Here is a 60948-nt window from a genome sequence, read left to right as displayed (position 1 = left end):
AAGAGGCTGCTGGGGACACGGGGAGCACTGGGCAGCCTCACCTGGAGGCACCAGCATCTCCTTCTGCTTCTTTCTCTTGCAGCCATCACGAGGCGATAGCCGGACAGGAGGCCGAGAAGGTCCCTGAGCGCCCCAGAAGGGCTGGTTTACACTCACTTGCTGGAGAAGGTCAGGTGCGGGGAAGGGCCCTTCTCACTCCCCCCATGAATGAGGCAGGGAGGACCATACTCTTCCCTAGAAAGTCGCTCCCGCCCACCCAGACAGGATCTCTGTGCCGCAGGCAGGGTGAGGGCGGGAGGGGCCGAGATAGGGGTGGAGGCGCAGGGTGAGGGGCGGGGGTTCAGGGGACAGGATCGAACCTGGGGCTGTGCCGAGCTCCGACAAGCGGAAGACTGAGGGCAGGATGCTTGGGCTCGCGGTGCGGGCTGGGCGAACGGCACCTGCCCCTTATCTAACAGACCCCTTTGGCAATGATGTTGTGGGGGGTGGACCCAGGGGGGTGGGGCTGCAGGTGTTGTGGTGACAGCCACGCGTGAGCGTTCTCCAGGGCCCCGTGTGCCCCACGGGGCCTGGGGTCCTGGGTCTGGGTCTGGGGATGTCTTCCTGAGGCCTTCATCTATGTCACTCCTGTCCGCTGGCTGTCTCCTGCTCCACCAAGCCTGGGGACCAATGCGGCCACAGTGACAACGGAACTCCCACCCTGCTCACAGGGACGCAGCCCGCCGACAGGTCCTACCCCAACCCCACCTGCCCGCTGCCCTGCTCTGCATTACCGCACATCCTCTCCTGAGTCCAGCGGCCTTTGGCTGGCTTCCAGGCTGAGCCCGACTCCACGTGATGGCTGAGGGGTGGTGGGGACAGTCACCGCGTTGTCTACTGCTTTCCCAGGAACCCATTTCCACGATGGCTGTCCTCTCACCCAGCCCTCTGCCCTGGACGCTAAGGCGCCAGCTGTGACCCCGGGCCTGTCCTGGCCTCCACTGTGACCTCGCTTCCCGCAGCAGAGCTGCCTTTGGGTCCTCTGATCGCGTCTTCCGCCTGCCTGCTCTGTACGCTGTCCACTGTCCCTACCCCTGGAGACCCAGGCCCCCTGTCCTGGCCACCCTGCCCTGGCCCCCTGTCCTGGCCACCCTGCCTGGCCCCCTGTCCTGTCCATCCTGCCCTGGACCCCTGTCCTGGCCACCCTGCCCTGGCCCCCTGTCCTAACCACCCTGCCCTGGCCCCCTGCTCTGGCCTCCGTCCTGGCCCCCTGTCCTGTCCACCCTGCCCTGGCCCCCTGTCCTGGCCGCCCTGCCCTGGCCCCCTGTCCTGGCCTCCCTGCCCTGGCTGGGCTCTACCGGGTCCGCAGTCTTGACTGCCAAGTGCCTGTGCTCCCCAGCGCTTGCCTGATGGTCATCCTGCCAAACCCGCTGCCCTGTGGGACACCCGCAATGTCTGGTTCTGTTTGTTGGTATGTTTTCCCCTGAGGTCGTTCAGTTTCCCCAGAAGAAACTTCCGGCTGCTTCCCCTGGCTCCAGGGCAGGCTTGGGGGAGGGAGGCTGGAGGCCCCACCACGTGCTTGCAGATGTCGCCCTGGGCCCTGTTCTAGTCCCAGGCGGGTCTCCCTGCACCGGGAGCCTCCCAGGGCTGCCCTCCCCACGCACCCATCACTGGGCTGTGGGATTGGGAAGGTCCAAACGCCTCCAGCAGAAATGAAATGTCTGGCCACGCGAGAGATCTGCACAAACAGGTCGCAGCTGAACACGTGCGGTGAGGCAACTTCACCAGACTCGTGGCTGTCCGAATTTCCAAGGGAGGGTCCTGGGGTGTCTGATCACCCTCAGTGACTACCCAGCCTGCTTTCTGCTCTCGAGCTCACTTTCAGTTACCTTGTGTTCAAACCAAGACGGGGCTACGTTGTTATTTTAGACCTGCTCGATCTCCTATCAGATTGTGGGCGCAAACTCTCCCGCACGTGCAAACCTAAAGATACACTTCCAAAAATTCTCAGGTCGGGGCGCCCGGGTGGCTCAGTCAGTGAAGCGGCTGCCTTCGGCTCAGGTCATGACCCCAGGGTCCTGGGATCGAGCCCCGAGTCGAGCTCCCTGCCCCACGGGGAGCCTGTTTCTCCCTCTGCCTCTGCCCCTCCCTCAGCTTGTGCTTTCTCTCTCTCTTTCTCTCTCAAATAAATAAATACACAAATAAAATCTTTTTAAAAAGTAAGTAAAAGAAACACATGAAACAGACCATAAAGAAATGACAGGGCTGCAAAGCCACCAGTCGGGTCCTGGACCTGAAGCGGGAGGCAGAGCTGCAGGGCGGTGAATCGGGCAGGAGGCCAACGTCAGGAACAGGACGGGGGTGAACACACACTCGACCGGCTGTGAACCCCGAGTTTGCCGTCAGATGCAATGGGCACCGTGAGGGCAGGCACAGCTCAGCACGACTCGGGAGGACGAGGGACGCCCGGACAGACGTGTGACCACCGAGGAGCCGCGTGTGGGCAGCGGACAATCGCCCCAGACGACGGAGTACAAGTTAACACACCAGTCCCGCGTGGTTTCCCGGAAGAACGACACTCAGCCCTCCAGGGCCAGACCACCCCCACGTCGTGCAAACCCCCTAGGCAATGGAAGGAAGAGGAGGGATCCCCGGCGAGTTCTGTGAGATTCATGTCGCCCCGAGAACAGCACCGTGCACGTGTAATAAGGGACATGTTCAGACCACGTTCAATGATGAACGTCGATTCAAGATCCAAGAGAAAACGTGAACAACCTGACCCAATACCGTCTTTAAAACGTCACAATAAGACGGAAGAGGGTCCAAGCCAGGATGGTCTAACGCCAGAAAAATCTACTGGTACAACCGGCCACCTTCACAGAGCAAGATAAACAACCTGGTAGTAATCTCAACAGATAAGGGAAACCCGTTTGATTCTTTTGGCTGATAAATTCAACCACCGCTTGTGATAAAACTCTCAGCAAACTTGGGCCGAGGGGGACTTCATAGATTCGGTAAGGAGGAATCTCGCCAGGGCCTGCAGCAAAGGTCCTGCCAAGTGCAGAGGGACCCGGGAGCCCTCCTCCGCGTGCACACGGGCCCCTCGGGAGCCTCCGGGTGTCATCTGAAACCAGCCGCACACATGGAAGGCCGGCAGAGACTGTAGGCAGAGGCAGGCCACTCCACGGGGGTAGGTGGCAGGGTTCCTAAGCAGTGGAAACTTGTGTCCCTGTACCCGCCCGCCAGGGCCTGAGAGGTGGTGTCGGGAGAGGCCTTCCCTGGGCTCAGTCCCCATGCAGGTGTTCCCAGAACCACATCCCTACCTCAGGGCTGTGTCCTTGGAGCAGCGTCTGGGAGTGAAAAGGCCAGTGGAACCCACATCCCAAGGACAGGGGAGCGGGAGAGGAGCCTCCCGTTGTCCAGATCCAGCTCCCGGGGCAGCGGGCGGTCTCGTCGCTTCCCGTCCGGACAGAAGCCCGTGCGCAGAGCCGGCTCTCCCGTTTCCCCTCCCGGCCCCTGACAACCTCAGATCCACTTTCTACGTCCACGGCTCTGCCTGTCCCGCACATCTCTACACACAGAACAAGACTGGGTGGCCCCTCCGTGCAGCTGAGTCACTGAGCATCAGGCTTGGGACCAACAAATCCCCTTAAAAAGTTACAAAGTTCCTCACGTGCAGGCGCTTGTGTGGTTGAGTCGGTGAAGCGTCTGCCTTCGGCTCAGGTCATCATCCCGAGGTCCTGGGATCGAGTCCCGCATCGGGCTCCCTGCTCAGCAGGGAGTCTGCTTGTCCCTCTCCCCTTCCCCAGCACCAGTGCACCTGGGTCTCTCTCTCTCAAATAAATAAGTTTCCTCACGTAGATGCTGTGTGGGTCACTGGCTCCCGTGGTTCCGAAGGGCCCCTGCCTGCCGGTCCCTCCGCCACCTGCCTCTTCCTACTTGTTTGAACTCTCACTTGCGGCCGCACAGCAGGCGCTCTCGGCCCTTCCATGCTCTGGTGTTGGGTCCGGGGGGGAAAGGTTCAAGGGGTGGTGGCCAGCCCGTCGTGGGCACCCAGGGGACTGGCACACGAGGAAGACGCACACGCATGGCCGTCCTTTTAGCTCGCAGCCCCTCCCAGCAAGAGACGTGGGGGTGCCTTACCTTGCCCGCTGCTTCCTGCCTCCTGCCAAGTTTCAGGGTCCCTTTCGACCGGAAATTCCATTCCAGCCAGGAGCACACCTGTTTGCAATGAACACTTTATCTGAACCCAACAGTTAGAGCCACGGCTGTCTTTGCTCCTTCTCCACACCTGTGCTAGCTTCCTGGGCTGCAGGTCAGCGTGGGGTCAAACCCCAGACGCCCCTCCACGTCCCGGCAGATCTGGGTGGGGCGGGGTGGCTCCCCCTACAGGCCCTGGGGGCGGCGGGAAGCCCAGGGCATCCGGAGCTCACGGCCGCATGACTCCAGCCTGGTCTCCGAAGCCTGGCCGCCTCCTCTCCGGCGTCTCCTTGTCTCAAACCCCCTCTCCTTTGTCTTCTAAGGATGCGCGTCTCTGGATGTAGGGTCTACCTTAAATCCAAGACGACCTCATCTTAAGATCCTCAACTCACAACCGCGAAGACCCTGTTTCCAAATAAGGTCAGGTTCACAGGTGCCCGGGGTCAGGAAGATGACACTGTTCAGGCCACCACCCTGCTACTTCCTCCAGGGTTCATCGGAGCTTCTCCTTCAGTCGTACACCCTGTGGGACACCGAGCCAGCCAACCTCCCCGGCCTGGTCCTGGCAAAAATGCCCCATTGACCCAGACCTCACACCTGACTCCAGGTAGGCACCCCGTAAAGATAAAAGAATGCAGGCTACTCCCATCCCATAATGACAGGACCGGCTCAGACTCCCAGACCTTGAAGTCACCTGGGCCCAGGGCTCCTCCCGCCTTCGCAGGTGTCGAGGTGCCCAGGACACTACAGGTCCCACATCTGGCCACGGCGGCCCATGGCCACTCCCAAGGGGCGGTGTTCCCGCGTCCTGCTCTCTGCACAGGCCCTTGTCCTAACCTTTCCAGGACACCCTGCGCGTCTGCGCTCCAGGCCAGTGCGGGCGGGAGGTCTGGGGTGGAGGCTCAGGGCACGTTGTGCACCCCGCCCGACACACTGCCCGCGCCGCACCACCTTCTCCCGTGTCTCTGGCCAGAGGGGTCGCCAAGGACTAAGGCTCCCTGTCTGTGTGTGTCTCCCGAGTCTCCTCTCGAGCAGGAAGGGGGCCGGGCTGGCGCTCCGTGGGCATCGGGGCACAGGGGCTCCGGGAGCTGCGGGGCCAGCCTCCCCACCTGCCTCCTCCCTCAGGGGACCCTGTGCCCCCGAGAGGCTCTGTTGGATCCGGAGCCAGGGCTGCGCAGGGAGAGCTGCTCTTTCTGGCACATCCACATGCTCATGCGCAGACTCCCACACTCATGCTTGCACACACGCCCACACACATGCTGTCACACGCTCCCACACTCTGACACAGGCTCCCACACTCATGCTTACACGCACAGGCACACTCACACACACGTTACAAGCCCCACAGAAAGTAAGACTCTTGCTCTAGAGAGGTGTGCTAGCCTCCCTCCCTGGGCCCCTCGGCCCCCAGATGCGATGGGGGCAGGGAGGCAGGCGGCGGCGGTGGGGGGCCTGGCTGTCTTTGGGAGGCAGTTCCCAGCTGTCTGAGATCCCGTGGACAGTGGACTCTCTCCCTGCATGCAGCCAACGTTCGGTACACAGTATAAAAAGGGCATCCCGGCACCCAGGTGGGAACTCTGCTCTGGTGGGTGAACAGCCCCGGGCTCTGGGCTGCTGCGATGGGCTGTGGTTTCTGCACCCGCCAAGGGGAGACGAGTGCCAGGCATCCCCTTGTGGAGAATGGGTTTCTCTAGCTGCCGAGGTCTGCTGCCACCAGAATGGCCGTGCCTGGACTACAGCCATTTCAACCGGGGCACTAGACTTGAGGGCCAGAAGACCTTCTGCTGCGGGCTGCCCTGTGCAATGGAGGGCACTTAGCCGTGTCCCCAGTCTCCATGTTGGAAGGACCCCACAGTCTGGCACCCAAAACTGTCTCCAGACTTACACGATCGCCCCGACTGGGACATGTGGGTCTGGACAGGCCATCCAGCTGGTCCGTTGTGTCTCCCCCGGGAGCTGCTCTGGGCCCAGCGGGGGATGGATGGGGCTAGAGGTGCAGACGAGCTTGGCACCATGTCCCCAACCCGGGGGGGAGGAAAGTCTGACCAGACCGCACCCACTTCCTTGGAAAGAAAGATAAAAAGACTCCCAGGGAGGGCCAGGGAGGGAGGCTGTGTGTCCATCACAGTGAGGAAGCCGATTGACTGTCAGACCCCTGAGGCTGGCTTCCCAGACCCTGGGATCTTGCCCTGGTCTCCTGACAGCGGCCGTCCCCCTCCTCCCTGCAGATGCTGTGGCTGCTGCTCCAGACCCTCTCCCTCCTGGGGGACTCCGTGCCCGCTGAGATCCCGGGTGAGTCCTAGCCCTGCACAGTGTCCCCCGCCCCGGGACCCCAGACCTGCCCTCAGGCCAGCCAGCCCTCTGACCTAGGTGAGAACGGCCCAGAATCTCTGGCTCTGCGGGACGGCATGGCCAAGTCCCTGTCCCCTGCACATTGTCCCCCCAGCATCCGTCCCTGAGAGGGAGTTGACCGGTATCGTGGGGGGCCACAGTGCCCCCCAGGGGAGGTGGCCGTGGCAGGTCAGGCTGAGAATCTACGATTACTACCGGGCCTCCCGGAAGCACATCTGTGGGGGCTCCCTCATCCCCGCCCAGTGGGTGCTGACCGCCGCCCACTGCCTTTTCCCCTGCTGCCCAGCTCTGGGTGGGACGTGGCGGGGAATCAGGAGGTATAAAATCTGGGCTCACGGGAGGATTCTCTCTGGAATTGCCAAGGCCATCCCCGCGGTGCCCAGAGGACTGCCCTAGGAGGACCCACCGCTGTGGCTTCTTTTTGACCCCAGGAAGGATGCCGACCCCGCAGCCTACCGCATCCATGCGGGGGACGTGTATCTCTCCAGGGGCAGGAGGCTGCTGGACGTGAGCCGTGTTGTCGTCCTCGCCAGCTACATCGACGCCAGTCTGGGCGTGGACATCGCCCTGCTCCGGCTGTCGGACTCTGTGGAGAGCACTGCTGACATCAAGCCGGTCAGGCTCTTGTAGGCCCAGCGTGAGGTCACCCCGGAGCACCAGTGCTGGGTGACTGGCTGGGGCGCCATCAGGATGCACGGTGTGAATGGGGCAGGGGCTGGGCAGGGCCTGTCCCAAGCCTGTCGTCCCCCCGAACTCCTGGTGGGCGGGTGGCTGCAGGTTCCAGAAAGGAAAGAGAAGGGGCTGCTCGCACACTGGTGGCGCCTCCGGCTTCACCTCCCGCCACCCCATGTGCTCCACTCGGGAGGGAGGTCCGGCCCCCGAGGCTGGAGGGTTCTGTGACCGGCTGACAGCTGGACTGGGCTCAGTCCTGGTATGGGGAAATGCAAACGCTTATTTTTTTCCACAGTAAAAGAAGATATTTTGGGGGGAAAACCCAGAAAAACCCGCTGCTGTTTTCTTTCTGGTCCTTCCCTAGGCAGAGTTTTGGGACTTTAGAGGTGGGCAGAGTCTCCTCCGTCCTGGGGCCCCCACAGTGGTCCGCCAGTCCCTGGTCGCCTCTCCCCCCGAGTTGCTGCCTCTGCCTTACCACCCGCAGCAGGTGAGGGCACAGGTGGTGGACGGCGCCCTGTGCGACCAGCTGTACCACCAGCAGGGAAGATCACGAAGATCGTGGGGGACGACAGGCTGTGCGCAGGGACTGAGGGCCTGGACCCCTGCTACATGAGTCCCGCCCTGTCTCCACCCCCTGCCCCGCCCCGGCGGCCACACAGCCCTCCCTCTCCCCCTGCAGGGCGACTCCGGAGGTCCTCTGGTCTGCGAGGTGATGGGCGCTTGGTACTTGGTGGGAGCGGTCAGCTGGGGCTACAGCTGTGCCTGCGTGACCTTCCCAGGGTCCACGCGCACGTCCAGACCTACGTGCCCTGGATCAGGCAGGTCTGGAGGTACCCCTGACCAGCAGGGAGCAGCGGCACCTGCCTCCTCCCAGGGCTGCTGCTCCAGCCTCAGCCCCCTCATGCTGGCCTGGTCTCCACCTTTTCTTCTGGCCATCTCAGTGCCCAGGGGCTTCCCCGACCGCTGGTGACAGAGCAGGGAGATGCTGGGGAGCAGGGTGAGAGGCCCCTGGGGCAGAGGCTGCCTCCCTGTGCTGTCTCTGTCAGATTAAAGAGTTTGAGGAGTGACCAGAGTGTGGCCAGAGTATTTGTGGGATGGGCTGAGCACGGGCAACATGGCTTTCCGTGGGCATGCGTCCCCCCAGGCTTGGAAAGGGCGAGCAAGCATCTCAGTGTTGGCTCCACTCTGGGGTCACAGCCCACAGCTCTGTCCTGCACCGGAGCTCACCATATGGTATTGCGGGTGGTCGTAAAGGGGGCTGATCTGAGTCCCAGGATTAAATCCACCCACTCACCCACCCAACCATCCATCCGTCCGTCCATCCATCCATCTGTCCGTTTGTCCATCCAACTTCTCTTGGAAGGTCTGTTCTCTGAATTAACCAATTGCCATGCCAAATTGACCTGGATATGATGTGGCTATTTCTCCCCGTCCAGGGAGATGTTTGCTTCTCTGGCTATCACTTAGCTGAGACCCTGACCCTCTCAGGGTGCCCTCGCTGGTTGGCTATGAGTTCCAGATGCTGGGCACAGCCAGGGAGAGATGCCCGTCGGCAGCTGGGCGTGGGGCTGGAGGCTGAGAAAGGGATCAGGGAGCTGGCTCAACAGAGCTGATGCTCGGGCCACAGGGAGTGGGGGCCAGAGGAGGCCAAAACGTGGGTGTGCTTTCTTGGGCTGCCCCAGAGCGGGTAGCAGGGCCACGATGGAGGAGCTCCGGGTACTCACCTTGGGAGGGGTGTCGGGAGCCGGCCCTGGGGGGGTCACACCCTCGCGGGCCTTGCCCACCATCCTGAGTAACTAGTGACCTCTGTCCTATGCATCTGTAAAGCTCACGGCTCTAGGCATCGGCAGAACTAGGAAGATTTTTCACACAGATGGACGAACAAGTCAAGTATGAGTCCGTGCCCAGGAGGAAATGGGAACAGCTGGAGGTCTCCCTCGCTGGGGGAGGGCCGTGCAGATGTGCTCCGGGAACCCCGTGTGAGAGGAGCCCGGGGTCTGGGGTGATGAGAAGAGGTGAGAACCCGTGGCCCCAACAGGGCGACATCGGTCAGCACCTGGCAGCTTCTCTAGGCCAGAAACTCCTGGGCCTGGGTCGTGTGGATCTGCCAGCCGGCCGGGGGAGGTGCGCGGTGTTCATGACAGCCGATTACAGTGCAGAGGCTGGGGCCTTGGCGGGCAGCACGGCTGGTAGGATCTGGGGGGGGGGGGTCTTACTTCTTGCCCGTGACCTTCCAAACATCTGCATCTTCTGTTCTGAAACATAACATGTTTGTAACCAGAAAAAACAAAAAGTTATGCTTTTTATCATGACGACAAGAGGGAAATTTTCTGGTTGGGTTTTTAAACCATGTAAGTGCGAGCCTGTGCCACCCCAGTAAAGCGCTCCGTGCAAAGGCCCTGGGGCTGGGGAGGGGGCGGCTGAGCGGGGCTTAGTGGGGCTAACACATCCCGGAGCTCGATGGCAGTGGGGGGGCGGCACTGGGAACGTGTTACGTGGCACCGAGCTGTGCACTTACACTGCTCACAGGGGTGGAATCGATGTTACGTGTACGTGAACATGATCAAACACCCAAAGTCCCCAGCACATGTTCCTGCATTTACGGGGGGCCCAGCGAGGCCCGGGGCCAAGGGCACAGCCTGAGCCGGACGGAGGGCCGCCCCCCAGTACGGGACGCTCTGTGAAGGGACAGACCTCTTGCCCCACGGCTAACCCGCCGGGGCTGGCCCCTTGGCCTCTGCAGGCCCCAACCTTCCACCACCCACCAGCTCCCTGGAAGGATGGAGTTTGCTGGAAGCCCAGAGGCCACGTGGGGCAGGGGCAGGAAGGGGAGTGACTGCCTGAGATAAAACAGCTCCGGTGTCTCCAGCCTCGCCAGAGTCAACAGGGACACGGCTCCCCGGGGCTGGCAGCTCGTGGAACCTCCCGGTCCTTCCTGCTCCATGTTTGTTCTGCACCCGGACCAGACAGATGCTGAAGGTCACTCTGCCCGGGCTTCTCACCTCAGATCCCACCCCACTCCGGGAAGCCTGACCCCGGACCACCGGTGTGGCCTTGCCTTGCTGGCGCGGCCTTGTCCCGGAGCCTGGGGCTGAGCCCGGGAGGGCGAGGAAGGGACCAGACCCTCTTCCCTGCATGCAGGGCAGAAGGGGACAGAGCTAACAGCATGACAGCAGAACCCCCGAGGGGCCCGGCTGGGAGGGGCAGCTATGTGATGGCTGTTGCCCACCAGTGCGTCCCAGCCTGCGGCCACAAAGGGGAGAGGCTCCAGAGAGGATGCCCATGGTGTCAGGGACAGTAACTTACTCTCAGGGGGGTCCTGTGGTCACTTCCTGGCAGAGGGGACAGGGCTCTGGCCTGATGGGTTCTCCAGCCAGAGCAGGAGGAATTTACCCCCAGCTGCTCTGAGCACGGGAGCACAGGAGCACGGGAGCATGGGGAGCACGAGAGCACGGCGAGCACGAGAACATGGCAGGTGGAGCACCCCCCCCCCCCCCACCGCCGGAAGCAGGGCTGGAGGAGGCAGCTCTGTGTCGGGAGCGGATCCCATCCCCGCCTGGGGCCTGGGCCACACAGGGCTCTCAGCTACAGCAGGGCCCACGTGACAGGGGCGGCTGACCTTTCTTATCCGCACCTGGCCAGGCACGGAGGGAGTGAAGAGCTCTCCCAGGCACATCAGGAACCAACCAGTCACCTTCGCTGGCTGCCAGCACCTGGGGAACCCCAGATCCCTGTGCCCCCAATCCCTCTGCCTGACCCCCACCCTGGCACCCTGACGTGGCCCCCACACCAGCAGCCAGTAGTTTCCTTCCCTGCCCCTATGCTTCCAGGACTGCCAGGGACAGGGAAGAGGTGGGAGGCCAAGGGGGAGGGGCTGGGTGTAGCTCCAGGCCAGGGTGACATTACGCCAGAGTCAGATGTCACCGAGCCTCACGGAGAACCTGGAGTCCCCGCTGGGCCCTCGGTAGTCTGTCCAGGTAAGGAGGGGGGTCTCCCGAGAGCAAAAGGGGGAGGCTTCACCTCTCCAGCCCCAGCCCCCATCTCTTCCTGTGGTCATTCCTGGGACTGGGGTGGTGTGGACCCCCACAAGGCCAGAGTCACAGGGGCGATGCTGGCATAGGACATGCTAGCGGCCACCTGCTTCGTCCACTCTCTGGAGCCCCTGGTCTTTGCAGTGGGGAGACCTGTGGGGAGGCCGGTCCTGCAGCCCCAGTGCTGGCTGGGGCCCAACACCCTCCATCCTGCCTCTGCTTGCAGATGTGGCTCCTTCCAGTACTCCTCGTGCTCCCCATCCTCGGAGAAAGGGGTGAGTCCCAAGGCCAGAGTGCCCAGCTACCTGCAACCCGGACCTCTGACCCTGGGGACCCAGTCCGTGGCCCCTCCGAGCCCGGGGCCTTCTCCAGCCACACACACCCTCCACGGTCCCTCCTGGGCTCCTTTCTTCCCAGCTCCCCGGGAGACGGCATGGGGTGGGGTACACATTCAACCCAAACTGTCCTTGGGGCTGCAGAGCATGTGCCCAGCTGGTCTGTGTGCGAGAACCCTCATGCATGCGTGCCCTTCCGTAACCTTCAACTCTCAGAGCCCGTTCCCTTGGATCAGCTCCTCTGCAAAGGACTCCAGAGGAAGTTGAGGCACAGAATGGAAAACCGAGGCTTCCTGGTGGCCCTCCCCCGCCCCCGGTGCCAGAACCACAGACAGGGCTTTCCCCGACTTGTGCATTTAAGCTTCACAATCACAGCCGTGCAAATGCTGCCCACAGGCAGGCAGACTGGAGGTCGGCCTCCTTCTCCAGCCCCGGGGCCACCAGCCACCCTGGGGGCTGCTGATGTCTACATTACTTACAATTAAGATGAAAAATTCAGCTCCTCGGTCCCAGGGCACACGTCCTTCCCATGCCCAGGGGACTGGACTGCACTGGACCGCTGTAGAAAGTTCCGCTGGGCAGGGCTGTTTGTGATTCAGAAAGCTGACTGCGGGCTACTGAGTCCAAGCTGGAGGTGGGAGGAGGGCCCAGCTCTCCGGCCCCGACCTGGGCCCTGTTTTCCCAGAGGAGGCCGTGGGTGACCCTGTCTCTCCACCAGGGAGCAGCTTCTCCCCGGAGGCCCGCATCGTTGGGGGCGTGGCAGCGGCGCCCCGGCAGTGGCCCTGGCAGGTCAGCCTCCGAGACCGGGGCCAGCACATCTGCGGAGGGAGTCTCATCAGCCCCTGGTGGGTGCTGACTGCTGCCCACTGCATCTCCAGGTGAGTGCTGCCTCCCCCAGGGCTGCGGCCGGCAGTCACGTGGGGAAGGGCATCTGTGGATCTGGAACAGCAGGCCGGCCCCCAGGGCTCCCGGGCCTTTTCCGCTGCTGGCAGGTGGCTCGGAGCCCTGTGGGCTGGCCTGGCGCCTGCAGCTGGGTCTCCCCTTCAGGTGTGTGCCTCAGACGCTGGCCATTCCCTTCAAACTAGGAAAGAAAACAAATTTTAATTATTTGACAATACTTATAAGTCAGGAGCTTTTTTTCCAGTTTTTGCAACTCTGGTTAAATGCACAAAAAAAATTAATCATTTCAATCCTTTCTTGGTGCACAGTTCACACTGTTGAATGACCACCCCACCGCCCACCCCAGAACTGCTCCGTCTTCCCAAACTGAAGCTCTGTCCCCACTAAGCACTCATGCCCGCCCTCCCCAGCTTGGCGCCGGTCCTCCACTTCCTGTCTCCGTGGTTCTAACGACCGCAGGGACCGCATGGGAGCCGAATACGACAATGTGTATTCTCTGGGGTCAGGCCGGTTGCACCGAGGAGAAGGTCTCGTGGGTCGTCCAACGGCATTACACGTGTCAGAAATTCCCTCCTCTTTATTGCTGGACACTAGCCCACTGTGAGGATGGGCTGTATTTCGTCCATTCAGTGCCCCCCCGCCGTTTCAGCAGTTGTGAACCCCACTGCTCAGCACGGGTGTAGGAGAAAGTAGAGAATGTTTCAAGAGCCAGAAGCCCTTTGACGATACTTGAAAACGAAAAACAAAACCAAACTGTCATAAAGCAATCAGGTACCGAATTCTATATAAAGAGAATTCACAATCAAGGTCGGTCTCTCCCAAAGCCGAGGTATCGTGTCAGCTTAACCTCAGCAGATGTGATAATTAAGATAGAATCGGCTGGTCCAAGTGTCATTTTGGGGTAAATAAGCCTTTTAGGATTCTGTCGGTGCTGGGGCCTTTCCTGGAATGTCCTCGGTAGACGTCAAGTCCTGGAAATACTGACTGAGGTTACTGGGGGCTTCCCGCCCCAGAGCACTGTCCCTGAGCACACGCGTGACAACCACAATTTGCTTAAGATGGTATGATAAGCAAGAGGCCGAAGCGGGGTATGGACCCAGTGAAAAGGGACATTGGGGTCAGGGGCAGTCCTGCTGGGACAACTCAGCCCTCCGGCCGGCACAGGCATCAGGCAGAGAGAGAGCGGCTCCCGGAGGAGCTCAAAACACTTTCATCAACAAGTTCGTGTCTCCTCCATGCTTTCGAATGGGCCCTCCCTGTGGGAGAGCCCCTTCCTGCAGCCCCTTCTAGGTCACTGCCCTCCCGCTGTCCTCAGATGCTGGGGAGGGGGCCTGCTGACGGGCTCCGTCAGTTCCGCAGCCCCCCAAACTCAGCTCCCCCAACTGGCACCCCCGCCCTCTCTATGGGGCCCTCACCCCAGCCCCTGCCGAGAACATTATCTCCCTGCCCACCACTCCAGTGCAGCCCGACCTGCTCCCCCAGGCCCCCTTGGCCATCTTGGCGCTGTGCCCCAGCTGCCCGTCTGGCCCAGGAAGAGCAGGGCTGTGTCCACTCTGTCCCCCCCAGTAGAGGCCCTGCCTCACAGAGGGTTCTCCACAGTCAAAGGCTGAACCGCCGTGTCACCTGGAGCTGGAGTTGACATGGGAGTCTCTCCCTGCAGGACAGGGTCTCTCAGGGACAAGAGCCCAGAGGCTGTGCCCTGTGTTCCTCACGCCTGGATCTGACACAGAGGGCCAGGGTAGAGCAGAGCGTCCGTCAGCACCATGCCCTCTCCGCCTCAGAGCTAGCTGGGCGAAGCCAAAGCCACCAGCGCATGTCCTCAGAGCCCACCATGTCCTTTCTGCTCCTTGCCCAGCTTCGCGAACCCGCAGGACCTGAGGATCCAGCTGGGAGAGGCTGTTCTGTACACCAGTCCCCGGGACTCCATCTCCGCGTCTGTCGTCCGCATCATCCAGCACCCCTCCTTCAACGGGGACGCCCTCCAGGGTGGCGACGTGGCTCTGCTGAAGCTGGCGCGCCCCGTGCCCTTCTCCAGCGCCATCAGACCCATCCCTCTGGCTCCACCGGGCTCCGACTTCCCCGCAGGCACCCTCTGCTGGGTGACGGGCTGGGGGGACATCCGGCAGGACGGTGGGTGAGGGGCACAGGGCTGGGGGCTGGGGCCACAGGGAGCCGCCCTGAGATGAAGGCATTGCGAGGGTGCAGTGAGTCACCCCAGTCTTCTCTCTGCCCCTCACCCACCACAGAGGCCAGCCCAGGCCTCATCCTGCGCTGCTCGGCCCTGCTTCGGTCCGGCACCTGCCTCCCCCGCCCACATGATAGGAACGTCAGCCCTGCGGAGAGGACCCGTGGAGACGCTGCTCTTAGCTCTTCCCGGAGAGCAGGCTGGGGGCTCGGTGGCACACCACGCCGCGGTCCAAGGGCCCCTAAGCCGCTGTCCCCTGTGTCCCGCAGTGGCCCTGCCTGAGCCCCATAGGCTGCGGGAGGTGGACGTGTGCATCGTTGGCCTGGAGAGCTGCCGCAGGCTCTACCACCCGGAGCCCATCACCAAGGAGATGCTCTGTGCTGGCTCCGTGCAGGGCCGAAAGGGATTCTGTGAGGTCAGTCCCCTCTGGCCCGTGTTCCTGCCCCTGACCCACCGCAGGTCTGGGAGAGTCACTGGACACCTGCAGGCCTCAGTTTCCCCATGCGTGCAGTGGGAGTGAGGGAGTGGAGCCCCCTCTTTCTCAGGGAATCTGTGACGCACCTCCTCCGTGCTTAGCAAAAGGTTCTCCCAGGTCACCTCTCTAATCCTAAGTGACCCCGGAAAGCAGGCTGGGTCCTGGACGTGGGGCAGGGGTGGCATCTTACGATCTAGCTCCACGAAGTTGGGGACTTTGCTCACCCAAGGTGGAACCGCATCTGGCTTGGAGCTGGAACTTGACAAATATTTCTTGTAAGAATGCGTCCGGGGCCATCCTGACAATAAAAAGCAGAAAGTGTGGGATCCAGCTGTCACAGGGCTGTGAGCAGGTGCTGCAGGGGCTAGAGGGAAGGGGTCCAGGCCCAGAGACGCCCTGCGCCTTGTAAGGGACGCAGTGTGCCCTGGAAGAAGCAGGCAGGCTTGGGAATAATAATGATGAAGACTGCATCTCAGCACTGCTCTTACGAGCTGTGCAACCTTCAGCAAGTCGCCTGACCTCCCTGAACCTCAGGGTCCTCAACTGTTAAAAAGGAGGCAGCTAGAGCTGATACGGCAGCTGCCGGGAGGAACAGCTCAAAGATGGAAACTCAGGGTACCGCACCTGCTACCTGGAGCCCCAAGGGGGCTTGCCCTGTGCGTCCTCCCCTTGCCTCGGGCATCCGGCCCCTTCCAACAGGCTCCCTGATGTTAGCCTCAGTCTGGGAGCTCCCATCCCTGCTGCACAGACCTGAGTCCCACTGGACCTGTTTGTTATCCTTGCTTCTTTCAGGGCGACTCCGGGGGCCCCCTGGTCTGTCAGCTCAGGGACAGGCGCTGGGTGCAGGCAGCCGTGGTGAGCTTCAGCCGGGGCTGTGCTGAGCCCGGACTCCCGGGGGTGTACGCCAGGGTCTCTGCCTACCGGGCCTGGATCCAGCGCCACCTGCGCCCGCGGAGGAACTTCCGCAGGGGCTGACCCCGCCCCATCTGTCTGCCGTTCTTACGTCTCTCTCCCACGTTCCTGTGCACACCTTCTCCCTTCTGTCCCTGCCTCTCGCACTCATCCATCCCCCCCACCCCGCTCTGTGCCCCCTGTTCCCACCCACCCCCATGTGGCCAGCTGACCACGGGAGCCCAAGTCCTGGCTCTAGAGGAGAGAACGGGGAAGTGGGGCTGGCAGTTTGCCTTGCACCTGTTTGAAGCAAAGAGCCAGGACCAGGATGGAAGCACAGGTTGGGGGTGGGGGATCCCTGGGGGCTGCTAGCACCCACCTGCAAGGAATAAATGCTTGGTAACCTGCTCTTCTGGCCGGTTCTTCCAAATGTCGCGGAGAGGGGCAAGACCCGCGCTTGTCCCAGGCAGAAGACCACAAGGGAGCCCTGCGTGCTGGTGGTCGTCTGGGGGGCAGGTGTGGGCGGGGCCGGCCCTCAGAGGAGAGGCCTAGGTCTCCCCCTCGGCAGGGGCGGCTACGAATTTGTAAGACCCCTTTTTAAAAGAAAACAACTATTTTCCGTTCTTTCGGAGTCTCTCTTCAAGAGTTTTCGATTTGCTATTTAACGCCTGGCTCCCCGAGACCTGGGGACCCCCGCCAAGTGAATGCAGACCCCAGGAACGCGGTGCGTAACCGGGAGGGCCGCACGCCGCTCTCCGCAGCCCCGCCCCACGGCGCGCCCAGGAACCCCGCCCCCGCGGCGCCCCGCCCCCGACGCGTCCTGTCCCGCCCCCTCCCCGCAGCCCCGCCCCGCTCCCCGCAGCTCCGCCCCCCGCGGCGCCCTCACCGCCCCCCCCCCCGCTCCCCCCGCGGGCCCAGGACTCCCCACCCCCCGCGGCGCCCCGCCCCCCACTTCCAGGAAGCCGTCGCCAGAGTCCCTGTCCTCACAGCCATCCCGTGTTCCCGTGGTCTCCACCACAGATCAGATGGGCATGGCGCCCACCTGCCCGGCTCTTCGGTCCTTCCTAACGGTCCTCTGTGTGGCCAGGGCCTCATGACGAAGCCGATTAGGGGCCCTGCGAGGGGCCCGACTTGCCTGCACCCGCCCTGGCTTGAGAAAGAAACTCCAAAGACCATCTGTGTGGCCCCTCCACGTCTCTGATACCGTGCCCTTTCTGTCCCCTTCGACAGGAGGGCAACCTGAGGCCCAGGAAGGGGTGTTCTGTCCCGGCATACCTCCCTGCCCTGGCCCCCCAATGCCCTCCTGGCCCCGTGGGGTCTCCTGTAGCCCAGTAAAGGGGGTTCATGGGCGCCTGTGTGGTTATGGTTTTCGGAGGTACAGGGACACCCCAAGTGTAGGCTCACCCGCTGCCCTGCCCCCCTCCCGGGCCCCAGGCCTGCTCCGGTCTGCAGCTCTGGGCTTAGAGGAGCCTAATTCTGTCTTTCCACCCCCACCCTGTCCCCACTGAGCCACTCTTGGTGAAATACCCCTCCCTCCACACTTCATCCAGCCCAAGGCCTATAGAGAGAGGCCTAAGAAAATTCTAGAAGTCATCACCCCAACTATGGACAATGATTACCCCTGGGTGGGATGGGAGAAGGAGGAAGGAAGACGGATTTCTCATTTTCTTGTCTTGGCATGTCTGTATCCATCATGAGTCTGCAGTGGGCGTGTACTACATTTGTAATTAAAAATAACTTCTAAATTACGTGGGAAAAGGAGCAGCCTGTGTGCCTCCCCATAAGAGGTTTCCTGTCAGTGGGCAGTCGAGGGGAGAGTCTGACTGTGCAGAGCCAGGGCCCTGGGTGTCCTGTGCTTTGCGGGGTGGACTCCCGGTGCCGCTCTCTCCCCCTCCCTTGGTGGGCTGCAGGGACAGGAGGCGTTGGGGATAAGGAGAGGCTTGGATGTGCAAAGGTGAAGAGGGCTCCTGTCTCGGCCGTCCTAGAGCCTCCCGTGACATGGAGATCAGTTCTAGAAGGATTAGAGGTAAAGCTTGTGTGTACACGTAAAGGAATAATAATTAAACCATCAGTCTATAAACACAAACACCTCCAACTTCAAAAAGCAGACAAAACAGTGTTCAGCAACTGTGAAAAACAAAGTGTAAATGCATTCATTTAGTTTAAAATCTCCGGATGATGAAAAGAAGCCTAGAGCTCAAATGACAAAGGAGGGGCAGAGCTGCTAGAGGAGGCCAGCCACCGGCGACACAGGGAAGCTTCTAGCTCCCCCAGAAGTGAGGTGAGCACAGCCCTCAAACAGAAACAGCCCAAGGGTGCAACCTGTTACCAAAAACTTCAAAAACGGAGCATCTCGGGGTGCCTGGCTGGTTCAGTGGGTGGAGCGTGTGACTCTTAATCTCAGGGCTGCGAGTTTGAGCCCCAGGCGGGGCGCGGAGCCTACTGAAAATTTTTTTTAAAAATAAAAAATACATTAAAAAATTGAGAATCTGTTGTGCTTTTCTCCCATAATGTAGCGAATAACACCTCTATTGTACTATGTCTTCCCGATCCCATGTATTATGTTACCTGTCGCAGATCCTGGGTTACAGTTGGCTCGAGTCAGAGTTAACGCGGAGAGAGCACACGTTCCTCAGAACCACGGCAGCAAGTGCAGAGCTGGACTCCGTTCTGAGCAAAGCAGAGACAGGTGGGGATTGACAGCCAAGGCACAGGGGCTTCCGAACGGGCACTTACACGAGAAGACATCTGGGGAATTCCGGCTGAACCAGCCTGTGGGGCTCCTGCACGGCCAGCGAGGACCAGGCTGGGGAGGGAAGGACCGTCATAAGATGTGGACGGTGACCAGGTGCCAAAGGCAGGGACTCCTGCTAAACTGGAGTTTGCAAGGAAGTGTGCAGATAGGCCCAGGAGAAGTTTTGACGGAGCAAAGGTTCCTGGTCGTTGGCCATTGATGGAGGGAGCACTGGGGTCAAGGACTTCAGGGAGGAGAAACTGGAGTGGCCTTCCTAGAAATAACGTGGCATAGCCACCAGGGGTTCTCTGGGAATCCGATCCAGGTCACCATCTCAGACCGTCCCTGGGGGCCTCCCTCCTCCTCTGAGGGTGGCCCACGGACATGAACTTCCTTAGGGGAGACAGGGCACACAGTGAGGACGGCACCACCGTCCCTGGGGGCAGCCATACCCGAAGGCCTCCCGAGGGCATCCTTGCTCTACATCTGGGCAGGGGAGATGAGCAGCTGCAAGGAGAGCTGCCTCAGGGCCAGGGACCGGCCTGCCGAGAAAGGGAGGGACCCTCCAACATCCAGGTCCCAGTCCACGCAGGACTGGAGCCCCGATCCACTGAGGGGAGACGGCAGGCCCTGCATGCAGACTGGAGCCTCTCTTGCCCCCACCCCAGCTCGTTTGGGATAGGTCCCTTAGCCATCCAGAGCCTAGGAAGCCATGCCCCCCTCGGGAGGTGACTCGTCCTCTGCTTGGCGGTATGCCCACCCTTGGTGTCTGGATGGTGGGGACACATGCCACATGACGGCCTTTATCATCTGAATCATCCACTTCCTTCACCCTGGACTGGAGGACGCAAGGCCCCTCCTCTGACCACATCCTGGCCAGGAAGGATAAATGGGTCAGGGACAGTGGGCTGGGTTCACAGCAGCAGTGGTCAGCCAAGGTAAGTCCCCCACCCTGAGTCCCTGACATCTGGGTGTTGCTGTGGAACAGAGCGGAGGAGCCCGAGATCCAGAGTATCGAGACCCAGCCGCCCAGGCCTTGACTGATCCAATGATCCCGGGGCAGGGGACGCGTCCTCTGCACACCGTCCCCTGCCGACCCCCAGCCCGGCCCTGCTGCCCTCCCACCTTGCTCCTTTCAGATGCCGAGTCTGCCAGTGCTAGTGCTGCCCCTCCTGGGGAGCCTGGTCCTCGCGTCCCCCGGTGAGTCCTGATGGTGAGCCTGCCCTGTCCCTGCCCCCTCACCCCACATGCCCAGTGACGATTGGGTGGTTGAGTGCAGGGAAGCCCAGGGTTGTGAGGGCACAGGGAACAGCTGAGCCTGGGGCCAGGCTGTGACCTGTGCTGACGGCGCTTCCGACCCCAGTTTCAGAGCAGGCGCTGGAGCGAGCGGGCATCGTGGGGGGGCATGAGGCCCCTGGGAACAGGTGGCCCTGGCAGGTGAGCCTGAGAGCTCACCTCGGGTACTGGCAGCACTTCTGCGGGGGCTCCCTCATCCACCCGCAGTGGGTGCTGACCGCCGCGCACTGCGTGGGACCGTGAGTGGCCGTGGGGCGTGGTGGGGCGGGGGCGGGGCTGGGCTCTACCCGCACCCCCAGGGGTCCAGCAGCCTGCTCAGACCCCCTGAGTGGCTGCCTGCTCTCCCCAGCGGTGTCATGTATCCTGAGGAAATCAGGGTGCAGCTGCGGGAGCAGCACCTCTACTACCAGGACAGGCTGCTGCCTGTCCACCGGGTCATCATGCACCCCGACTACTACATTATCGGGAACGGGGCAGATATCGCCCTGCTGGAGCTCGAGGACCCCGTCAACATGTCCGCCCACGTCCAGCTGGTCACCCTGCCCCCTGCCTCGGAGACCTTCCCCACGGGGACGCCGTGCTGGGTGACAGGCTGGGGTTATGTGAGCGATGGAAGTGAGCATCGGGGACAGTGGGAGGGCTGGGTGAGCAGGGCAGGTCACATCCTTGACCCAGCCTCTGGGACCCCCCGGGGGCGTCAGGGTCCCGAGGGACCGGCTCAGGGCAGGGGTGGCTTTCCCTCCTGACGCCGCGTGCTCGCCTCTGCCCCCAGCGCCCCTCCCGCCGCCATTCCCCCTGAAGCAGGTCAAGGTGCCCATCGTGGAAAACAGCATTTGTAATATGCAGTACCACCTCGGCGTCAACACGGGGGATGGCGTGCAGATCGTCCGTGAGGACATGCTGTGCGCTGGGAACAGCAAGAAGGACTCCTGCCAGGTGGGTCCGCGAGTCCTCCCCCAGCCCCCACCCTCCCTGCCTCGCGAGCCCCACTGACCCGACCCCTCCCCAGGGCGACTCCGGAGGGCCGCTGGTCTGCAAGGTGAGGGGCGCCTGGCTGCAGGCGGGCGTGGTCAGCTGGGGCGAAGGCTGCGCTCACCCCAACAGGCCCGGCATCTATACCCGCGTCACCTACTACCTGGACTGGATCCGCCAGTACGTCCCCGAAGAGCCCTGAGCCCGGCCCCGGAGCTGCCACGCGGATGGGTGGAGAAGCCAGCCCGACACTGCCCCAAGCCACTGCCTAGGCGGCGTCCTTCTGCCCACCTTCCCTGGGCCGTGTCCAGGGAGCCCCGGGGGGTGCGAATGCTCATTAAAGTGCATGATGGTAGACACGCTGTCGCTGCGGCTCTGGGGTGCGGGTCACCGAGGGAGAGGGAAGGACTCCGGCACAGCCAGGGGCAGCTGCTGTCACCATGGGACCTGAGCACGGGCGGCGGGTGCTGTGAGATGCCCCCTGCCCAGCCCCTTGGACGAGGGCCCATTCTCAGCTCACGGCTCGCGCCTCTTGGGGAGTGACAGCATGCGTTTGGGATGGGGAGAGCAACACGGACCACTGAAGAGATGTTTCTAGGGACACCCAGGCACTGCGATGGGGTTGGGGGGGCACCTCCCCGACACGCCCTGTCCCGGCTCTTCCCGCGCCCCGTCATGCCCCTGCCTCTCTCCCCGCGGACACCTTGCATCCGCGTGGAAGGTGGGGCGCTTGGCCTCACGCTCACCTTTGGCTGAGTGTAATCAGCGAGCGTGACGTCCCCGGAGCCTCGCTTTCCCGGCACGCGGTCACGTCTCACGGCCGCGCCACTCCTGCCGTGCCCGGTGTGCGTGCTGCTACGGGCAGTCGGGCTGTCTGCGCTCGGGGTCTCAGGACCAGGTGGCTGTGGCCGGTCCTGTGCGCACCCCCAGTGTCCGCGGCGCATGTGGGGCAGGGGCTGCTGAGGTCTGGCGCCTGCGCGTCCTCCGCGCGCTACACGAGGCCACGGGCTTTCGCACGTGCCCCCACCCCCGCCACACGCAGTCGCCCCACCTGGGGACGATCCAGGAGGACGCTGGCCGTTCCCGGGTTGCTGCTCACGCCCGCGGGTGGGCGTGTGTTCTGTGTGGAGCTGCTGCGCACTTAGGATTGCTCCTTGGCAATTGCTCCCAGGTGGGAGGCACACTGCCCGCCAGGCCCGCTGGGAATTGACAGCCGCTTGTGCAAACCGTTCCTGTTCTCCGCCAATTGGGAAATTCGGAGTTGCAGATTTGTCATTCATTTTTGGGTCCTTCTATAAAGTAGGGTATTCTCCTGGCCTCTGCTTTTCTGTTTAGACACAATCATGCACATAAACGTATGGAGAACTAAATCAACACCATCTTTTTGGGAGTATTCTGGGTTCTTCAGGCCAGAAAGAACTTTCTAGATCCACATTGACCTCTCTCCTCCCAGTGATCAGATGCAAAGGTACCCATTCAATCCTCGGCATCTCTAGATAATCTTTGTCCTTAGTGGGGAGATTCTGAAAGGATCCACCAGTTTCCTCCTCCAGCCCTGACTTCTGCGTCTGCAGCCTGCCCAAAGTGGGGGGCAGAGGGTGCCAGGAGCCATCCCAGGTCACAGGAAGGCAGTAGGGCCTGGTCTGCACGGTCTGAGGCCCATGGAGCCCCCCACTTTGATGTAACAGCCGTGACAGAGAAGGCGGTCAGCCTCTTCTAGCTTCGATTTAAGCACAGCCGTATACACGCCCATCCCAAGACTGTGAAAAAGAACCTGGAAACCTCCCCCTTTCCCGCCCCACCCCCAATCTCACACCCTTGGGGTCACGCTCCCTTGATTGCCAGCCTCATATATGTACACTCAGACTTTTATTTTTTAAAGATTTATTTATTTGAGAGAGAGAGGGAGAGAAAGAGCGGGGGAGGGGCAGAGGGACAGAGAGGCCCTCAAGCGGACTCCCTGCTGAGTGAGGAGCTCAATCTCATGACCCTGAGATCAGGACACTAACTGACACCAAGAGTGGGGGGCTCAACCGACTGTGCCCCCCAGGCAACCCCACAGACTTTCTTAAGAGCAGGTTGTGAGAGGAGAGATCAAGGGGCGAGATCCGGAAGCCCCTAGAATTCCTTGAGATGGGGGTGAGGGCCCCAACCTGGGGCGTGGGGAGGGGGCCTCGGACCCGTGGCTTTCCCTGTCTGGCCCAGGGGGCTGAGGATCGCAGCCCTGCTCGAGCAGGGGCGGTTATCAGGGAAGTCAGGCTCCTCCACAGGGGCAGGCTGAGCCCGAAGGGGCCCCAGGGGGTCTACCCTCCCACGGTGCTGGCGGGGGTCCTTCGGAGGGGCCACCACCTTCACTGGGCGACAGGAGACCCCGCCGTGCTGGGAGGGCATCCCCAGGGCCAGGGGAGGGGGCACCTTGGGACAGGACACCCCTCGAGAGCTGAGTGAGTGGGTACAGGTGTGGAGAGGGGTCCGCACTAGGGAAGGTGCGTTGATTCAGGACAGGTGAGGGCCCTGAAGTCCTGCTTTTAGGGACCCAGGGATGACACTGGGGGTTCAGGAGTTGGGGGCCTGGGCTCCTCCAGACCTGCCCTGTGGCCTGACACTGGGGGACATCGGGCTTCCTGGGCCCAGGAGGGGCGGCCTGGGCCTAACCCTGCTGCCACCCCAACCAGGCTGACAGGGGCAGGTACCCCCTTCCCCGAGGCCCACCCTCCAGGTGTGGGGCTGTCATGGGCTCAGCCCAGGCCCCGCACATGGAGGTGACGCCACTGTTGTCCTTCATCATCAGGACAAATGCTCAACTCGCCTTTTGAGCCTCAGCTCTGGGCAGGAGGGGGACAAGTCTGTGCCCCAAGAAGCCACATCCCGGAAGGTCGTCAGGCAACCACCCTGTGCCTCGGTCTCCCACCCGTAAAAGGGGATCACTGACCTAGAGGGTCTCGGAGGGACCCTGCCCACCTGGCCTGTGACCTGGAGCTGGGCAGGGAGCCAGGGCGGGTGCAGGCAAGTCCGGCCCCTCCCAGGGCCCCTAATCCGCTGGGTCATGAGGCCCTGGCCACACAGAGGACCGTTAGGAAGGGCCTGCCCTGAGCCAGGCAGCTGGGAACTGTGCCCATGGATCTGTAGTGGAGACCACGGGAACCCGGGATGGGTGTGGGGACAGGGACTCTGGGGACGGCTTCCCTGCCTGGACAAGGAGAGAACATGGATTTGCCCACAGGGCACCTTGATTCTGACGCCCCACAGCCGGCCACTTACTGCCAGGTGACAGCGTGCATGGGGGGACAAAGGGAGGTGAAGCCCCCGGCTTCAGGGTGCGCTGAAGGAGCAGGTGGGGCCTGCAAGCAGCGTCTGCCCCTCAGCACCCCCCACCCCCGCACAGCAGGCGTATGGCCCTCTCTGCCCCACCCCGGCCGAGCACATGCAGGGCTCAGGGCAGCCCCCCAACCCTGCAGAATGCAGACATCACGGGCCTGGGACACTGGCCACCTACTCAGCGGGCTGAGCCTGGTGGGGACCCAGTGAGTGGCTGGGGAGAGGGCAGGGGGCGTCTGCCAACTCTGTGGGCCTCTGGCTAGTATCACTTTTCCTATCAGTCCCGGAGCTGGGGCTTCTCAGCCAGACACCCTGGCCCCAGGGAAGCTGTGGGCCGAGATTGGGGTGAACCTAGGGGCTGAGACGAGAGAGAGACCCCGTGGGCCTTGGTGTTTGCCGTGCCCACTGGGGTCAGAGCAGAGGAGCTCTGGCCTCAGCCAGGTGGGGCCTCCCACCACCCAGACCACCCCAGAGGCAGCTGTGGTGGGCCACAGTGGGCTCCTGCTTTGCTGTGTGGCTGGAAGGACCTGGACCCCACCCTGGAGCTGGTCTGCACTGGGCTCAGCTGTCAGCCAGCAAGGTCACAGCCGTCGCCGGCGGGACTCTCGAGGGATCCCAAGTCCTACCCTGTCCGGCCCTGTCTGTACTTCTTCTCATGCCTCACAGGAGCCCTGGACCCCGAGAGCCCAGCAGGGCACTGGACGGGTCAGAGGTCAGGGCCAGAGCCTGCAGGGCAGGGAGAGGGCTGAGCGGACAACTTGCACAACCCCAGGCAGAGGGCACCCGCTCTGCCCCCCAGCACCCATTCGCGCCGGGAGCCCTGGCAAAAACTTGCCTTGTGCTTTCCCAGAGTGTGAATGGTGACCTGTGAACTGGGCTCCACCCTCCGCCACCAGAGGGGACAGGCCGAGCCTCTGTGGGAGCTGGAGCCGGCTGCAGGTCCGCAACACTCAGCCCCACTCCCGGCAAGGCAACCGGCTAGCCACACTCCCACGTGGTGGGTACGGATCCTGCCGGTGGTAATCCAATGTGTTTCTTAAATAAGTTAATATTTATTCTGCTTTGCTTTGCCCCCCACCCCCACTTCCCCTTTCCTTAAGAAGCCAAATTTCCTGTATCGGATTATTGCAACATTTAACCTGAATTTATAAAAGAAAGGTCCACGAAACGCAAGGGCATCGGCGGACACCTCTCAACCCGGGGCCCAGGCGGGGCCGCCGGCAGCGGTGGGGGCTTTATTGCACGGACCCCACAGCCCCCGCGACGCGGGTGTGTCTGGAACACCCGAGGGCAGAATGGTGGGGTGTGGGCCCAGGAGGGGAGCTGGGGAGACGGTGACAAGGAGTGGGGACGGACAGGTGAGCACTCAGACTGAGTCAGCGTGGCTGTGGCGGCCTCGGGGACCAAGCTGCCACCCGGGAGGGCACAGGTGGCCCCAAGCACGTGTTCCCTAGAAAAGTGGGCGTGAGAACGGGGCTCTGCTGGGCAGCCTCAGACTGCCTCCTTCTGGTTGTTTCCTGATCTTTGTCACGGGGACACAGCGGCTGTCAGGGGACCCCCGACCGGGCACCGGCAAGGCCTTAGACCACGGTTGTGAAACTCGGAAAAACCCAAACCTGAACCCACGGGATGCAGGCTCGCAGGCGGGGGGCTCCTCCTGATTCTGCTTTGCCCAGACCCAGCGCCTGCTTCCCTCCCCAGGCGGACGGCCTCGTGGGGCCTGCGCTGGGATCTACGCACAGCTCTGCCCGGGGCCACCACCCCGCTGGGGGCAGCCCAACCCCACTGCTAACACCTGTGTGGCGACATGCCCTGAGCTACACAGGCCTGTCTACGCTGTCATCTGGGGTGGGGGTGGCTGGGGGAGACCCCACTTTCTTTGGGGGGGTCTGGAGAACTTTGAGGTGCAGCCCCCGTCCCTTCTCTGGGGGATCATTGGGGGGCACGGGAGGCTCTGTTTTGTGGGGTTCAGGAGGTGCCGCAGCCCCCGAAAAGGAAGCTCTGGGTTCTGGGGCCACACCGTGGCCACCGTCCAAAAACAGGTCTCCACCAGGGCCCCCCGCATCCAGCGGCTCAAAGGCAAAGTTGGGGACGGTCAGGTGTTCTGCACGGCAGAGGGCCTGGGCCCGACGCTCCCCCTTGGCGGCAGGGTCCACCCCTGCCCCCTCCATGGGCTCCAGGGAGTCCCTGTGTGGCGTGGCCTCACAGGACGGGGTTCGCCGCCGCAGAGTGGTGCTGCTGCCCTCGGCCGCCGGGGGCCGGGCCGTGCCCTCGTCCTCCACTGGGGGGTCTACGGAGATGCAGGGCGGGCTCATCTTCTTCTTCCTGCGTGCCCCCAAGGCTGGCTCGGCCTCCGGGGCCCGAGCCTTCACCTCCCTGGCCTCCGGGTGGCCATCCCCGCCCCCCTGCTCCCCGGAGGACCGCCTCTGCTCATCTGTCTGGTTGGGCTGGTCCAGGAAGCCCTGGGAGTCCACGCTGTACAGCCTACGCAGGTCTGGTTCACCGCCTCCCACTCCTCGGGCAGCGGGCGAGGCTGAGGGGCTTCGGGCCGAGCTGGTGATATGGCTGACCTCCTCGTCGGCAGGATCTGGGGTCTCGGCCTCCTCCCCTCCGGGGGCCGGGGGCCTGCTGGAGTCGCAGCGCTGCCCAAAAGTGTGCTTGCGGGTGCGGATGCTGCTGGGCCGCGGGGACCGGGGTGGGGACCGTATGGAGGCCCCCAGGGACACCTGCCTCACGGGGGTCTTTCCGCCAGGCTCCCCCCAGCCTGGGCCACTGTCCCTGGGGCTGTCAACGTGTCCTTCCAGCGAGTCGGTGAGCATGGCCTCCTGCAAGGAAGGGCACGGGAGCCGATGAGGAACGAGGCCACGCATAGCCCTGTCGGCAGGCAGAGATGCAGAAACCGGGCTCCCCAGAGAAGCCCCAGATTGGGCTTATGACCCCCGAGACTAGCGATCAGGGATCAGGCTGAGATGTGGCTGGGGGCCACCCATGCCGAATACACTGCTGGGGACCAGCCGGCATGCGGGTGCTCCCCACCGGCCCCGGTTGTGCTGGTGGGACCGTGAGGACAGGGCTGGGGTCCTGAACTCCTGTGGGCAGAGCCCCACCCTGCCCACCACCACCCCAAGGACAGGGGGTGGGGGGCAGAGGGTCCGAGGCTGTGGGGCTGGAAGGTAGTCTGTGGGTACAGGCGAGGCTTGGGGCGCTGCCTGAGAAGATGTGGTCCCCAGGGCCCTGAACCTTGCCTCAGGCTCCAGGGACGCGCTCACTCTCCCTTCTCCGGGGTCCCTGTCCCTCACACTTTGGATGGGAGGGAACCACGGAGGAACCCCCAGGCCTGGGGCAGCTTCTCCTACCTGTCTGCAGAGCAGGCGGCTGAGGATGGGGGAGCGGGCCGTGCCCCGAGGGGACAGGGCATGGAGTGTGTCGCTGTCCCTGGCCGGGGAGACCGTGGCCGCCGCCGAGACCTGGAGAGAGGTGCAGGGCTCCACAGGTGGGGAGTGCGCCGAGGTCGCTGGGTCTGGGGCAGGAAAGCAAGCGCCTGCAGCCGCCACCACCCTGCCTGAGGCCCTGGCGCCCAGCCTGCCCGCCCGTGTCCCCGGGCCGCCTCGAGGGGCCTTACCGGCAGCGGCCGCGCCGGAGCCCGGCTCCACGTCTGCTTCCCGCAGCGGGTGGGGGTGCGGGGCCGAGGCGGGCGCCACGGGCCGGAACATGTAACTGTCGTTGGGCAGGGACAGCATCCTGGACACGGACACCTTGCGCACGACCAGGAGGCCGGGGGCGTCTGGGCTGCGCGGGGCCGCGGGCCGGGGGCAGGCGGGCGGCCCCCGCGGCACCTCCAGCTCCAGCTCGGCGTCCAGCTCGGCGTCCTCGCGTGCCTCCTTGTTGCTCTCTTCCAGGTGCTTCATGAGCACAGCCACCACCACGTTGACCAGCACGAACTGGGCCACCAGCACGAAGGTGACGAAGTAGATGGGCGAGATGGCCGGCAGATAGCTGAGGCAGTGCTTGTCCTCGCGGGCGCACTCCCGCAGCGTGTCCTGAGGGGCGGGCCGGCGGCTGAGGGGCGGCCCAGCACCCGCCTCCCCGCCCGCAGGGGCGCCCACCGCGCTTGGCTGGTACCTTCATGATCCCGTTCCAGTTGTCCCCCGTGGACACGCGGAACAGCGTGAGAAAGGCCATGCCGAAGTTGGAGAAGGTGGCGTGCCGACTCAGGCCCTCACAGGGGTTGTCCTCACTGCACTCTGCCAGGGAGACCCTAGCCCCGTCAGCTGTGTGTGCGGCAGCGGCGGTGTACGCCCGGGGCCCCAGGGACCACACCGACCCGCTCTGGGCCCTGCCCTCTGTGCAGACCACGTCCTTCCAAGGTGAGGTGGGGTGGGGTGGGGACAGGAGCTGTGGAGGCTGCCTTTGGGCCTGGCCTGGGGCCCTGGCCTCAGACCTGGAGCTTCCCCGCCGGACACCGTCTCCGTGGGTACACAGGCCGAGCCCCCTGCGGTAGCTGGCTCTGGCTCTGGCTCAGGCCCAGCTGATGGCACCCATGCTCCCCAGGCCTGTCTGCAGGGTCAGCACGCCCTCGGGCCTCAGCAGCAGGACAGAGATGCCTTGGGGTGGGAGGCACTGTGGATGACGGGCCAGCCCAGAATTCATTGGGTCTGGGGCACCCACCAGCTGCCGAGTCCCAGGACCCCATGCGGGCAGACCTGAGCTGGGACGGCCACGTTGGCCACCTCCTGGCCCGGCCAGGCCCGGGGGCTGTTCAGTTAGACCAGGGGTTCAGGAGATGCCACCGGGACTGGGCTATCACAGGAAGCCCCATGTGCTGCCGGCCCAGAGCCTCAGGCCTGGGGGTGAGGGAAACCCTTCACGACAATTAGGGGAACAGACGGCAGTATCTGTACCCTGGGGAGCACATGACGCTCAGGGAGCCTCGGGCATGTGTTCGTGGGTGCATATGGCGTGCTCACACGTGGCTCTGTGCTCCCGGCTGGGGCGTGAGCCCTCGTATGTGCGTGTGTGTGCACGTGTGCAGACGCTCCTGTGTGCGTCTGCTGTCCGTGCTGGGCGTGGGCAGTGGAGGGCTGACGGGGCTGGGGCCAGGGGAGGATGTGGCAGGAGGCCAGTGGCCCTGAGTCGGCCTGCCCGGCGACCCGAGGGCCTCACGCTTGTGGGCGAAGCTGTGCACACTCACCGAGCCTCCCGAACAGCTCCACCCCCAGGGCAGCATAGATAAAAAACAGGAGCATGAAAAGTAGGCCGAGGTTCCCTACCTACACGAGGAAAGAAGCAGAATGAGGTCAGGGGCCGCCTCAGCCCCCACCCGCTGGGCACTTTGCGCCTGGCGCCCCACCTCGCTGCCCTCACCCACATTCCCGGCCAGGCTCCCAGACATTGCCTCGGAGCCCTGTTCTGGACCCATCCCTCCCGGCGCTGGAGCTCTGTGACCCCCAAGGACTCCTGTTCCGCCTGACACCCAAAGCCCCCCTACCTCTGTCCCCGCTCAGCTGCTCATACCCGCCCTGCACCCTGGGCCACAGACCCCGCTGCCTACAGCTCCTCTGCTCTTCAGAGCCCCAGGGGCCTCCTGTGGGCACCAGCGGACCCTGCACGGGGCCTGTCTCCAGCCTCAGGACCCCACGGGGGACCAGCTGAGCAGACAGACCCCTGGACCCCTGCCTGCTCGTGGCTCTTGCCAGCCCATCCTCTTGCTGCACTCGGCGGGGTGCCCCAGCCTCTCCAGCACCTGTCCCCCTACTCCTCCCTTCCTGTCGCTCCCACAGACATGGGCTGAAGGGGCCACTGAGGGCATGGGTGGGGGCTGGTGAAGGGGGGAAGGTGTTAGGTGCATGGGGGTGAGCGAGTGGCTGGATGGGGGACAGATGACTGGCTAGCAGGGCTGGATGTACAGACAGATGGACACAAAGGTGGGTGGACGGACAGATGGCAGGGCGGGTTGACAGAGGGACTGGGCACGGCATAAACGGGACCGTGAGTCTCTCTCAGCTGAAGAGGCCACAGACAGTCAGGGTCGGGCCGTAAGTGCAGGAAGTGAGGCTGTGGGGCCTGAGTCGGCTCCAAAGAGGAGCGGGACCCGCGGCCAACACGGGGTCCCCTGAAGTCCGATAAACCCATCGGGGCCATGTCCTCTGCCCACCGCATCCAGAACCAGACGGGGGGGGCGGGGCACCGGTCTCCAGTCTTCCCCAGAGGAGCGGAGGCCCGGGAAGCGCGCGGCCCTCTGTCTACCCGTGCAGGTGAGTTACTCCCCGCACACGCGGGCTGACTGCCGCGCTCTGTGCAGACCGAGGCGGACGCAAGCCAGCGACTGACCGAGGGAGGCCCTCCCGCGTCCTGTGGTCCTGGGGGCGTCCGTAACGTGCCCTTGGGGCAGTGACGCCAGACGGGGCCGGGGCTGCTGACCTACCTGGGGCAGGGCCTGTACCACCGTGTCCAGCAGAGCCCGCATGCCTGTGGCCATCTTGAGCAGCTTCAGGACTAGAGCCAGGAGCCGAGCATCAGTAGGGCGCGTGGCCCTGGGCCGGACCGACCCTCCCTTGCTGGGGGAAACCCTGGGCCACCCCCAACCCTTACCCCCCCGCCCCCCACACGGTCCCCAGGCGGACGCTGCAGGGTGCACGGAGGCAGGGTACTGGGCCTGGGCCCTGGAGCCCGGCGGCAGCGGGGAAAGACGGGCGGGCGCCTACCGCGGGCGATGCGGAGCACACGCATGATGCGGATGATGGTGGGGTTGATGGGCAAGGCCGCGTTCATCTCGATCTCCTCCAGCGTGATGCCCATGATGGACAGCAGCACGATGGCCAGGTCCAGCTGGTTCCACCTGGGGGTGGCAGGCGGGCTGAGCGCCCCGGGCACGCCCCACGCAGGCCCGCCCCGGGGGAGGAGAGCTGCGGCGCTCACCCACCCCACCCCGAGGGTCCTCCGCGCCCCGCGTCCGCCCCGCGCACCTGTCCCTGAAGAACCTCCGGAACCCAAAAGCCACCAGCTTCAGCGCAGCCTCGAAGACGAAGACGACGGTGAACACGTAGTTACAGTACTTGAGCGCCTCGTCCAGCGACTGCGAGCAGACCATCAAGCTGCGGGGGCCGCCCGCAGCGCCCGCCCCGCCTCCCTGCTGCACGCGGCGCCGTGCCAGGCCTGCAAGGAGCGGCCTGGGGGTACCTGGTGGTGCTCTGAGCCCTCAGTGGGGGGCACCTGACCCCCACCCACAGCCCGGGGGGGGGGCCACACCAGACCCGGCTGAAACCACTCCCTTCCTCTGCGGGGGGACAAGGGCGTCCCTTCTCCAAAACACGGTGGGTGTGCAGATACAAGGGGAGCAAGATACAACGCGAACCACCTTCCACCTGCCCGCCTCCAGCCCAGCTTGCTCCTGGGCAGCTGAACGCACGGATGTTCCCGCCGCCAGGGTTTCCAGACTGAACCACTGTGGGGAGGGCTCTCCAGGCCAGGGAGCCCTGGGAGTTCCACCCGTTTTAAAAAAAAAAGGTTGCTTTGCTCAAACCGCACCTCCACGTACCCCGTAAACCCCAGTGAAGGCTTGGACCAGGCCGCAGACCCGGGATCCCCCAGCTCTGATCCGGGCCACCCCGCGGAGTGCCAGACCCCACCTAGGGCCCCCCGGAGCTTGTGTCCCCGTAGCCCGTCCTGGAGGCAGGCTGGGCGGGCATCCTGGGCGCTGAGCCCCACCTTGGGCTGGTTATAGTGCTCCATGGACATGGTGATGACGTTGAGGCCGATGATAAAGGTGATGAAGAGGTCCAGGTAGTGGCTGGTGCACAGTGAGTGGATGGAGCGGCGGGTGGGCGAGTAGTCTGCGTAGTAGGGCCGGCGCTGGGCCTCTGCAGGGAGAGGGGGTCCGTGAGCTGGGGCGGGGGCTGCCTGTGCCCTGGGGGCACTGGGATGTCCCTGTTCGTCTGCCGGGAGGCTGCAGCATGGGGACTGCTGGGGGAGGGCCCTGGGCTCAGACACGGGGTGTTCGCCGGAGCCTGGAGGAAAGAATTTCTCCCAGGAAGTGGGGGGGAGGCAGCTCCCTGTGAGTCCAGCTCCTACTGCTGGCTGGAACCACAGGCTGGGGGGTGGGGGCAGGTCGTAGGAGCAGATCGCCATCTGATCTCCTGGGGGCCCTGACCCCAGGGCAGGTCTAAGCATAGGCCAGGCAGCTGAGAACCACCTGGGCTCTGCTCGGTCCCCATCCTGACCCACCCAAGCTGGCCCTTGTGGTCCACTGTCCCGGGCTCACGTCAGGGTGCAGACACCTTGATGATGAAAACGGAGCAGATGGGGGCCTTCCTGGGGGCAGGACCAGTCCTGTCCCTAGCCCCAGCGGTCACAGGGCAGGCGGGCACTCCCCCTGCTCCATCTCAGTCTGGACATGAGCTGCCCCCGGTCACCAAGCCCACAGTGTCTCCCCTCCTTGTCCTCCAAGGAGCCAGTGGCCACTGCCCATCGTCGGGGCTCTGCCGGACCTCCATCCAACTGACACTGATGGCCATGACCCAGAGAGCTTCTGTGCCCCCCAACAGTTCTTCCTGCACTAAACGTTCTGTCTGCAGTAACCCCTCTAGAGCTTGTGAAAGTCCACTGAGCACTGGGTGAAGGCACAGCTACCACCACTGGACACAGGAAAACGCCTGGGCCACAGAAGCCCACGTAAGCAGTGCCCAGGGTGGCAAGAGCTATGGCTGCCCCGGATGGATGGCCCAGGGCCTGGGAGGGCAGGGGCTGATGGGAACCGACCCCTCCCTGGGACCCTCATGCCCCTGTGCTAGCGTGCAGTCACTAGAGAGCTTGGCTCAGCTCGTAAAGCCAAAGCGGCAGTCAGGCCAGAGCTGAGGACGCAGAGCAGCCACAAACGAGGTGTCCCAGAACGCAGCAGCCATGCACGCAGCCGCCATGCACGCAGCCAGGCAGAGGGACACACCCGAGCTTGGAGGCAGCAGCACTGACACCTGGCAGGGGAGCCAGCAAATCCTCTCCCCTCCCACAGACGCCTGGTGCCCCCCGCCCCCAGCCAACCCGTGCCCACCCGGCAAGGGACCCCAGCAGGCCTGGCACCAGCCTGCAACGTCCACCCCGCCCCACGGCAGCCACAGAGGAACCGAGGCCTGGCCAGCCCACAACCCCATGCGCTGGCTGGCAGAAGCGGGGGGCTAAGACATGCAGGGCGGGGGTGGGGCAGATACCTGGGCTGGGGAAAGTGCCTGGAAAGACAAGGAGATGATCTGAGCTGGCCTCGGTGGGGTGGGGCAAGAACACTCCCACGCGGGGCAGGGTGGGTGGGGACGCTTGGCACGCCCCCTCCTGGAAGGAGCCCTGTCTAACTCTGACGGTTTTGCTTGCTCTTCCCGAGGCCTGAGAACTCTCACGGGGGTGAACCTGACCCTACAGCGGTGGGCGGTGAAAACTGGGGATCTCGTTCGCGTCCTGTGCTGCTTGGGAGGAGACCCCCACCTCCTGCCACGCGGCCCTCCCCTGTCCTGGCCCCTCCTCGGGAGGCCCGGCCCCTGTGCAGGCCGCCTGGGACGGGCTGGAGGCAGGGGACTCCACCCCGCCGCACACGGAGGTGCTGCCTGGACGCCCACCACACCCGCGGGCGAGGGAGACCCGGGCCAGATGCCTCTGGGCTGCCGCCCGGGTCCCACAGGCATGGCTCGCGCAGGTGGAAGGGGCCGCCCGCCACCGCCGCCACCAGGAGCGCCTTACTCCTGCGTTTTCGCTCCAGCCTGCGCTGCCGCTTCTCCTCGCGTCGCCGCGCCTCCTCGGCCTCCTGGTGCTGCCGGCACTTGTGGAAATTCTCCACCACCACGCCCACAAACATGTTGAGCACGAAGAAGCTGACGATGAGCAGGAAGGAGATGAAGTACAGCAGCATCCAGGGGTTGTGGTTGGGCACGGGCTGCGGCACACAAGCGACACGTGGGTCCCCGCCCCGCCTCTTCCAAGAACGCTGCGCTCCGGGCTCGGAGCCCGGCTGGAGATTCTGAGGCCGCAACAGCCTCTTGGGCAGAGGTCCCTTGAGACGTCCTGCGCGCAGGGCACGGTGGGTCCCCGCGGGGGGCCGGGGCTGCCCCCACCCCCGTACCTGCTGGTCTACGCCCACGGCGTCCAGCCCATCGTACATGATGTTCACCCAGCCGTCCTTGGATGACAGCACGAACAGGGACATGAGCGCCTGCAGGGTCAGAACACGGCCGGTCACCCAACGGCTCCGTCCACCGAGAGGCACCCGGGGGCCCGCACGACCCCCGCTGAAGACCGGGTTCCCGTTTCCCCAGAGGAGGGGCGCCAGCTGGCCCGCCCGCCCCCTCCCCCGCCACGCCCACCTGGCCCAGGTTGTCGAAGTTGTACTTGCGCCGCACCCAGCGGTAGTGCGCCGCCCGGCACTCGGCCTTGGTGGAGATGTTCCTGGTGTCGGCGCCTTCGCAGTAATAAAACTTCCCTTTGAAAAGCTGACCAGGGTGCGGAGGTCACCCCGCGGGCCCGGGGCTGTGCCCCCGGCCCACCAGACCCGTCCCCGCACGACCCTCTCCGGGCTGCCGGACTGCTGCGGACCGCAGACCACCGGGCGGCGGCCGGGACACCGGCGGGCAAGCGGGGCGCGCACCTGCACCCCCAGGATGCCGAAGATGATGAAGAAGGCGCAGCAAATGAGGACGATGTTCCCGATGGGCCTGAGCGACGAGATCAGGGTCTCCACCACCAACTTGAGGCCCGGAGCGCGGCTGATGACCCTGGACGCGGAGCACAGGCACGTCCCTGATCCCAGCCCGGCCGCCCAGGCCCCACCTCCGCCGCCCCGCCCCTGCACGACCCCGCCCCGCCCCGCCCACCGCAGGGGCCGCAGCGTCCGCAGCAGCCGCAGCACGCGCAGGATGCCCAGGATCTTGGCGCCCCCGGCTGAGGCCATGGCAACGACGATGTCGACCAGGGACACCAGGACCAGCAGCCCGTCCAGCACATTCCAGCTGCTCTGCAGGTAGGCGTGATCGCCAGAGACCAGGCCCAGAGCCACCACCTGGGAGGCGCAGAGGGGAGGAGCCCAGATGGGTGGGGGTGGGGCAGACACAGGAGGTAGGGGCTGCCGGGTGGGACGGGGCTGCTCCCGGGCCTGCCGTTACCTTCACCATCATCTCGGCCACGAAGATCGCCGTGAAGATGTAGTTGGACACGCTGAGGAAGACGCGCTCCTGCAAGCACAGGGCGGTGGGAGGGGCCGGCCGCGCCCCTTGACCCGCCCCCACGCCCCGACCCCCGCCCCGGGGCGAAAGGGCGCCTCACGGTGCTGCCCGGGTCGATGTCGGGCCTCTCCAGTGCGATGGTGATACAGTTGAGGAAGATGAAGACCAGGACCACATGATCGAACATCTTGTGAGCAATGACCTTCCGGCAGGAGACCCGGAACCTGGACGGCGGGGTGGGGCGCGGGGACACTGACCACCGGCGCTGAACGCAGGGGCTCGGAGGGCGGAGTCGGCCCCATGCAGGCCCGCTCCCTGCCCGGGGTGCCCCTCACCTGTTCTGTGGAGAGAAGAGGTACAGGGCCCAGGGCTCGCGGCTGCGACACCACGCGGGCTTGTAGGGTTCCAGCACCTTGCGCAGCCGCAGACAGCAACTCTGAGGAGGGAGGGTCGGTGCAGGTCCTCAGGGCCCCTCCGGGCCACCCAGCCCTGGGACTCCCAGCCGTCCCAGCCTCAGCCTCCCCACCCTGGCACTGACAAAGACTCATTCTGGGAGTCCATGGGGACACCCCCCCTCCCCAAGCCAACCCCCCTTGTGCAGAGCTGCCCTGTCCTGCTCTCCTCTCCACTGAGGAGCTCCCCCGGCCAGAGGCTGGGTCCACCCTGGGGCTAACTGGCTTCGGCACTCCCCGTGGATGAGCTAGGGCCACGTGGCCTGTGGCTCAGCCTGTCCTGCTGCCCCTGCCCCCGGCAAGGGATGCAGGAGACCCCACACATGACATGGCCCCAGTCCCTGCCTCCGGTTCTGCTATGGGGGCCGAGTCCACGCCAGGAAGGAGGCCCAGGGATGGGCCTGCACTCACATCCTCCACGTCGTCGTCAAACTCGGCCAGGTCCTCCTTGTGGCTGTCGATGCGCAAGAAGAACTCGGGGGGCAGGGCCAGCACCTGCCCGTTGCAGTCATGGAACTTGGCCGGCAGCAGGGCGGCCGGCCGCGGGGGACGCAGGTCCAGGGCGCCACGGTGGTCCAGGGACTCGGCACGCCGCAGTGGGACCGGGCGTGGCCCCGGCGAGGCCCCTGACCCGGGCCTGCCGTCCTCCGCCTCCTCGTCCGTGCTACCCTTGCCCTCCCCGGACAGCAGAGACTCACGCTCCCCGCACTGGCTCCGCCGCTTGAGGCTGGGTGCGCGGCCCAGGCTGTTCCAGCTTGAGCGCCGGCTGCTCCAGGCACTGTTGGGGCCCCAGTGGGCACACGGCGAGCTTCGGAGGCTGGACTGTGTGGGGGGTGAGGAGTGAGCAGAGCCAGCCCCCAAGGGCCCCCAGGTGCCCTTCCTGACCAGTGGCATGGCTGTGGACACCGTGGGCGGCATGTGCATGGGACACCTCCTTCACTGGGCAGACAAGCCTACTAGGGAGCGGCCAGCGACAGGGCACTTCTGCGGCGCGCCTGGGGCACCAAGCCCGTCCCCAGCAAGTTAGAGACGCAGGCAGCGAGTGTCCGAGGGCCGAGCTGGGCTGCGGCCGGTCACCCATGGCCACTGTGGGCTGGAGGGCAGACACGGGTGCTTATCCACAAGCCTGGGGCAGGCTCGGGCCAGGCGTCCTCAGACCCCAGTCTAGCGGCTCAGGTCCTAACTGGCAGCGTCTAGCACTGGCAAAGACAAACCGAGCTGCTGTCTCAGGAGAGCGATTTGTCTCTGTGGCCTCGTTCTCTAGGCTGTCACTCACTCGGCCTTTTGGGGCCAGCATGGCTGGGCTTCCCCCCGCTACACTGCCCGTCCCCCCTCGGTCCCCAGAAGCCGGCCTGGATGCATCTGGTTGCCACACTGCTCGGCCGTGGCTTCTCTGGTACAGACACACGGCGCCCCGCGTCCCTGTCTGCACCCCCCGCCCACCCCAGCTTCCCCTCAGCGGTGAGCTTCTCCCACTCGGCCCACTGTCCCCGCTTTCGGAAGTGGCCGCGGGCCATGCCATGGGGACACCCCCCCTCCCCAAGCCAACCCCCCTTGTGCAGAGCTGCCCTGCCCTGCAAGCAGCATCTCCCGGGTCCGCGCGGAAAGCCCCGTGGCTCCCGCTTTGTGGGACGCCCGCCCGGCTTCTGTCGTGGGTCACCTTTCCGCCGTCCCTTCTGTTTCTCCTTTGATGTACGCTCTGTGCTCTGCCAGCTTTTACCTTTTATTTCCATTTGGAAGACAGACCCCCTGCCTGACGTTCCGCTGGAGAGGCAGGGGCCACGCGCTCCCACGTCTGCTCTACTTAAGCTTCTCCTGCAAGAGCAGCTGCTCCCAACTCCGCTTACGGAAACCCAGAGCGCTGTCTCCTGCACTTGGGGACGGGGATGTGTGTGGTGTGACTGGGGAGCGTGCAGAACCCACACTCGTCCTTGGAGAGGCCACAAGTACCCGGGAAAGTGAGGTGCCCTGAGGCCGGTGCAGGGAAGGATTCTTACCAGCGACTTCTGGTCGCCCAGCTGGGGGTCCACAGAGCTGCTGCTGCCACGCCGTGAGTCCAGGAGGCCCGGGGCCGGGTCCAGGTGTGGGGAGCTCTTGGGGGTGGGCATGGGCGTGGCCGCTGTGCGCATGATGAGGGGAGGGGGCAGGCTGCCTCGGCCCTCCAGGTGCCCGTTGGGCGTCACCGCCAGTGAGTACATCTTCATTTCTGGAGGCAGAAGGGGGAGGCTGCACCTGCATGGCTTCGGGGAAGGGAATCCGCTGGCCCGGAACCTCCCCACGGGAGTCCCAGCTGTCCCAAGGCGGGGCGGTCAGTGCCACCGCCAGCCCCACGGCCTCGCTCACCTGTGGCCCGGAGATCTCGGAACTTGTCAAAATCCTCCTCCAAGCGCGTGGATGCCTTGTCTTCGTCCGTGTCGGATCTGGTGGCATCCCCCTGTGCCCCGCAGGGCAGGAGACACGCTTGAGGCTCCCCCAGGCGGGAGCCATCTGTACCCAGGCCCCCGGCAGCCTCCCCAGGGAGGCTCGGCCTCGAAGTTACCGCCAGGGGCAGGGGCGGTGGCTGCAGGATGGAGGAACCCACCCTCCGTGTGGCAGTCTGGGCGGGACCCCATCTCTCACCTCTGCCTGGAAGCCCTCCACCAGGATGGCCACCAGCAGGTTGAAGAGCACGTAGTTGCCGAAGGTCATCAGCGCCACGAAGTAGAGGGCGGCCCAGGATGAGGTGGAGGCCATGCCGTTGTAGAGCACGACATTCCAGTCCTCCTGGGTGAGGATCTGGGGAGACGGGCCGTGAGGCAGAGTGTGCCCCAGACCGGGGGAGAGGGGGTGCCGGCCAGCCCGGGGCGGGGCAGGGGCTCTGCCTCACGGCCTCTCCACCGCATTGGCCTCAGACAGGCCGAGGCACACACTCTGGGGCTTCTTGGAGCAGGACGGTGGTTCTCCAGGGACCGCCATGCCCATCGGGGGATGCCTGCCAGGCTGTACCTGGAACACGGTGACGATGGCCCACAGCAAGGAGTCAAAATTCTTCCTGTCGGGGACCGTGTCTCCGGTGTCTGTCGTCAGGCTGAACTTGCAGCCAAACAGGTGCATGCCCAGGATGCTGAGGACAGGTCAGGGGTGCGTGAATTCGGGGAGGGGTGCGGGGAAGCGGGCAGCAGGTCACCTCCCACAGACAGCTCTACCATGGCTTCCCCACTGGCCCGGACCGCAGCCTTCCGGTTTACGGGGTCTGGTCCTGCCGCCCACGGCCCAGCTTTCCAAACGGTCGGTGGCAAGACTGAGGCTGGGGTGGGAGGGACCCGGGGTGCCTGTGTCACTCGGCTTCCCTGGGCCGTCCTCTGCCCCATCCTTGAGGCTTGACCCCAGGCCAGGCTGGCTACCAGCAGGCACTCGGCACATTCCAGCTGAAGCTGTGGACCCGGGCCTGGCTGCCCCCACCCCTTCTCTGTTCTCCTCGGGGCACCGTCCCTGACCCATCCATCTGGGGGCCCGTCCCATCTCCCCATTCAGCTGTAAGCCTGCAGGGCGGAGACCGGCCTGGAGTCCTGGCACCTGGCCCGGAGTGCGGACGGTGCCAGCCAGTGACGCGAGCACGGGGCCGTCCGAGCTGCAGCCTCTGCAGACGCCTGGGGGCCCACGACCCCAGCCCCGGAGGACGGGGCGGGCAGCGGGAGGGGCCCTCCTCTGCCCGAGGGCAGGCAGCAGCTGCGCCCACCTGAAGATGAAGATGAAGAGCATGAGCAGCATGCAGAAGGTGGCCACGTTGTCCATGGTCTTCATGAGCACCACGAGCTGGCGGCGGAGCGCAGGCATGAAACGCACCAGCTTCAGCACCCGCAGCAGCCGGAAGGTCCGCAGCACCGACAGCCCGCCGTCCGCCTGCCCGATGATCTCCCAGACGCTGCAGGCCGGGCCGGGCGTCAGCAGGGGCTGTCCTCCTCCCAAAGCGGGGGTGCGGCCGGAGCCACCGCGGCCCGCCTCGACCCCGTGGCCATGTCCAGGCACCCAGGGGGCTGAGGACCAAGGCGGTACCGCCAAAGCCTCCCAGTTAACCACTGTCCCCCAGAAGCTGCCGGAATGCGGGCTCTGGCCTTCCCTGTGCCTTTTGGGGATGGCTGTGCCTACCCTCCTCCCTGCCTGGGGGGGTGGGCGGACTCCGAGGGCCCTGCTTCCTCCCCGGGGACAGTGACCCCAGATTCTCCTATTCCTTCCTGTGTTGATTTGGCCACAGCAGACACCCCAGAGGCGAGCTGGCCTTCCTCGCAGGGGCTGAGGCCTAAGCGACCTCCAGCCAGTGACTGGGTGCCTACTCTGTTCCTGCAGGGAACAGCTCCCCTGTGTTCTAGAAACTTCTGAGATGCAGTGGACTGCAAGTAGCTGGGAGAGGGGAGGGACCGGGTCCCAGTGACAGCCTGTCTCTGACTGGGGCTCAGCTCTCTGGGGGGCGTCGGCCTGACCCTGGAGCCCCCCAGGCCCCGCGGGAGACGGTGGACCACCTGATGACCACGATGATGCCGTCGAAGATGTTGTAGGGGTTGCGGATGTAGCCCAGCGGGCCACAGGCCAGCAGCTTCAACAGCATCTCCAGGGCAAACATGCTGGTGAACACGATGTTGCTGATCTCCAGGGCGCTGGTCAGCTCGTCTGGCTGCGGGCGGCGGGGAGGCCGTCAGTGCCCCCTGCGGCTCCACCCCGCCAGGGACGCGGGCTCACTGCCCCGGGGAATCCAAGAGCAGGTAAGGCTACACGGAGGCAGCCATTCAGAAGCGACCTAACCGGCTGCCGTCTGGAGGAGACGGACCACAGCCCGCCCGGCGCTCCCGCCCTGGCTGTCCCCGGCTCCCCGGCCCTGCCAGACTCGCCCAGCAGCACGTCTGAGCACCGCGGCCACTGCAAGCCACGGGAACTGGGCCTGGAGCATTTGCTCCCGGATTCCAGGGTGGGCACGGGGGAGCCCGGGGTGCAGACGGCCCAGGTGCCGCCTCTGATCCCTGCTGGCCTCACCCGCCCCTTCCTGGTGGCAGAGGTTCCAGGGGATTTCTTACTGGGGACATGCTGACTCACCCGTGTGTGTCTGCACGTGTGCACACCCATGCTAGTGTAACATTTCCCCATGCGTGTGCACACCCGAGCGCTTGCCAACATGTGACCTGCTGTGTGCACACGTGTTCCTGTCCACGCGCACGCATGCCAGCACGTGCGCACCTGCGTTGGCAAGCTTTTCACGTATGCACACGTACGTGACAGTACATGAGAACGTGTGTGCGTGCACACGTGTGTATGTGTGCGGCAGCTCTTCCTCACCAGGGACTCCCCTGAAGCCTCCCCATGTCCCTGCCCGGGCTCCCCCCCGAGAAAAAGACTCCCCACACAGGGTCTGCTGAGGCTACCACTGCTCGGATTTTCCCCCGATTCTTTAAGAATAAAAAAATTGCTTATCGGCCAGAAAAGCACCAAGAGTGGGACACAAAAAACTCCCATTTGGTCACCAAAAGTGAGCTGGCCTGGTCCCTGGAGAGGACCCCTCTCCTTGCCAAATCTGGCTGCTGCCCTCCCTGCTGTGGTCCCAGTCCAGGGCAGGGGCCGGGGAGGCCCCGTGTGCACAGTCGACAGCTTCCACGGCTGCTGGGGGACCGGACACGACACCACTGCCTCCTCCTGGAGGCCACTCCCCACTCCAGCCTTTTGTGGCCACCAAGGAGCATCCAGTGGACACGACCAGTGGTCCTGGCTCTTGTAAAGGAAGCCTCCTCTGTAAGAGTTAAGCCAGGGGCATCCCACCCTCAGAAGCGCCACTGGGAGGCCTGGTGGATGCCCTCGGCCCCTGCTGCCTCTAGATCCCTGCTGGCCGCCTCGGACCCCACATGGGGGAAGAGCCTTCCCACGGGAAGCACGGCGTGTGTCTGTGTTCACTACCTGACAGACACCAGCCCAAGAAGGAGACTCGAGCATCTGCTGAGTGACGTACAAAATCCTCCCGCGGCAGACCGCATGCACTCCGACCCCGCCCCTGGCCCCACCCCCCAGGAGCCCATCAGCGGGGCCCCACGGGAGGACGGGCTCCCCGAGGGTCGTGCTGGCCCCGCCCCCACCCTCACCTGCTCATGGTACTCGACGCCCATGCTCAGCGTGTTGGTGAGGATGGCCACCATGATGCCGCGGTTGAAGTACTTGCTGTCCACGATCCGGCACAGCTTGCCACTGAAGGTGGCCCAGACGTGGCCGAGCCCACCCTGCTCGCCCGGGGCCGCCCGCCGCTGCGCCCGTGGCCGTGCACCGCCCTGGCCTGCCGTGTCTGCCGCCGGGGGGGACCGCATGGTGTCGCGGCGGTCCCCGTGCCGCACGTCCTGTGTGAACTCATACACCGCGTTGCCTTCCGAGCCTCCGCTCTCGGAGTCGCTGAGCTCGAAGTCGGGGTCGTCCAGGGCGCTGGCGCAATACGGACAGTTCTTCAGCTCGCAGGTCAGCGTGCCCGCCTGGGGGCTGGGAAGGGGGCAGGGCACGCTCAGGCCCGACAGGCGGCTGGGGGCCCGGCCCAGTCCTGCAGGGAGAAGGGCACAGGCGGGGTCAGGCCACAGCCCAGCGGAGGCTCCCGTGGGGTAAACGGTGCTCGCCGCACACGCGGGGCAGACACACGTCATCTGCCAGCAGCTGCGCCATCCCCGGACATGGAACGCGAGCCCCTTTCTCGTACCCACGTTCGACAGGTGGAACTAACTTCGACGTTCTACCTGATCCCATGTGTTTGAACCATCATCGCTCTGACACGAGAGAGACACAAAAATCACCCAGGAACCACCATACACCGTTCTCTCGTGCGCAGTCTCTGGAGCCAGAGGCGTGTCTCACACCAACAGCACGCCGTGGCCTCAGCGCGCCACAGCTCCAGGGCCCTACGGAGCAGGCCGGGCTGGACGTGCACACTCATGGTGTGCCGGCTCACACACACCCCAGACACGCCATGGCCCGCGCCCCTGCACACAGCAGCTGGGAAGGCCTCACGGTCTGCGTGGGACCCGGCGTCCCTGACTGCCTGTCTGAGGGGGTGCAGCTGAGTCCCAGCTGGGAGGGACCATGAGTACATCGGGGAACACCCTGGCCCTTTCCAGACCCTCAGGGGCTCTGTGACCTCAGTTTTACTCTCCCCACCTCCTGCCCCAGCATCCCCACCTAGAAAGGGGACCAGCCAGTCCACCAAAGTAGCCAGTCACAGACGTGGCCGTGTAGTCTCTCTCAGGGCCAGGTGGGGCAACGGGACACAAGCCTAGAGATCACGGGGCTCGTTGGTCTTAGAATTCTCGTGTCCTAGCTGGCAGAGGCGTGGGTTGCCCTTGCACTGGGGCTGCTTGGGGCTTGCTAGAGGGTGAAAGGAGCCCCAAAGCCCTCTCTCCGGGCTGGCACCGCCAGAGCCCAAGATGCCCGGGCCCCTCCCACTCCCTTCTTATGGGGCCCAAAAGGAGACAGGAAAAAGCTGGGCTCATCAAAGTACCCAGGGCCTCCCTGGGGAACACACAGGCGGCAAAGACATCCCAAGAGTCCTGTTTCTTCATGGCTCACCCAGCCCAGGTCCCACCTCCTCTCCACGGGTGGGGGCAGGGTTCTTACCGTGTTCCCCGACCAAATGCTGGATCTTTTCGTAGGGGTCAGCGCCCCTCAGGCTCAGGGGGCTGTGCTCTCCGGCGCCTGGAGGCCCGCTGGCCCGCTTCCCCTTGGGCCCGGGGCTGGTGCCGCCTTTGCTGCCCCCTGCGGACGAGGGCAGGATGGTGGGGTAGTTCATGGCACCCAGCCCCGTGGCCAGTTTGAGGCTGGCGGCAGCCGCGGCCGCGGTGTGTGCCACCCGGGCCCTCTCCTGCGGCCCCTCCACGTGGCAGTCTGCGTGGTACACGCTGTGCACCGACTCGGCATCAGGGGGCTCACGGCCTGGCAAGGGTGGCGAGGGCAAGGTCCCGGCCCGCACCAGCCTGGTGTCCCCAGGCCCGGGCTCGGGGCCGGGCCGGCGCGGGCTGCCATGGCTGAAATGGTAGTGGTGGTGGTGGTGGTGGTGGTGGTGGTAGACCAGGTGGTGGACGGAGGCGGCGTGCCTCCCCGCCCGCCTCGGCCGGCGCCCGGGGCCCTGGCCGTGCAGGGCGCCGCTGGGGTCCACCTTCTTGCGCCAACGGCTCTGCCAGCGCGCGTAGAGGCGCAGGCTCCGCCTCTTGACCTTGCGGCAGATGTGGCCCATGTACTTGAGCAGCTCCTCGTAGCAGCTGCCCGGCTCCGAGAAGCTGGCCAGCGTGCTGTCGTTGGACAGGTAGCGCGCGCGCTGCTCCCGCATGAGCTGGTTCTCGCGCTGCTTGGTCTCCGAGAACTGCGTGGCGATCACCACCAGGCACAGGTTGATCATGAAGAAGGAGCCCACCTGCGGCGGGCGGGCAGCGGTGACCTCCTGCGGCCGGCCGCGACCGGGGAGGCAGGGAAGAGGGGCGCGGGCTGTCAGGGTTGGGTAGGGCAGGCAGCCGGGGCGGGGGGCGGCTTCTACACGTCAGTGACCACCTCCCCGAGGGAGCACTGAGCCCTCCTACGTGCTGCCTGCTCTCGGGGCCACGGACACAGCCAGGAGTGCAGCTGGTGTGGGCACCCCATGACGGTGGGATCCCCGCGACGCCGAGCCCCAGCACCCGCCCCGGGCGGCTCGGAGCAAGTGCTCCCTGTCCATCTGGACGGCCCACGTGGGGACGGGTGGGGTCACGTGGGGCGGGGGTTGCGGGAAGACCCGCCTCCATCATCTGTATGGCTCACCCCCTCCTTGCAGGGCAGACCTTCCCAAACCCCTCAGCTTCATTTCCTCCAAGCGGGGTCACCACACAGCACACTGCTCTGCTCCGTGCTGTGGTCAGAGACGAGGAGGCAGGACGCCCGCCTGTCTCTGTTCACAGCAGGGTCCACGCAGACCCTGCCCGTGACACCCCCGTGTCTGGAGGCCTACGTGCACTGTGGAGGGCTGTGCCTGGTGGGGACACCTACACTAGAGAGAGCCGTGCCTTTGGAGCAACCTGTTCCGAGGACGGCTGTGTCTGCAGGCCCGGGAACACTGGGGGGGGGGCTGGGCCGTCGGAGGGCCTGGGGTGCTGCCCGAGGCCTCCTGGAGGTGGGCTCCCCCCACCTACCTCCCGCTAGGGGCCTGGCTCCACCCCCTGCCCCCCACGGGCAGCCCTGGCTCTCTGCTGCTCAGCACTGCAGCTCAGCCAGCAGCGGAGGCTGGGACGATGTGGTGTCGGGGGGGGCAGGACGACGCCCACCGACAGGGACGCTCGGGGTCTGCGGCGGGCTGTTGCGCCGTCAGCGCACCTCCACCCACAAGCACTGGTGGCCGTGAACGCCCCACCCAGCCCCCGGGACTGGCCCGGCGCCCACACTCACGATGATGAGCAGGATGAAGTAGATGAAGTTGTAGAAAGAATGGGCATCCATGACGTAGTACATTATATCCACCCAGCCCTCCAGCGTGATCACCTGGGGGGGCAGGCGGCTGCACACACGACGGCCCCGGGAGGGCACAGGGGCCTCCTCGCCCGCGCCCCCCGCTCCCCTGCGCACGCAGTGCCCCGAGCCCTCAGCCGGAGGCCCGGGACCCACCTGGAAAATGGCGATCCAGGCGTAGCCGATGTTGTCGAAGCTGATGGCGCCGTTGTGGGGGTTGGAGCCGCCCGAGCGGCACACATTGTAATACTGGTTCCAGTTGATGCAGGCGTTGCGGGCGGCGCCTACTGCGCCGTCAGCCTGCGGCTGCCCGTAAGCCTCCCAGCCCAGCGTGCACTCCACGCGCAGCTCCCGGCGGCTGGGGATGTGCGAGCACTTCTGCATGCCGTTGTCTCGGCGCGAGGAGCAGATGAAGGGGTTCTCCTCGCCCTCCTCCGTCTGGTAGTACGGCCGCAGGAAGGTGAGGTTGTTATTTCTGTGGGCGGCCGGGCGGCAGACCGGAGAAACAAAGAAAGTGTGAGATACAGGGTTGGGACAGAGGAACACAAGGAGAAAGACGGGTGGACAGAGACAGTGAAGTGGACATTCACAGAAAGAGAGACAAAAGCACACATCAAAACAAAGATGAGAAACGGAACAGACCCAAGACAGATCCCCAGCTAGGAATATTCTAAGACGGGTGTGTCCCCAGAAGTAGGGCGGGAAGAAGAGAAGCCGGCGGGGGTGGGGCCGGAGGAGAGGAGCCTGGTGGGGGCGGAGCATCTGGGGTGGGGGTGCTGGAGGGGAAGAGCCAGCTGGGGGCGGAGCATCTACGGGCTAGGCTAGAGGGGTGGAGCCTGGTGGGGGCGAGGGGAGAAGCCTGGTGGGGGTGGGGCTGGAAGTGAAGAGCGGGCTGGGGACAGAGCATCTGGGGTGGGGGTGCTGGAGGGGAGAAGCCAGCTGGGGGCGGAGCATCTAGGGGCTGGGCTGGAGGGGTGGAGCCTGGTGGGGGTGGGGGCGGAGGGGAGGAGCCTCCTGGAGGCAGACCAGCTGGGGGCAGAGCAGCTAGGGGCTGGGTTGGAGGGGAGGAGTCTGATGGGGGCGGAGCACCTAGGGGCGGGGCTGGAGGGGTGGAGCCTGGTGAGGACACGCAGGCCGCAAGACCCCTTAGGTGTCCCCCCCCCGCCCCGCCCCACTCCCCCGCACCTGGCAAAGGTGCTGTCCAGGAAGCAGCGGTTACGAAGCAGGCCGGCCCACAGCTGTACGCCCACGATGCCGAAGATGAAGAAGACGAAGAAGCAGAGCAGGAGAACATTCCCCAGCATGGGCAACGTGTCCAGCAGCAACGTGACCAAGATCCGCATGCCTGCAGGGCCGGGGAAGAAGTCAGCGCAGCGGAGCCCTCCCAGGGCCTCCTCTAGCCCCCCACCCCACTGGTGGGCCCTGAGCCCTCCCGTGTTCTGGCTATCAGCAACTCTGGGGGGACCTGCATTGGGTCCCCACACATTCGGCAGGCCCTGAGGGCCAGTGACGCCTGTGGACCCGACCTACATAAAGGAGAGCAAGACTGTGGGCCTAGAAGGTCTCTGGGCTGGTGGAGTCCAACAGCCCCAGCCTCAGGGCCCGCCAGGAGCTCAGGCTTTGGGGTGGGGGTTCAGGGAGCATTTCTCCCCATGCCCTGCATGAATCACACTGGAGAGCCCTGCACTGGAGGGAGGGACCCCCAGGAAGGGGGCGGTTTTCTGAGAAACACTTTTGAAGCCCTGTGCCTGGGGGCTGGATGAACGCAAATTAATGTGGGAGTGGGTCAGCCAAGCCCTATGTGGCCCCCACTGACCTGGGCCTATCCCCTCCCAGACCTCAGCAAGGATGCCTCCTTTCCCCAAACAAGCAAGAGCAGGGCTAAGGCAGCAAACTGCACGCTGGGCCAGGGGGTAGGGGGCAGGTGCCGAGGCCTCTGGGAGCAGTGCCCCGGGCAAATGGCAGAACAGGCCCCTGGGGTCACAGGGGGCGAGCCACAGCCAGGAGCGGCACTGAAGTGTCAGAAATGGCCAAGAGGAAGATTCATGAGGAATGCACGGATCAGGAAACCCTTGCCCGGGACAGATATCGGCTGGCTCAAAGGGTCAGACACGACCCAGGGGTCAGAGTGAGCCCCAGGCATCCAGGGAGATGCGACCCTAAATGTGACCATTTGGGGTTCCTTACAAGGAACATTCAGGCCTGTCCAGGGCAGACTCCCTGTTTGGGATGGCGGGTGTCCCCAGAGGAGGCCAGGCTGCTGGCGGCAATGCGGGCCACTGCAGACATTTAGGCTGAAAAGTGAACATCTATGGAGATGGGCTGCGTTGCCACCACACTGCGCTCACAGGTGGGCCCAGGTGGGCAGGCAGTGTGTGCGGTGGGGACCGGGCACCGCTGGGAGCCGCACACACCACCTCACCTCACGCGGCCTCTCTGAGGTACCACTAATGAGCGGCTGTGACAGGTGGGAAAATGGAGGCTCAGAGAGGCTCGGTAACTTCCCCAGGCTCACACAGCATCTGAGGCCCGTCTGACCCCTGAGCACAGAGCCAGGTGGGCAGATGGAAAAAAGGCCCAGGGGTCCCACAGCACAGCACACCTCCATGACACCCGCCCTCTGGTGGGGCTGACAAGCCCAGGGAAGAAGTACCCGTCCCTAACGGTGTGCAACTTCTTAGGGGGAGCCGTGGGATGAGCGCTGACTGCTCGGGCCTGGTGCTGAGGACACCAGGACTCGGGCCCAGTGGCTGGGGAGGCTGTGCGCACACGTACGTGGTATCGACACGCGGTACATGCAAACCCGTGCACACACGTGGACGCGGCCCTTAGGAGGTACCACGGGCACTGCCCTCCTGCCCAGGAAAACTAACAGCAGTGAATACTCTGACGATGGAAAAATCCTAAACCAACCCCCGTGTGAGGACAGGCCGCTCTCCAAACACGCAGCCACGGGACTTTCCGGAAGCTTCTCTAGGCTTCCCGGAAGCATCAGATCCCTCTGGAAGAGTTAGGGCCTGAGGTTCCCCAGCATCTGTCAGACAATGAAGCCCCAGGGCCCGTGCAGCCCCCCGTGTTCCCCCCAAATGCTGTGTAGATGGGGAGTCTGAGGTTAGCCCAGCGCACGGGGCGTGGGGGAGCCCAGACCCCGCACAGCCTGCCTGTCACACCCCAACGTGGTCTGGCTTTGCTGTGTGCTCTCCGGAAAAGAAGTGGCCAATCTGCAGGGGCCCGTGGTGAGTGGCAGCAGGCCTGCCCCCCTCCCCCAGGGCTGGGGTCTGGGCTGGGGAGTCCGGAGAGCTCTCCGTAGGGCCGGCAGGACACATCCTGGGGCAGAGATCACTCACTGGGCACACGGTTGATGGCGCGGAGGGGCCGCAGCACACGCACCGTCCGGATGGCCGAGAGGCTCACGCTGTGTCCGTCCAGCGAGTACTCCATCATGCTGGGGGAGGGGCGGAGGCGTGGAGAAGCTCAGGGGCCGGGCACCGGCCTTCTCCAGGGCACTTTGCCAGCCAAGGCCGGGAGGCCAGGTCTGCGGGCCTCCCTGGGGAACCCCTGGGGCCCCTCCCCGCTCACGGGCCATCTGTGTCTGTCCCGCCACCCCCACCACTGCGGGGCGGTGTCCCGTTCCCCCGCAGAGGCGGCACCGGCCCCCCACCCCAGCCGCTTCCCAACGTTGGTTCCAGCGGACCCCTGCCGAGTGCACCCCCGTTCCTCTCCCTGAGGGGGGCAGGGCTCCCGGCCAGGCTTGGTCAGATAGCTGCCACTGCGGGTACGAGGGTCTCCCGGGCCAGCCCCGGCGCTGGGGGCCAGGGGTTCATACCCCGCCATGACGATAAAGAAATCCAGCCTGTTCCACGTGTCACCCAGGTAGCACCTCTGCCCAAAGAGCCCCAGGGCAATCATCTTGACAATCATCTCCACCGCGAAGAAGGCGAAGATGAAGTCGTCGAAGGCCTGGCAGGAGACAGGGCCTGAGAGCCAGTCCTGCCGGCCGGTCCCCCAGGGGCTGGCCACGGCCAGCAGGCCATCCGCTGCCCCGGCCGCGCCCGGGCCCACCTCCAGGATGCTGCAGCGCTCCGACTGACACCCGACGTCCTCGCAGGGCCGGAACATGCCCAGGGTCACACAGTTGAGCATGATGACCAGCATGCTGATGTGCTCGAACCACGTGCGGCGGGCGCCGAGTTAAGGGTCAACACTGGAGGCTGAGACACGGGTGCGGGGGAGCGGCAGCCCGGGACCCACCCCCAGCACCCGGTCAGCTGGGCCTGAAGAGGCAGAGCTGCGACCCTGGCCGCTGTGTGCAGCGTCCGCGTGCCCCCGCGCGGGCCCCCAGACAGGGGCTGGAGGACAGCCCATGCCCCTCTGCCAGGCTCCCCCCAACACTGGTGCCCCAAGCTGAGGTCGGACACCCAAGGAGCCATCTCACGGGCTCCATCCAGCTGGGCTCCAGCATGTGCCACAGACGCGCACGCAGTGTGAGGGACTGTGAGGATGGCCCCGCGCTAACCCCCACGTGACTCCAGCAGAACGAGGGTGCCCCGACCACAGCTACCGGGATGAGGGACGAGAACTTCCGATCGGCTCAGCAGCTGGGCGTGGGGACCCGCAGCCCTCCTGAGCACCCATACCAGTAGGGACCCAGGAGGACCCATCCTCGCCCCTCCCCAGCCTCCCAGTGCCAGAGCGGAAGCTGTCCATGGTAACGGCCCCGTCCAGGCATCTCCGGCTGGCGAGAGGGTGTCTGGTGGGGTGGGAGCCCCGGGAGCCGGCTCGGCAGGGAGCGCTGCAGTCCCACACACTGTGCCTCAGGGTCCCTGGTATGGGGACCAGAGCCCACCTCGGACCTCCCGGGAGCAGCCACCAGGTGGCGCCGGGGCTCCATGCAGGGTACATGGCGGCCCGGCCCAGGGTGGCGGTCTCTGCAAAGGGGTGCACCTCATGTCCACACCCTGCTTGGTTCACTAGGGACTCGGGGAGCTCTGTGCTGGGCCGGCTGGGTCAGGCATGAAGAAGGGCCAGGCTGCGTGGGGCAGCTGGGGCTCCATGCAGACCCTGTGGATGCCGATAGGTACCCCTCACAGCCTGGAAGGCTTGGGGGCATTCTGTGCACCCCACACGCCATCCCCACGTCAGGATCCCTGGACCCGTGCCCACCTGTGAGGTGGGCTTTCTGTGGGGCTGCCTGGGCTGCAGAACAGGCAGGAGCCCCAGAATCTGGGGCTGTGGTCAGGGTGCGGGTGAGGCCTGGAAGGCGAACAGGCTCAGAGACAAGGGGCAGGAGGAAGGTTGGGCCCTGTCCTTCATCCTTCGTCCTTCGCAGGGGTGGGGGCAGGGCCAGCGGCACACAGTACAGCCCGGTGCCAGGCCGCCACCACCATTACGTTCCCGCCCAGAGAGCCGTAATCATGGTGAATGGGGTTGGCCGTAACAAGTGCCTGTGCCGTGGTCTGGCGGCGGGGAAACAGACACCAGCTTCCAGCTACAGCAGCACCCGGGCCCCAGGCCCCACCCGCAGCGGCCTGGCACACGCGCCTGCTCAGGGGCTGGCTGGGACCGGGGCACCCCTGTGGGGTGGGCGGTGGGGGGCCAGAGAGCTGTGGCTGACGGCTGCACCCACTTGTCCTAGCATGGCTCTATCGGGGCATCTTGGGGGACCCTGCACAGACCCGGTCCCAGGCTGTGTCATGGGAAGCCTCCTGACCTGTGTGTCCCTTAAGTCCTGCAGTGATACCTCTAAGGAGAGAGGTCCGTGCGTGTCACCGCGGGTGGGGTGTTCCCAGTTAAACAGAATGGCTCAGCAGACCCCCCTGCAGGAGACGAACCCCCCACATCCCTACGAGGCACAGCAGGGGAGCAGGAAGTTCCAGATGGGTGACAGTCGGAGGGCAGGTGATGGTCAGACAGTATGAGGGGGGGCATCCCACCCCTGACCCAGACGGACGCAGGTGCATGCTCCCCCATGCCCCGCAGGGAGGCAGCGCACACCCGCCTGGGGCCCCCAGTGTGTGCACCCAGCCAGTGGGGGTGTGGGGGCTGTCTGCCCCTCTCTGTCCCAGCACACCGAGGTCTCCCTGGACTCTGAGTGCTCCCCTCTTCCACTCCTGCAGACGTCCTGCCCCTGCAGGAGTTCTCCAGCCCAGTCGAGCCCTGGCCCCCAGCCCCTCCTGTCCACCGGTATCATTCACACCCACCTGGGACTCTTGTCTCTCCAGCCGGCCGCCCGATTTCTCCCCAGCCTGTGCCCATGCTCACTCAGATCGCCCAGACCAGGGAGAGTGGCCTGGAAAGAAGCCCACCAGCTGCCCTTGAGCCCCAACCATCACTGCTACCCCCCCCCCACTACTTCAAGACACTGAGCCACGCCGTGGTGTGGCCCGTTCTGGGCAGAGCTGGGGGGATGAAAGGGGCAGGTACAGGTATCTCCTGGTCTGGGGGATTCTTGCAGGGCACCTGCCCCAGACCTCAGAGCTGGCATCAGACAAAGCTGAGGACCTCCACCCTCAACAGTGCAGCAGACCTGTCTAAGCCCTGGGCTCCCCCAGGCCAGGATCCACGACACTATTCAGGTCAGGGGCTGGCAGGGGACCCTCACTCCCCAGGACAAGCCATAAACCAGGCCCCCAGCAACTGGAAAGACAGCCCTGCTCGGGGTCCCTGAGCTGGGGTCCTATCTCTACATCTTCCCACACTGCTGACAAGCAGCGCCCACCCACCAACCTTGGCTTCCTCCTGACTGTGCTGGTCCTATGGGCCATGGCCTGCCTGCCCCACCCCTGAGACACGCCCGGCAGACTCAGACCCCCCATGGGGCAGAAGCCCAGCCGGGAGGGCATGAACACAGGTTCATCCAAGAAGTGGGGACACTACTGGGGTGGCTGGGATAACCAAGCTGGTCAGCATGACCCCAGCACCTAGGAAGTTCTCCATCCATCCCCAAGAGCCCTCGCCCACTGGAGTTACTATCCTAATGATACAGCCTCTGTCTCTCCCCCCCCCCACCCCAGACACACACCTGGGAGGAAAAGATCCTGGGGTCCTGCACCCGGGCCCCAAGACCCTGCCTTAGTCTGTGTAAAGGTGCTCACGAGTACGCACGGACACCCCCGGAGCCGCCCCGCACCTCCTGTCCTGGCCAGGAGCTGCGGAACCACGGGGCTCCAGCGGCCCTGCAGATGACCAGGGGGCTCTCCAGAGACAGGGCCGGCCGGCCCGGGGTCACAGGGCTGGAGCAGGCCCCTCCCATCCCACCTTAGCGGGCACCTGAGGACAGGCCGGGCCAACCAGCTCCTCACCCAGAGCTCAGTGACTTCCGGAGACTTAATTACACACATGGATTTTTGGGTTTTAATTAAAAATCCTTTAGGTTTTGAACTGACTTCTACAAATGAGAGTCGATTTCCACGGTGGGTCCAAGGAACCCGAGGTCTCATGCAGCCAGGACGCAGCAGCCATGCTGGCACGGGGAGGAGCCATGGTGCCATGCAGGGCCCGAGTCCAACGCTGAGTGACGTGGCCTCTGCCACAGGACCCCAGAGCCCCGGGAGGCTGTCTGGCCGCGAGCCCCCTGACCCACATCTTTGACTACCCTGACCCCAGATGATCAAGCTCCTGGAACCTCCCGGGGCCATGGGTGGGCCTGCCCCACCACCCAGGCTGGTGGGGGGGGGCCTCATAAATGACAGCCCCACAGAGGCTTGAGGACAGGTCCCAGAGTCTCCCTCAGCACTGGGAGCAAAGGCGTCTGTTGGGGGACCTCTCTGGCGCCATGCCCACCCTGCGAGCCCACCCTTCCAGCATATTCCCCCCAGCCTGGCCCGATGCCAGCCCCTCCCAACGCCCCCCTCCCCTTCGGGTCTTTCCAGGCCTGGTGGGGCTAGCAAGTGCCGAGCCAACGGCGCACCACCTTCCCACTACTGCAGCGACGGCCAGGCCTCCCCAGGCCGGGCTGGAGGAGCGGCCCAGTCCTGTCTTGACGCTCTCGGGGCCAGATTCATGGCCTCTCAGACCAGGGCTCCAGTGCACCCCACACAGACACCTCAATGCCAGGCCAGCGGGCGAGGAGGTGGAGTCAGGGGCAGCGCCAGGTGACCGCTGTCCATGGTGCTGAAGACGCCCTGCCCCGGGGCACGCTCAGGGCTGGGAAGGAGGCTCTGGACAGGACACTCGCTGAGCATCCCTGGGGTGCTGGTCACCCTGACCTGGCTTTACTGGAAACCACCCTCTCATTCTCAGACTCCCAGCTGGTTAAGCCAAGCACACTGACGGAGGCTTCGAAGACGATGCTGGCCTGAGAGCGCCATCTCGCGCTGTCCCTGACTGTGGGCACTGGGTGGGGACGGCCTGCAAGTGGGGGTGACCAGGGCAGGCACGGTCATCTCTGCACAAAGACACCATCTGCTGGGAACAACAGAGGCTGCTGGGACTGGGCCTGGAAGCCCAAAGGGGCTCATGGCCACTCAGCCCACATTTCGGGGGCTGTCGGCCCCTCACCGGCAGCTGTGCCAACAGGGGACCCTGACACTCTGTGACCCTGCCTCTCACCAGTGACAGTGGCTTCCAGAGTCCTGGAACGCGGTGGGGGTCCCCACAGTGGTGGGGGTCCTCACAGACTGTGTGACCCGAAGGGTAGTCCTGGACCTCCGAACCAAATCCTCTTTGTTACAGGCAGGTCCCCACGGCCACCCAATCCTGCTGGCTCAGGGCCCCCCAAACCATGGAGTGGGACATTTCTCCCCTTGCCCAGCTCGGAGCCAGAGGACGTGAGCCTGATCCTGGACAACAGCACTATCAACCGCTCACGCTGAGCCTGTTTCCCCAGCCATACAATGGGCGTGATGGCGGTCATCTTTCAGGTGCTGAGAGACGCGCCCAGCAAGCTCTGCGTCCCCTGTCCCCTCCCTCATCCTGACGATGCCACTTCAGCTCCTCTGGCTGGCCGCGGACACGGAGGGAGAGGACACTGTGTTTTTGCTAGGAGGGCACAGACGGGAGAGCCCGACACCCCTTGCTGAGAGATGCAGACTGATGGGGGACATGGAGACTGGAAGGCTGCGGGGAGTGGCCACGATGCAGGCTTCGTGGGGACCAGGCTCTGACCCCCCACGTGGGCTCCCTGAGGGGCTGTAGTGAGATCACGTGGACAGAGCTGCAAAGCTCTGACTCTGGAAGATGCGAAAGCCCGAGCAGGCCAGCCCCGCCTGCCACCCCCCAGAGCAATGTACTCCGCCAGCGAAACTCCATTAGACCAAATCCACAACTGCTTGGCCTGACTGTCCCTGTGCCCGGGAAGGCGGCGGGAAGGAGGCGGCACAGGGTGGGATGGCCCAGAGACTCCAAACTCTCAGGCTGGCATCTGTCTCCTCTTCCTCACGGCCTTGGTCTGGGTCAGGCCAGCAGCCTCCCGCACCTCTCCGCCGTCCGTCCTATGCCCATGGCAGCCACCATCCCCTGCCCCCCGCCAGGATCTCCTGATTCGGGACATGGACGAGAGGCAGCCCTGGGCCATCCTGATGCACTGCCCATCAGGAATACTGAGCCCAGACCCCCAGTCCAGGCCCTCAGGGACCAGCCTCTGACCTTGGTGGGGCCTACAGTCTTCCTGTGTGCCGACAGGCAGGGGAGGTGTAGGGATGAGCTCAGCTAGTCCAGGGGCTCCACATGCACGCGCCCCTGCCCCCATACACACAGTGGCCGACCGACGCCCAGTACTCTGTGCCAAGTGCCCCCCCCCCCAGCGGACGCTGGTGGGCAAACCCTTCCTTGCCCTGGGGGAGGTGGGACGAGCCCTTCCCTGCCGCTGTGCACACGGCCTGCTGCGCCCTCCTCGGGCCCCCCAGCCTTAATTCTCTTGAGCATTCAACCTTGCTTCTGCAATTTGTTCAAGGAGAAAAGCCTATGTTTATTCATGGGGGAGAAAGCCCACCCTGCAGGAGAATTCAATCCCGGGCCACTAACGAGAAGACGTCTGCAGTACCCCACACAGCTGAGTGGGCGGCTGGAGACAGAACTGCTCTGGGGCGGGAAGAGATGCCCCACATGGGACCCAGCCAGCCGCAGACCAGATCCCGGGGCCCACTGGGCAGCATGGGAGACCCCCAGACCCAGCCCACCTCTCAGAGCACAGCGCGGCCTTCCCCAGCCCCTCCCTTCCCCAGCCTCTGCACGACCGCTGAGACCAGGGCAGCTCCAGGGAGCCAGGGAGGCCGCCCAGGGGGTGCGTGCGGCCAGGCTGGTGAGCCAGGAAACAGTGCTGGTGACTGCGGAAGACTGAACACCATAACGTCTCTACGGACAGGGTGTGAGGCCGCAGGGAAGGCCCTGAGATTAGCACAGAAACCCATCCTAGGTGGACGGAGCAGAACACAGCAGCAGCGGGAGACCGTTCATGAAGACAGCCACCGTGCAGAGGCCCCCTACCCCAGAACACAGGTGGACGTACGCGCATGAGGAGGCACGAGGAAGTGCTGGGAGAAGCCGTCGTGCGGGGAGCCAAGGCTTGGTGTGGGGAGCGGGCGAGATGGGGCCCGGGCTGTCCCCCGCCTCTGCCCCCCTGGGCCTCCGCAGGGCGCGTGTGACGGCAACAGTGAAGCGTCTGGAAGCCCAGGCCCGTCCGCATGGGCTGTCAGCACAGGGGAGGCCTGGGGAAGGGCCCCTGCCCGCCAGGACAGACACTCAGCCCCTTGCTCACAGTGGCAAGAGTCCACGGGCCTTCTGCTCCGCGCCCAGCTGGCGAGCCCACCTCCCGAGGTTACCAGAGCAACAGACTCGCCACAGCCTCCTTCCCGGCCCGGCATCCAAACAGAAAGCTGCGTGTTTCTATCAGAGACGCACACCATTAATGGCATGGCTTCTCCCAGACCAGCCTCGGCACAGGACCTACTCCTCTGCACCACCGTGGACCTGACCGGGCCTCAGTGAGCACCTCCAGGGGCCCTCAAGGGGGGCATGCAAGATGGACCACGGCTGAGCTGGGCAGTGGGGCCCTCTCTGGACAGCGGGGTCTGCATGCAACTCCGATGGCTCCTGGCAGCTCCCACCCAGGGGCAGGTTCCAGCCCACTCTGCAAACTCCTCCAACTGTCCACCCTGACGTTCGCACACGGCTCGGCAGCGCCGCCCTGAGCACACCCAGAAGTGAAAACGGATCCTCGGACACACACGCACGCATGCACACACGTGTTCCCAGCAGCAGGGCATGAGATAACCAAAAGGTGGAAACCACCCCAATGTCCACTAACGCACAAAAGCACATGGCCCATCTATGCGAGTGATCCCGCCCAGCCCACACCGACACCTGCTACAGCCCGGCTGAACCTTGAAAACGGGACACTCAGTGAGAAGCCCGACGCACGGACAGGGACTGTCGGACTCTGTCGACGACGCACAACAAACGTGGACAGACTGGGGACCGGTGCCTGCCAGGGGCTGGGGAGTGAGAGCTAATGGGGACAGGCTCCCTTTGGGGTGATGGAATGTTCTGGAATAAGGGAGGGCTGGAGCTGGCACCACACTGTGAATGCACTAAACTCCCCAAGACTGCCACACTTCAAGACGGTGAATTTTACGGTACGTGTAACCGTAACAATCTGTGTATTTGGGGTTTTTCTTTTCAACGACCCCATCTTGCTGGAGTCCCAAACCCATCACTGCTGTCACTAACTCACAGGGTGGAAACTCAGACCCAGCACCAGACCTCCTCCCGGCTCCCCTGCCTCGCAGGCCCCCTGCAGGGCACAGCCACCCCCCGACTCGGGGCAGACGTGCTCCCCAGCACTCCTCATCTTCCTGGTGGCCCCCCACCGTAAGTCCAACTGCCCACGGGGAGGGCATCCGAGGACGCCTCCCAGAGCTCCCCAGTGGCCGGGGTGACGGGATCGGGGCGTAAGGGGCGGCTGGGGCCGGGGTGGCAGCAGACACCCACCAGGCAGCCACGGCAGAGCCTTCGAAGGCAGAGCAGCAGCTGCAGGCCGGGTGCTAAGGCACTGCCACTTGCCATCCACCCTGGGCCCAGTAACACCCGTGACCCACAAACCGGGCCTGGCCCCACAGGGCACCCCGGTCCTGGCAGGGTCCAGGGCTCTGGCCCACACCGCAGGGCCTCAAGAGGTCCACACCTGTGCGTTTGCCAATGATGCCCCAAGCCTAAAGGCACCCAGGCCCCGGCTGGAGCCTCAGGCAGGGGTCCGCTCCCCGGGTCGGGGCCCCGGCGGGGACCCCGCTCTCGTGGCAGCCTGGCCTCCTGGCGCTGACTCCATCCCCAGAGCACGGAGGCCCCTTAGGCAGAAGGTGTGGAGCGGAGACCTCTGTGGATCCCGCCCATGACCCGGCCGCCAGCCTCCACCTCGCTGTCCGTGGCTCCCCCGAGGGGGGAAATGTGACACATTTCTGCCCCAGCCTGGGGGTTGGGCACAGCCCCTCAGGACAGATGGACCTTCCCTTGTTACTAGGAACACAACACTCCTGCTTACGTAATGAGTGATACAGCTGACGGATTAAGGCTGTTTCTGTACTGACGTGTTCGCCTACAGACCAGGGGCCTGGGGGCGGTGGGACGGGCGTCTGGCACAGGTGTGTACGCACCTGCTCACACACCTGGTCCCCAGGGAGCAGCTGAACGCTGCTGTGGCCTCCCTGTCACATGGGACCCCAGCCGGCGGGTCTTGGGACCACGGACCGCTGCGGTGAGCGGTGACACCAGCACGGCCGAGGTAGGCGGTGTGGGGGGGGCGTTCTCACGGCAGCTGCACTGGGTCCACCGGGAGCCCCCAAGCAGGCACAGACGTCTCTGCGGCCACACCCCACAGCGGCAGCATGGTGGGGAGTCCCCTTTCCCTGCCCAGGCCGCCCACAGGGACGTGGGGGTGAAGCCTCTGATGCGGACACTGTGCCAAGTCCCCTGACGTGGGGGATGTGATGCTGGGGCCTGGGGTGAAGCAGGCATCCTCCCCAGAGCTCTGCGCAAAGCCAGCCACCTGGGACCTGCCACTGTGGGAGCAGCAAGCCGCCTCCGACAGCGGTGGGGACAGACGGTGCCCGTGGAGCTGCCGGAACGGGACCTCTGTGCTGCCAACCCTGATGCCAGGCGGCCACTCCACGGCACGATAGAAGGAAGCTCCTCTCCTTCCCGAGGTTGTTGCCTTGATGACCAGCTGCTGGAAGGTGAGGAGGGGACTCTGGGAGGGGGACCCCCAGCTTACGCTGTCCAGCAGCCCCACAGCTCAGCCCAGAAGATCCCATCAGTGTCTGGGAAGAAGGCGAGGACGGCAGCGGGGTCTGGAGGGCCAGGGGTTCCTGCCAGGTGCAGATGCCGTTAGAATGAAAGGCTTTCTCGGCGTCTCCCCACCACACACGCTGGCTCTGCACAGGGAAGGGCCTTGGTCCTCTGCAGCCAGCTCCATCCATCCCCACCTGTGGGGACACAGGAACGCTGCCCCCAGGGGGCTGCCCACCTGTCAAGAACTCCCTGGACATGGCTCCCCGAGCATCGTGGTGACAGGACCTGCCACCGCCCCTGTGGGGTCCAGGGGGACCCCGTCCCCTCCCCACTCTGGCACAGGGGCCAGCGTCTGTGCCCAGTCTATGCCCCACAGCCTCTGCTGAACGATTCCCTCGGCTCCGAGCCCCAGCCTCCCGCCTGCTTCCACTCTGGCCAGACTCCTGAAGCAGGGAGCCCTTCTCCCCGACTGTGTCCCCGTCCCTGTCCCCCACCCACAGCCTAGGCCTGCATGACTCATGCTCGCTCAGCTCGGCCAGGGTGGGGAGTCGGGATTGCTGGCCAAACATGGAGCTGTTTGTTCTCGGCCAGCGGCTCAGGGTCACACGGGGGGGGGGGGGAGTTCAGGGGGACTGGGCTGTTCCTGGGAGAGCACCTCCCCTGGGAAGCTGAGAGGCTACAAGCCCACTCCCCACTGGAGCTGGCCTCCCCACGTGCGGCTTCCAGAGCTGTGCCCAGGGGCTCCCTAGGCAGCCAGCTCTGACCCCGACGTGCAAGGAACCCGCTCCCCAGACCCCTGGGCACCCCTGCGTCCCACCCAGCAGAGCTCAGCGCCTGGATATGTTGTTCTCAGCGGCTTGTGCCACAGAGGCCCCTCCTGGCCTGCGTCATTTCCGAGCTAACCCGGGCACGGCATTGTCCCGGCCCTAGTGGCACCCATGCCCCTCTGCCACAGGAGGGAGGGGGCACGGAGGGTGGGCAGCCCCCTTGACCCCAGCCAGGCAGGGCCTTGGCCACCCAGACCCCAGCACCAGCGTGAGCCTGGGGCATGTCCAGGCGCGTGCGTGCCCACTTGCGTGCATACTCCTTTGTCCCTGTGTGCCGTGCACGCCCCGTACACACGGGTCTGAGGAGGACTGCGTGTGCACACGTGCTCTCACGGTCACACACACGCACTCAACGCTCACAGCTTCAAGGTGCTCGCCTTGAGAGGAGAGGGGCCCGTGTCTGGCTTTTCTCCGGAAGGAAGAGCCCCCCCCAGACAAAATGAAACACTCAGACACCATGGAGCCCGAGCACATGCCCCCAGTTCCCTCTAATTGCACACCATCTTGAATACCACGCTAATTAGAAAGAGCGCTAACGTCTCTGCTTAGCTCTTAATAAAGAGCCTGACTTGGGATTTTTTTTTTTTTTTTCAAAAATAATTGAGTGGAAAAGCACCTCATCTCCACCTCCAATCACTGTACCTGCAGGGGGCCTGCCTGTGCTGGCCACGGACCCTCATGGAGACCCTGCCAGGACTTGGTGGTGGCATGCAAAAGGGCCTTGGGGGCCCCCGACACCCCCCTGGGGATTTTCCTGTCTGAAAATGGAGCTAGCCCTCTGCCCGGTTTCTTTCCCACAGCTCAGGCTCTCCTGACGGGTCCCCAGGTCACGGCCCTGGCCTGGCTCCTGCCAGAGCAGCTGAGGGCTTACAGTGCTCCTAGGACCTGGCCGCCCCCTCGGGCTTTGTCCTGGATGCAGGAGGGACCAGCCTTGCCAGGAGAAGCCTCCTCCCCAGCGACAGTCCTCAGCTCCCACTGGCCCCCTGTCAGGGGTCTCTGCAGAGCCCCCAGACCCTGGAAGGGAAAGGCGTGGGCAGGGGGCACAGAGCCAGGAGGGCCCCTGGGGAAGATGACAGACCGCCCATGGGGACAGGCCTTCGGGGCCTGCTCTGGGCAGGAATTCTCCAGGCCAGAAATAGCTGTCTCAGCGCCACCGCACAGCTGCCCAAGGCCCGAATTAGCGACCCCGGGGGACTGGACGCTCCCTGCATGGGAACTCGGCCTGGAGGACGCCGTCTGCTCCAACCCCCCCCCCCCCAAAACAGGCTGCCCGACACCATGGCCCAGGGTCCACAGGAAGCTGAAGGAGGTTCCCTCCGGCGAGAGAACCAGCCCAGAACATCTGGCCACAGCCCCCAGCAGCGTCTGACCCCGTGGCTGGGAGCCTGTGGCTGGGGCCCCCCGCAGTGCCAGACCCACAGTCTCTCACACACCAGGACACGCGGTGA

General features: G+C 64.7%; 4 protein-coding genes across 6 annotated transcripts; 2 read left to right on the top strand and 2 right to left on the bottom strand.

The window, feature by feature from the left end:
* Window positions 1-2707: 2707 nt before the first annotated feature.
* Window positions 2708-16786, bottom strand: LOC113245099 (uncharacterized). 2 transcript variants are annotated; one of them, XM_057315490.1, is made up of 6 exons: window positions 16400-16780; window positions 15354-15427; window positions 12049-12650; window positions 8928-9458; window positions 6988-7302; window positions 2708-4200 (listed from the first exon to the last, which is right to left on the bottom strand). In XM_057315490.1, exons 4-6 carry the CDS (start codon window positions 8988-8990, stop codon window positions 3931-3933), a joined length of 648 nt encoding a protein of 215 aa, XP_057171473.1. In that variant the 5' UTR covers window positions 8991-9458; window positions 12049-12650; window positions 15354-15427; window positions 16400-16780; the 3' UTR covers window positions 2708-3930. The 2 variants fall into 2 exon arrangements, with proteins under 2 accessions (XP_057171473.1, XP_048080892.1); XM_048224935.2 differs by having other exon boundaries at window positions 2708-9458; window positions 16400-16786.
* LOC113245178 (tryptase-like) lies at window positions 9209-16104 on the top strand. The gene is made up of 5 exons (XM_044379068.2): window positions 9209-9392; window positions 12255-12447; window positions 14325-14599; window positions 14924-15069; window positions 15922-16104. Exons 1-5 carry the CDS (start codon window positions 9209-9211, stop codon window positions 16102-16104), a joined length of 981 nt encoding a protein of 326 aa, XP_044235003.1.
* A 2890-nt stretch (window positions 16787-19676) lies between the features above and the next one.
* On the top strand, window positions 19677-21592 carry LOC113245122 (tryptase-like). Of its 2 annotated transcripts, none has more exons than XM_026485014.3 (6): window positions 19677-19692; window positions 19894-19954; window positions 20118-20289; window positions 20400-20665; window positions 20823-20986; window positions 21060-21379. In XM_026485014.3, exons 2-6 carry the CDS (start codon window positions 19894-19896, stop codon window positions 21222-21224), a joined length of 828 nt encoding a protein of 275 aa, XP_026340799.1. In that variant the 5' UTR covers window positions 19677-19692; the 3' UTR covers window positions 21225-21379. The 2 variants fall into 2 exon arrangements, with proteins under 2 accessions (XP_026340799.1, XP_057171129.1); XM_057315146.1 differs by having other exon boundaries at window positions 19685-19692; window positions 21155-21592.
* A 1297-nt stretch (window positions 21593-22889) lies between these two features.
* CACNA1H (calcium voltage-gated channel subunit alpha1 H) lies at window positions 22890-49621 on the bottom strand. Its single transcript, XM_057315422.1, has 33 exons — window positions 49515-49621; window positions 49279-49412; window positions 48800-48897; window positions 46638-46797; window positions 45609-45927; window positions 45393-45485; window positions 43599-44391; window positions 42092-42534; window positions 40490-40641; window positions 39709-39894; window positions 38976-39093; window positions 38610-38765; window positions 38334-38424; window positions 37988-38196; window positions 36402-36812; window positions 35874-35974; window positions 35639-35762; window positions 35479-35547; window positions 35191-35375; window positions 34965-35091; window positions 34684-34809; window positions 34443-34532; window positions 34064-34256; window positions 33544-33561; window positions 32048-32199; window positions 31306-31415; window positions 31045-31178; window positions 30765-30835; window positions 29532-29610; window positions 28463-28584; window positions 27963-28380; window positions 27697-27860; window positions 22890-27165 (listed from the first exon to the last, which is right to left on the bottom strand). The coding sequence occupies exons 1-33, from the start codon at window positions 49605-49607 to the stop codon at window positions 26158-26160; spliced, it is 6747 nt and encodes a 2248-aa protein (XP_057171405.1). The 5' UTR covers window positions 49608-49621; the 3' UTR covers window positions 22890-26157.
* Window positions 49622-60948: the final 11327 nt, after the last annotated feature.

Source organism: Ursus arctos, unplaced genomic scaffold (assembly GCF_023065955.2).
Source record: "Ursus arctos isolate Adak ecotype North America unplaced genomic scaffold, UrsArc2.0 scaffold_2, whole genome shotgun sequence".
NCBI lineage: Eukaryota > Metazoa > Chordata > Mammalia > Carnivora > Ursidae > Ursus > Ursus arctos.
Note: the sequence above shows the minus strand (reverse complement) of the source record. Positions and strands in the feature narration are given on the sequence as shown.

Coding starts and splice junctions, on each gene's coding strand:
- LOC113245099 (XM_048224935.2), bottom strand. CDS start 7,380: ATGGGGTGGCGGGAGGTGAAGCCGGAGGCGCCACCAGTGTGCGAGCAG.
- LOC113245178 (XM_044379068.2), top strand. CDS start 9,209: ATGAGAAGAGGTGAGAACCCGTGGCCCCAACAGGGCGACATCGGTCAG. Junction 12,448..14,324: donor GCTGCCCACTGCATCTCCAG/GTGAGTGCTGCC, acceptor CTCCTTGCCCAG/CTTCGCGAACCCGCAGGACC. Junction 14,600..14,923: donor GGGGGACATCCGGCAGGACG/GTGGGTGAGGGG, acceptor TGTGTCCCGCAG/TGGCCCTGCCTGAGCCCCAT.
- LOC113245122 (XM_057315146.1), top strand. CDS start 19,894: ATGCCGAGTCTGCCAGTGCTAGTGCTGCCCCTCCTGGGGAGCCTGGTC. Junction 20,666..20,822: donor GGGTTATGTGAGCGATGGAA/GTGAGCATCGGG, acceptor CTCTGCCCCCAG/CGCCCCTCCCGCCGCCATTC. Junction 20,987..21,154: donor GCAAGAAGGACTCCTGCCAG/GTGGGTCCGCGA, acceptor TCACCCCAACAG/GCCCGGCATCTATACCCGCG.
- CACNA1H (XM_057315422.1), bottom strand. CDS start 49,607: ATGCTGGTCATCATGCTCAACTGTGTGACCCTGGGCATGTTCCGGCCC. Junction 48,898..49,278: donor TTCTTTATCGTCATGGCGGG/GTATGAACCCCT, acceptor CCCCTCCCCCAG/CATGATGGAGTACTCGCTGG. Junction 46,798..48,799: donor CGCCATCAACCGTGTGCCCA/GTGAGTGATCTC, acceptor CCGGCCCTGCAG/GCATGCGGATCTTGGTCACG.